Below are 72,089 nucleotides of genomic sequence, written 5' to 3'. Positions count from 1 at the left end.
TCCAACTTGAGGGGGAGTATTAAGATATAATATTTGGAGAATACATTATTTATGAAATATATCTTAGATATTATATCTTAATATTCCTTTTTTTTTTTTATGATTTGATTTGTAGTATATTTTATTTTATTTTCACTATTTAATTAGTTTATTTTTTCCTTATTTGTAGGTATTAGTCGCTCGCTTGTATCATATTTAAAACTTATGAATATTAATGAGAATACACACCTTCGATTCTAATTCTATTTTTATTTCTCTTTCTTAACAAGAACACAATCCAGTTCTATTTTTGATGCACCACACCTATCGGCATGGTAAGTACTAGAGTTGACATCAACCTATCTTTACATTTCCTACTCTAGGTGAACAGTTTCATCTTCTTGGTCAATTGAATGAGGGGAGTAGTAATCATGGACAAGTCCTCCACAAACGTCCCATAATTGACCTAGAAAGTTTATTACCTCTCTCACGATGGTCAGATGAGGTCACTTTGTCACTGTTTCATGTTTACAAGATCTTATGGGACTCTTTTTATGACACCACATTTCTCAGGAATATTACTTGCTCATGTCAAAACTCATATTCGGAGAACTTAACATATAGCTCTAGGGATGGTCAACATCCTTTTAAAATGTTCTCTATCCTCTCCCTCGAACTTGTAATACATCAATATGTCGTGAGGAACACAAAAGTGTCCACAAACTCAATTAAAATCTTGTTCATCAAGCTTATGAATATCGGTTGAGCAATGGTTACCAAAACATTACTTTGTACTCGTAATATCCATACCTATTACAAAAGGTTGTCTTAGGGATATCATTTTTTTTTTATCAACAATTGGTAGCCTAATCACAAATAAAAATTTGAAAACACCACACCCCCTTGGAATTGATCAAACAAGTCATCATTCGGGACAAAGACTTTTTATTATTGACTTTCGTCCCTATTAAGTTCTTGGCTGTCTATACACTGGTGCATAAACTCGTCCATCTTCTTTACAAATAATACTAGTACCAGCCATTTGTATCATACTTGCGCATATAAAACCCTTATCTAACCACTCTTATAACTACAATTTTAGATGTTTAGTTTAGTAGTATCCATCTTGTTTGAACCCCTAGAAATGGGAGATAATTTTGGCTTAAGTTCAATGATGAACTCCATATCTTCCTTTGGGAGCAATCTAGAGAGTTCTTCAAGTAATATGCATCCACAAAGAGAAGACAAAGTCTAGGGCGTGGATCTTTTCATTGACAAAAATAATTAATGTTAAGCATGAATGAAAAAGATTAAGTGTCGAACAAAAGTTCGAGACAATCGAATTTTGGAACCAATGTTTCTCAATCCATTCTTAATATTTGAAGATGGAAACTTTCTTATTCCTTAGATTATCTGTTTCTTCGTTGTTCTCCTCCTCCTTAGCTCCTAAAATTGGTCAAGGATATTTAGTAATAAATTATAGTTTATCATATATATTATATTTAATATTTTATTAGAAGGCAAATATCTTTACCATAAGTATCTTTCTATTTATTGTTATTTCCATTTATTACTCTTTCCCTATCTTTGTAATTTATTTGATTATAAATAAGATAATTTTCACACCATTTAAGTGGGGTGGATTAAGCAAACATTCCCTTGGTATCAAGCCGTTTCAGTTTAACAATCCCGATCCCTTATTTTCAATGGCGTCTGAATCCCCTACCCATATTCTTTTCCACCACCCCTACTGGCTTTGACGCCGCAGGGGCAGTCTCCATGACTGCCACATGCGGAGCCGATTGATTACTCTTCGGCTCCACCCTTTGACCTCCAAATCACCCTTCGCAATACTTTGTACATAGAACCTCACTTTTTCCAACACAATCGATTTTCCCTCAACCAACATAGTCTCTTTCATTTTCTTCTTAATCTTCCTTCATCCTTCACAGAAACCCTAACCTAAACCTATCAACCTTATGCAGAGATTTACTTTTAGAATCTGGGCGCCGCACTGGCCTCTTCACCAACCAAGTCGTCGTCGCCCTTCTAGCCAAAATTGGCCCCTTCGCCCACTGTGGCGACTCTTTCGGCTTCAACATTGTCTTTGTCCCTTGCTCTAGGTTTCCCCTTCTGCTTCTTGGGTCGATATATTCTCACCAGAGCCAAGGCAGCATCGTCGATAAGCGACGATCCCTCTTCATGGGTTAGACATATTCTCGCCGAAGCCAAGACAGCATCGCCGCTGAGTGACGATCCCTCTGCAGTTTTCGATGGCCAAGAAAGTGTTTCTCTACGCCTCCTCCAAACCAAGTTGTTGACATCTTCACGAAAAGTGTTTCTCAACCTCTCTTTGAATTTTCATATCCAAGCTTCACGTTCGTTCAAATCCGATGCTCAACTTGCGGTGGGGTGTTAAGGATATTTAGTAATAAATTATAGTTTACCATATAAATCATGTTTGATATTTTATTATAAGGCAAATATCGATATTTGCGTTATTACCATATGTATCTTTCCATTTATTGTTATTTCCGTTCATTAATCTTTCCATATCCATGAAATTTATTTGATTCTAAATACGATAATTTTCACATCATTTAGGTGGGGTGGATTAAACAAACATTCTCACAATCTTTACTACAGCGATCAGATCTGTCTCTCCTCATTCATTTCTTTCACACTTCGACTCCNCCACATGCGGAGCCGATTGATTACTCTTCGGCTCCACCCTTTGACCTCCAAATCACCCTTCGCAATACTTTGTACATAGAACCTCACTTTTTCCAACACAATCGATTTTCCCTCAACCAACATAGTCTCTTTCATTTTCTTCTTAATCTTCCTTCATCCTTCACAGAAACCCTAACCTAAACCTATCAACCTTATGCAGAGATTTACTTTTAGAATCTGGGCGCCGCACTGGCCTCTTCACCAACCAAGTCGTCGTCGCCCTTCTAGCCAAAATTGGCCCCTTCGCCCACTGTGGCGACTCTTTCGGCTTCAACATTGTCTTTGTCCCTTGCTCTAGGTTTCCCCTTCTGCTTCTTGGGTCGATATATTCTCACCAGAGCCAAGGCAGCATCGTCGATAAGCGACGATCCCTCTTCATGGGTTAGACATATTCTCGCCGAAGCCAAGACAGCATCGCCGCTGAGTGACGATCCCTCTGCAGTTTTCGATGGCCAAGAAAGTGTTTCTCTACGCCTCCTCCAAACCAAGTTGTTGACATCTTCACGAAAAGTGTTTCTCAACCTCTCTTTGAATTTTCATATCCAAGCTTCACGTTCGTTCAAATCCGATGCTCAACTTGCGGTGGGGTGTTAAGGATATTTAGTAATAAATTATAGTTTACCATATAAATCATGTTTGATATTTTATTATAAGGCAAATATCGATATTTGCGTTATTACCATATGTATCTTTCCATTTATTGTTATTTCCGTTCATTAATCTTTCCATATCCATGAAATTTATTTGATTCTAAATACGATAATTTTCACATCATTTAGGTGGGGTGGATTAAACAAACATTCTCACAATCTTTACTACAGCGATCAGATCTGTCTCTCCTCATTCATTTCTTTCACACTTCGACTCCATTAATGTTTCTCACTCCCCTTCAAGCTCCTTAATTTTAACCCATAAATCCTCCTCCAAACGTCGTTCCAACTTCATTTCCCTTTACTGAAAATCGGAGCCCATTGTTGGAGTTCTAGATAGTTTGCCTTCCTCGTCAGAGTTAGTTCGATGTGCTCAGAGTTCAAGATAGTTTGCCTTCCTCGTCAGAGTTAGTTCGATGTGCTCGGAGATCTGCTGTTTGGAAGGCAGCGAGGGAATACGTTGATAGTGGATTTATCTTCGATGGTCGTTACAAATTTTGAGGGACAAGTCAAGTCAATCTTGGAAATAGGATGGAACGTTGACTAAGGCGATAGTAAGGCCAACCAAGTAAGTGACCTTACTATCGGCATGGTTATATTTGATGTTGACACGTGCCCCATAGTTCTGCACGTATCATATATTTGATATGTGTAAATCGTTTATGAATCGATATGATTATGATATGGTATGTGAATTGTATGATAACACTTACCGTACGATGTGTTCAATGATATGTTTGAGATAAGATACAAGAAGGATATGATAAACGTAATGTAACAATAAGACTAAGATATGTTCATAAAACGTTATGGTTAGGTTATGTAATGAAATGATATGGTTATGGTGGATTGACAAAATGATAAGATAAGGCTTTGTATAAAATACGATATGGTTATGATAGATTGATAAAACAATATGGTTAGATTATGTATAAAAAAAGGATATGATTATGATAGACTAGTGAAACGATATGGTAAGGATATGTTTAGGAAACTATATGACCAGGATAAGTATATGGAACGATATGACTATAAAATGTTTACGAAATGGTAAGATATGGGAACGATGTATGTATTTATAAATATTGTAATATAATATGAGAATGATATGATATATGTTATGGTACGATGGGTTTGATGAATTGAAATAATTATGATAAGATATGTTGAAGGCACGCCCAAGATATGCTATGTAACTGTTATGATTTACGATATGATATGATATGTGCATGATGTGGATTGTTATGTCTGACAACATAGAAATATTATGATATGATATATGTGTCACATGAGTGATATGATTGACATGCAAAATGATGAACTAGCATAAAATACAACCTTGACATACACATGCAAGATATAATAAAGGATATACTAAACGATATGAGAAATGATATGGTATGAAGGAAAACGCTAGCGAAGTTGTATTAAATGATAATGAAAATGGAAAAATGTTGAAACCTCATGCATTATTGTGTGCTCATGCATTGGGGGATACCCATTATCCTTCATGATGGTATGAATGCGTACACTACGAGGTAGGAGAACGATTATTATGTTATCATAATGAGGCTGTGACGGTCGTTATTCCTAATGGTGTTAGCATCAACAGCTACCAGAGAATGCTCACCCGACCAGAAAAGGGGCCCAGGAGGTGTGCAAATGGACTAGTGGGTCCCCATACTTGCACGTGTATACCATGTGTAGAAAAATTAAGTACACATCCCAATTGCATGTTATGATGGCCGTCTTAGGAAAATAGACTGTTATGATAGGTCTCATTCATGAAATTGTATGTGTTTGCATTTAACCGCAATAGTGGAGTCACTTACTGTGTATTTCTTAAAATACTCAAGTCACGTGCTACTTCAGGTAAAGACAAGACATCCCTCTATGACTGACGACGGTATCGCAATACGAGACCATGGCACATGCATAGGGTAGTCGCATTTATTTTCTTAGACTTAGGCTAGAATAGGATCTTAAGCCGAAAAGAAGTTAAGTCAAATTTGGAATATCCTCAAAGACGGGAAACAAGCTCAGGAAATCTACACTACAGTAAGTAACCATATAGAGCAACTTTCTAAAAAACACCTGTAGGAGTCGATTAAGATCAAAGGCTAGTGATTGAGTATCATGTTTAAAAGCCTAGTGACCTAGTTTGATGTGAATGGTTTACAACTTAATTCAAATTATAGTTATATAACTTTTGCACGCATGAATGGTGAACTCCCATAGTTTATTATACTTTTATGCTCTCCAGTACGCTGAGTTTGGTTTATTATCACTCGATAAACGTAACAAGTATGCTGTATGTCTTTATACGTTTATTATGTATGATTTAGGATTTGGATAACCCGTTATTGCCCAATTATAAGTTGGATTATTGTTATGGGCCATAGAGTGTTATTTATGTTTTAGATAGGTTAGGAGTTACTATTTCGCGTATTTTAGTCCTAGAACCTAGTCATGAGTTCTATAGCATCTTTGGGTTGACAAGATACCTTGTAGTGATGAATAGGGCACAACCTATATTCTTGAACTAACCAATAGGGGTTAGGGTCTACTTGTTACACATGATTTACTTGTTACCGATAGGGAATTTCAGGAATCATATAGGGTTTACTATTTGAGTACTATCGGTGGTGCCTAGTGGGGAGCCATGAACTTTTTACTATTCCGGCCTATACCATTCCGGCCTGAGTGGTATAGTGACAAGTAGTTTACTATTCTAGCCTGAAATGACGAAGTAACATGTAGTTACTGATCCCAAGACAGATAGTTTACTCTTCTACTCTGAGGAAGGTACACGAGTAGATAACTACTGTTCTAGCTTGGAAAGGCATAGTGAAAGGTATTTTACTGATCTTAAGGAAAGGTAAATGTTGTCCGACACCATTAGGGAGATCCCTTCGCTTAGAGTTCTATAGGTAAACAGGTATAGAGTACGGTTACCATTTAGAGCAAAAAGGGCCCGGGCTCCTCCAAAGTATTACCCTAGGGCCCTTCCATTGGCCACAATGACTCAATGCACTTTCTAGAAGATTGAAGAAGTACATAGACATGTGAAACCCATATCTGCAAGTGTTAGTACAAACTTTAAGCCACAGTTTGACAACCTCGGACAGTTCCAAGCATAGATCCCTAAGTTTTTTTATTTTTTTTTGTATATGGGAATAAATCCAACTGGAGCAAACAAGTATGTTGCTTATTGAGTATTTTATATTCATCCCATGTTATTCCATTTTTTTTCGGATGGAGTGTAGACCACTGTCAATGGTAGGAGAGTGCAGCTGCCGGAAGGGCCCTTAGATTGAGTTGTCTTCCTTCCCTGTCATTTTAATATATTGAATGTTATTTGTACGTTTAATTAATCTTATATAAGTTTTAATGTATATTTAAATTTTACATTTCCTTGGATCTCCCGCTATTCAATTTGAAACATTTTATCATTGTTTTACCCCTTGAGTCCATGTGGCAATCTGTGATTCGAGACATTGAAAAGCAGGTCGTTACAACTTGGTATCAAATCCCTTAGCTGTTAGGTCCTATGGAGCATTTCTTTTCTATAGAGTGTTAGTTGGGCCCTCTACAACCTGACTCGTAGTCATGTTACTCCTCAATCAGGTAAGCAAGTGGGTAAGTAGGCAATGTCAGTTAGGCCCTCTGCAGCTTGGCTTGCAATCACATTCCTTGTCCATAAGGTAAGCCAGTGGGGTAAGTAGCAAGTAGCAAGTGCAAGTAACGACCTTACCTCGTCCTATGATTTAAAGTTTCCATGCATTGTTAGTTGCACATGTACCTATTAAGGCTGATGATTTGGGTTGAATACTTAGTAATTTGATTTATTATACGAGTATATCATGGCACCTAGAATCACAAGTAATGGACAAGGAAGTGGTAGGGGTACTGTAAGAGGGCTCCAATCGAGTCTAACCCTACCCAGGATTCAACCCCAGAACAGGCACCACATGTTCAAGGGTTCGAGCAAGGACATGCACCCCCCAATTCAAGGCTAGGAGCAAATAACATCTCCACCTTCAGATATAGTGATGTTCTCACACGAAACTCTTCAAATGTTAATACTAGTCATTAGGGCCAACCAAGGGGGACGATATCGGCATGACGTGAGAGCAAAAAATTATTAGGAATTTTCAGAAGCATGATCCTCCAACCTTTGACAAGAATGTAATCAATTCAAGTTGGCATAAGAATGGGTGGGGAGGCAACCGAGATAATATTTGGGTACATGAATTACTCAGGGACGAGACACACTTTTTGGTGAAAATCTACACAGGAAGGGTGTAGAAGCCTAAACTTTAGACAGATTCACATTAAAAATCAAACTACTCACAAAAGCTTAAATAATAAAAACATTTCAAAACTTAAATACTAAGAAATGGATTCACAAAAGCTAGAGGATGTCAATATTTTAGGGGGATGGAGAGAGTTGAAAAGAACAAAACAAATTTTAAAAACGAAGCATAGGAGCACACTCCTTTGCACAGAAACAAAAAACAATAGCCACACTTAAACGTGCGTGCGCAACATGCATGGGTTTCAAAAGTTCCACCATGTTTATTACAGATAAGAAGAGAAGGAACTACAATACACAAATAAATGAAAATGATAAAAGAGTACCCAATGCACTAACACTAACACAACAACCCAAATAACATCCAACACAACTGCACATTCATCTCGTTATTTTTAACCCAACTCCTACCCAAAACCTTCAATTTCCAAATCAACAGATTGAAAATCTGGCTTTGCAAGGGCTGAGGTTTCTTGGCTGAAGATGCTGCGTCGCAATCTTTCTCCCACGCGTCACGATCAATCAGTCTCGGGGCGAGGAGTCCTTTTTGAACAAAGCATACGCATCGCTGTATATGGCAATGATGTTTGAGAAAACTGCAAGCACAATCATGAAGATACCCAACACCTTGTCCCTTTTCGTCGCTATACAGTGCGAATCCCTGAAAACAAAAACGCCATCAGTATCGTAAATTCGAACCGAACACCATGTCCAATGTCCAAGCCAGAGAAGTAACTAGCTAACCTCAAAGCAACAGAAGCAGGGAATATGAATCCAATGCACACAGCCGCAGTTGCACCAGTAAATTGGAAGACATCCCAGATACTGGGAATGAAATTTGCTGCCAAGAATATGAGAGTAACAAGCGAGACTGTGATCAGCGAAAATCTCAAGTTGTCTCGAACCAATGGTCGAGCGGATGGAAAGAGGAGGCCATCCAAGTTAACTCTCAACGGGTAAAACACGATTGGGAATACAAGCATCAGGTGTGCTGCATAGCTAACACGGACAGCATCATTAAACACAGAGCCAAAGGGAATGTTAAGATCGGCATCAAAATTCGCAAGTACGTCCGACAGAGTTCCTTCACCGAAAAGGAGATAGCCGAAGATGCTGGTCATAACATAAACAGAACAGCACAGACCAATGGAAGTTCGTACAACTGGCTTTATCTGTGAAGGATCCTCCAGTTCGTTGCTTATGTTGTGAACTGCAGACAAGAAGCCATTAATATAAGATTACCCTCAAACATCCACACTGCTACATGTACCAGAAACTTAGTTTAACACGATTCAGATCCTATCATATACGAGAATTTCTCAGAAATAATTGCAATAATTGAGCATGAGAGCCAAATGAATCGAAATATTCATGTTTGAAATGAATGGAAAGACAATCTACTCTCATTGAGTGATTTAATTAGATAATCGAAAATCGAAGATCTTGAAAACAATTCAAAATTCAAAAGAACTCCGTGGGGGCCATTGAACAGCTGGAAAAAGCCCGGGCCCTGAAAAGTAATGGAACTGAAAAGTAATGGAACGAAACTATACATTGATAGATGTCATCAAATAATGTAAAAGCTAGCCGCCAACAATCTTTTGTACAACTCAATGAACATCACTTTTTAGAAACCAATAAGAATGTCAGCTCATGGCCTCTATAGCATAAGACTCTCTCCAGCCCTACCAACAGAACAAGGATGCAAGAAGCTAAGCTTGGAATTGAAAGCCTAAAAGGAAAAGAGAACAGCGTGCGTTACCGTTGTAATGGCATACATAGGCAGTAACGACAACCGGGACAGCCGTAAATAGCTTCAAGAATGATGACACATCAATAATCTCAGGGAACAATCTGGGCATCTGAATGCTTCCATCTATCAACTTGTAAACTGAAATTCCGATGGTAATGATAAGAAATATCACAGCCAGTGCAACTGATAAGGCAGATGTGAAGCTCAATGAATCTGCAACCAACAAGGGTCAATTAGAACTCCATAATACCTATATAAATATCCAAGCTTATCTTTTCAGTGGAACATAAATTGGTATTTTTTTTTTCATGGAAAGAATGCTTAGGATGCGTGCAACTTTTCTAAAAAGCACTTCAAAATAGTTGCCAAACATAAACATTTGTGTTTGGAAGTTCTTTTGACCATTTAAAAGCATTTGTCCTGTTGTTGGAATCCCTCAGAAAATTGCCTTTTTAGGTGCAAAATTAAACAAAACAAGACTATCATCTATCTTAAGCTGTTTGAAACGAAAATAATATTCATAAAACATAATCAGAACATGATGAAGAAGTTTGCAGTAACTGTTCCAAATGAAAATTAAAGCACTAACCTATCCTCTTAAAGCATGCCAATGGTGAAAAGATTCCAAGTGTTGTAACTAGAAGTATGAAAAATCGTTCATTCCACCAATGTCGACCCCACCATCCTTCAAGAACACCAGCGTGGTGAACACCGTCCGCAGTAGTTCCAGAGAGCACATCACCTAGGAGAAAATCATACCAAGCTTGTTTATCTCATCAAACTGCATATACAACTATTTCTAGCCAAGAAAGTTACTCATTGCCAATATAACAGACATTGAATATCCTGAAACAACTAGCACACAATTGACAATAGCTAAAACAAAATCATAGAAATAGATTTGATGACAAGTTCATAAAGTGATTGAAACCCACCTATAATGATCATGTAGACAGTAAGAACACCAATGTTGTTGACAAGAACACATATCTGCAAGATTATTTTACCATATCTCCCAAAAGCATCTCCCATTAAACCTCCATAAGAAGCCGACTTCCTCGGCCGACTAAACCTGAGCAAAAGCTCTATTGAAGTCTCTGTAAGGAATGCCATGAAGATGATCATAGTAATCCCTACAAATAGGCCCAACTCTTTGACCATTGCAGGCAAAGCCATGATCCCAGCACCAATGATTGTGGTCGATAAATTGAACACTGCCCCACTGAAGGAAGCTCCACTGAATTCATTAATCCCAGTTCCTTCATCTTGTCTACATGGTAACAAAGGAGATTTCTCATCCACCACAGATTTCTTCCTGCCCGACCTCTTCTCCTCCCTTGGTGCAAGATTGTCAATGGTCATCTCTCCAATTATCTCAAAACGTTCAAGCAAAATACCAAACGATTCCCAAAGCTAATTTTCAAGCAATCTGCAAGAAAAACAACATAAGAATTTGGCATAAATCTGACATGGACTGTCGAGATTCCAAAAGTAACACAACTCCACCTGATAGATGAACTTTCAAGACTTCGCGGTAAAGGATCGTATGCAGTCAATGGCTACTTTTAACAGAAACCACCAGAATCTAAATACTCAGCTCCTTGTAAAAGTTTTAAAACAATCCGATTAACCGGAAAATCAAACACTTCTGAAATGAAATAGAATCGAATCAGAAACAGGAAGCGAAGAAAATGAATCGAGGGCTAGTATAAGTAAGATCAAAACCTGGGTTCTTAAGATCGGAAAGAGGAGATTAACGCAGACCCCTTTAATCAGACAAGCCAATCAAAGAAACTCAACTCCCAAACAAGAAGATCCGGAATGGGATTCACTTTCAGCCAAGAACAGAATGGTCAATAATGCAATTAGGAGAAAAAAGCGGAATAATCACGTCTCTGGGGCAATGGCGAAGAAAAGAGAGATAAGAACACACGCAAATATCAAAAGAGTATCGGTACCATATGTACGCATACAAAATACGAATTGACTAAAAAGGATAGAGACGAGAATATGGGTAGTTGATAGTTTATCTTCTAATCTCTCCGCCTCCGGAGAATTACTCCGTTTTGTGTTGAAAACAGGATTGTGATTGCGAATTCTATCGGTTTCCCCTTCAAAAATCGAGAAAGGGGAAATCGGCGACCACAAGCGTCCTGTCGATAAGAAAAAACGAGGCCCCACTTGCCAATTGCCAATTGCCGATTGCCGAATGCCAATTGCCATTGCAAATGATCCACGCTTGATTGTTAATGAAAAAAAAATAATAATAAAACTGTTCCCGATTTTCTAGGACATTCCAAAATAATTGGATAAATTTTTATTGTTTATTTAATATTCTAAAGGAATTTTACCCCTATGTATCAATAACATTATTCACAACACAATTCAAACAATCTATTATGATTAATCAACTCTTACATTAATTTATGATATCATATATGATTTGCGATTGTTATAAACAAATTTGTGTTCATCATTTTAATACCAAAAAATAAAAAAACAGAGAGAGAACAAGTTCTTCGGTCTCCCCCAGCCTAAATATCTCTAACTCTCTTCCAAATCTCTCAACTCAGTCTCCGTAGCATAGGATTAGCCCTCCATTACGGAGATTCAATTCTACTGGAAGGGAAGTCATTGCTTTAAATAAATTTCTATTTATGTGTACAAGGAATTTTTTACACAAATCCACCCCTAAAATAAGGTCCAAAGTGGATCAGAAATGTCCACAATTTGGCTAAAAACAACATTTAAAAAAAAAAAAAAGAATAAAAGGGAAGTAATCTGTAAAGGAAATAGTTTTGGAAGTAGTTCGAATACGACTCCTAACAATAGTGTTCGACATGCATCCTACCCAACCACGCAGCCAACCCCATCAAACGCGTCTTCAACCCAATCCATCTCCCACCCTACAAACCTTATCCGTTGTCTAGCCCACGTGCGTTCTCGACCCAGACTCACCACTTCTAGCTACCTGCGCCCAAACTATCAGCAACCCATACCTCATTTAGGTCTCCTATCACTGTTTTAGACACTCTTTTGGAGCGCTTTTTTTAACTCATGGGAAGCATTTGAGGTTAGTATGGCTACTATTTGACCAACTTATTTTGAGCGAAGATAAATGAATTGATTGATGCCTCCAGGTGGATTAAACCCTTTTGATATGTTCTAGCCCAATGTTGTGGACTCATGTAGGTTGAATTGGACTTTGAGGAGCATATTCAATCTGTACCAAAAATTATTCCCACCGTGGTTTAGCCCAACCAAGTAAGTGATTTTACTATTAAATATCTCGAGTTGGTTGCATGACTTGTGTGCTGTATGAATGACATGTATCTGTGACCCCTATTGTGTCATAGTTTTGTGATGTGCTATGTTATGATTGTGCTATATTAAGAAATTACGTTATGATATGAATGTTATATGATTCATGATATGAACCACGACCAAGGAATTTCCATACCTCAAGGTCCAATTACAAGGACGAGAGCCAAGAAGCTACAAAGGTCCAATTACAAGGACGAGAGCCAAGAAGCTACAAAGGTCCAATTACAAGGACGAGAGCCAAGAAGCTACAAAGGTCCAATTACAAGGACGAGAGCCAAGAAGCTACAAAGTTGAGCTTCAAGAAAAATATGCATTAAATGCACTTTAAGACGTTGGAGACCCATGATATGTTCAAAGTTGAGCTTCAAGAAAAATATGCATTAAATGCACTTTAAGACGTTGGAGACCTCCATGATATGTTCAAAGTTGAGCTTCAAGAAAAATATGCATTAATTGCACTTTAAGACGTTGGAGACCTCTATTATAGGTTCAAAGTTGAGCTTCAAGAAAAATATGCATTAATTGCACTTTAAGACGTTGGAGACCTCTATTATAGGTTCAAAGTTGAGCTTCAAGAAAAATATGCATTAATTGCACTTTAAGACGTTGGAGACCTCTATTATAGGTTCAAAGTTGAGCTTCAAGAAAAATATGCATTAATTGCACTTTAAGACGTTGGAGACCTCTATTATAGGTTCAAAGTTGAGCTTCAAGAAAAATATGCATTAATTGCACTTTAAGACGTTGGAGACCTCTATTATAGGTTCAAAGTTGAGCTTCAAGAAAAATATGCATTAATTGCACTTTAAGACGTTGGAGACCTCTATTATATGTTCAAAGTTGAGCTTCAAGAAAAATATGTATTAATTGCACTTTAAGACGTTGGAGGCCTCGTTCAAAGTGCTCCAAGAAAAATATGCATTAAATGCACTCTAAGTTGCATTTAATGAACTCAAGCTAAATTTATGGAGGACAAATAAGCACCATAAGCACCTTCCATTCATGACACTGTTTAATTATAATTCAAATATTTGTTACCATTTGTTACCATATTTCAGACACTATCTATTTAATCTATTTAATTATAATTCAAATATTTGTTACCGGGTCATGGGTATTTCTCATTTACTAGCCAATTTAATTGGGAGTTATGTGTTATATAGGTTAATAAACGCTAGATAAAGCTTCATTTTCTTTGGAATTAAAAAGGAATAGGTCATGGGTATTTCTCATTTACTTGCCAATTTAATTGGGGGTTATGTGTTTTATAGGTTAATAAACGCTACATAAAGCTTCATTTCATTTTATTTGGAATTAAAAAGGAATAGAATTTCTTTGCAAATTCTTGTGTTTAGAACTTGTAGTCATCAAACCTCCATTTCTTTGCAAATTCTTGTGTTTAGAACTTGCATGCTAGAGTCATTCAAGTGGTAGTCATCAAACCTCTTGTAGAGTGATTCAAGTGGTAGTCATCAAACCTCTTGTGGAGTGATTCGAATCAAGTGGTAGTCATCAAACCTCTTGTGGAGTGATTTGAATCAAGTGGTAGTCATCAAACCTCTTGTGGAGTGATTCGAATCATGTGGTAGTCATCAAACCTCTTGTGGAGTGATTCGAATCACGAGTTTTCTTTACTATTTATCATCAAGGTAATCTGTTCCATACTTTCCCTTGGGTTGATTTCATATCAATGCAGGTACTTCCATATGTTGTGCCACATATTATGTTAGCATGTTCACACTATCGGACTATCAGATATTGATAAACCATATATCTTAGCCATGAAAGATATGTCAAGTATAGGTATGCATGTCTCGTAGACATGTATGACATGAAAAGAATTGAGGTAGGATTTACTTGAGACATGTATCATGATTTGAAAATATAGAACCTCATGCATTCTGTATCTCATGACATGCATCAGGATACTTTCTTTTCCTCTGTGGCTTCTTGTAGTGCGAGCAACCGCTAGTCTATAGTTAGGCCCAAGAGTTATGTATACGAGTTGGCTTGGTGTGTTCATGTATGGGTCATGTATAAAGAAATGTTATACACCCAACCTTATCGGGACTGGAAAGTAGAGACCAAAGAAAAGTTTTATGAAAAGATACGTTCCATCATGATTGCATTTATTGACCCCAACAGTTTGACTATTTGCCGAATATTTTTAAATATTCAAGCTACGTGCTACCTTTTTTATATAAAAGTAAGACGCCTAAATATAGACGACATTATCCATGTAGAGGCCATGGAAATCCTTGGAAACCATTTTTATATGAGTAAATATTATTCTATTGTGACATTTTTTTAATAATAAAGGATGAAAAGTTGTCAAAACCTTAATGCTTATCTCTTTCTGAAATAATTGACAGGAAAGAAAAATGTCATATCTTAATATTTTAAATAAATAATTTTTCTTTATTTTAGGTAATTATATATATGGCAATGATTTAAATGTCACAATTATAGCAAGCATAAAAAGCCAAAGTTAGTATAATTATGCAATAACCAACCTGTATTCTTTCTCATATAAAAACAAGCAATTATTTGTCAAGTTAATGTTCATGGTTATTGATTGTTTCTTATTGTCTTTATTTATAAAATTTGGTTGGTTTTTATTAAATTCTAGAAAACTGTGTTTCTTTTTTATAATACTTTTCTTTGGGCTCTATTTTTCGGTTCGGGTAGGGTTGGTGTATGATAATTCTCTATCTAACTACAAGCTAGCACATATTCATGCTGCTAAAAGTCACGAAGGAAAATACCGTGTATAATATCATGGTGTACACATTAATACTAATCATAACGAAAAAGTATCTCAATATTCATGACATACAAATTGCATGAGGTACCATGGTCTCAAATTATGGTACATAATCATGATGCAAATTGTACCTCCATTTTTTTTCATGACATAACGTTCCTATGAAACATGCATATATATATATACTTGATATATCTTTTATGGTTCAAGATGACTTATAAATGTCTCCTAGGCATAGTTGGAATATGTTAACATAATATATGTGACATGACATATAGAAGTGCACGGGCTACAGGGTACGCATATGTCATACCATAATTTCATACTATAGCATAATTATAACATAGCATAACATAATAAAAAATATGACACGTATAGGGACTACAAGGTACGTGTCATTCATACAACACATAAGTCATTCAACCAAGCTCGTGGGCATCCAATAGTAAAGGCACTTTACTTGGTTGGCCTATGTCGGAGTCACTAATTAATCCTTGTTGCTAGCTTTGATCTACCCTTCAAAGTCAACCTAACTGAAAGCTAAATAATTGCAACAATGCACAGAGGATCTAAGATATAATGGTTTCCTAAAGATTAAATTAGAAAAAAAAACGGAAAAATCTAATATATACGTTATGACGACATTTCTCTTCACTTGAATCTGCATAAAAGAAAAGTGAGAATGTTTGCTTAATCCACCACACCTAAATCGTGTGTGAAAGTTCTCTATTTATAATCAAATAAATTACAAGATATGAAAATAGTAATAAATGAAAAGATACCTATGGTAAGATGTCAAAATATTTGCCTATAATAAAATATCAAATATGATATATATGGTAAACTATAATTTAATACTAAATATCCTTAACACCCCCCGCAAGCTGAGTGTCGGATTTGAACGAACATGAAGCTTGGATCTAAAAAAATTCAAAGAGAGGTCGAGAAACACTTTTCGTGAAGATGTCAACAACTTGGTTTGGAGGAGGCGTAGAGAAACACTTTCTTGCCATCGAAAACTGCAGAGGGATCGCCGCTTAGCGGCGATACTGCCTTGGCTTTGGCGAGAATATGTCTAACCCATGAAGAGGGATCATTGCTCAGCGATGATGATGTCTTGGCTCCGGTGATAATATTTCTAACCCAAGAAGTAGGGGGAAACCTAGAGCAAGGGACAAAGACAATGTTGAAGCCGAAAGAGTCGCCACAGTGGGCGAAGAAGCCAATTTTGGCGAGAAGGGAGGCGGCGACTTGGTTGGCGAAGAGGCCAGTGCAGCACTAAGATTTCGAAGGTAAATCTCTGTAGAAGGTCGATAGGTTTAGGTTAGGATTTCTGTGAAGGATGAAGGGAAGATGGGGAACAAAATGAAAGAGATTATGTTGGTTGAGGGAAAATCGATTGTGTTGGAAAAGGTGAAGTTGTATGTGTTAAAATGTCATCACTAGCCTAATAGGATTAAGCCCAACCATTATTGTATGAGTAATTATATTTATGATTTAGGATTTTAGGAATAAATATAGGAAAATGATTTAGGGATTTTAGGAATAAAGTTGGAAAATGATTTAGGTATTTTAGGAAAAACATGGAGAAATTTTAGGAATAGAAGCTCTGTTTGATCTTCCACATCAGAAACGATTTCTTAAGATTAGTAGTGAGTGAGTTTCTTTTGTGTCATGAGTAGTCTGTGACTCTGCAAGTCTTGTGTCGAAAGAGCTTGTTTGGTATTACTGAGGTATAGCCAACACGATGGGTGATTTCCAAATCGTTGGAGGAATCAAGAAACTCAACAACAACAACTACAACACGTAGGCAACATGCATGGTGTCCTATTTACAAGGACATGATCTTTGGGAGATTGTTGGCGGGTGCAAAACTACACCGCCAGAGGATGATTCTAACGGCGCCTTGCGCAAATGGAGAATCAAAGCAGGCAAAGCAATGTTTGCCTTGAAGACCACAATCGGAGAAGAGATGTTAGAGCATATTTGAGATGACAAGACACCGAAAGAAGCATGGGACACGTTCATGATATTGTCCTCAAAGAAGAATGATACGAGGCTACAACTTTTGGAGAATGAGTTGTTGTCAATTTCACAACGTGACATGACGATTGCTCAGTACTTCCACAAGGTCAAGTCGATCTGTCGGGAGATTACTGAACTAGACTCGAAGTCCGCCATTATAGAATCTCAAATGAAGAGGATTATAATCCACGGATTGCGACTAGAATATAGAAGCTTTATTATTGCTGTACAAGGATGGCCCACTCAACCATCACTTGTAGAGTTCGAAAATTTGTTAGCCAGTCAAGAAGCCATGGCTAAACAAATAGGAGGCATCACATTGAAGGGTGAAGAAGAAGCACTCTACATAAGTGAAAGCCGGAGCAATAATAGGCCGTCTACAAAACGCGGATACAATGATGACAAAAGAAGTCACCAAGGAACTGTACAACCAGGGAGAGCTTAGAAGAACGATAACAATAACTCTCAAGGGAAAAGATTTGAGGGCATTTGCTATAATTGCGGCAAGAAGGGCCACATGTCCAGAGATTGTTGGTCCAATAAAAAATCTGTCGAAAGCAATGTGGCATCCTCCAACATGGAGATGGAGGAGGAATGGGATGCAGAGGTACTGTATGCTATAGAAGAAGATGAGCTAGCACTCATGGCGATGATGGGAGACCATATCGATTATGAGAATGATTGGATCATTGATTCATGATACTCAAACCACATGATTGACGATCAAAGTGGTGCAATGGAAGAGGGGTGGCCCTCAAAGAAGGAAGTATTACCAAGCCTTGAGCAAATTGAAGAAAATTTTCTACAGAACATGGGGGAGCAAACTGAAAAAATTCTTCTACAAAACACAGAGGAGCAAACTGACGAGATTCTTCCACAGAAGACGGGGGAGCAAACTATACACATTTGCTTAAGTGCTGATGTACCTGAAGATTCAAGTGACACTAGTGTTGGTGAGCAAGAAGTGACTCAACCAAGCGAACCTAGTGAAAATGAAATGACACCTCAACAACTCAAACGGTCAGAAAGAATCCAGAAGCCAAATCCAAAGTATGTTGATATAGCTATTATAGAGGACGAAGTTAAAGAGCTAGAGACGTATGTAGAAACCTCACAAAATACGGCTTGGCAGCAGGCATGGAGGAAGAAAGTATAGTGCTGGAGCAAGATCAAACTTGGGAACTAATACCAAGATCAGAAGATATCAAATCCATCTCTTGCAAATGAGCTTACGAAATAATGTGTCCCTCGGATGGAACAATCGAAAGATACAAGACTCAACCTGTAGCTCGAGGGTTCTCTCAAGAATACAGACTAGACTATGATAAAACATTTAGTCCAGTGGCAAAGATCACTATCGTACAAGTTTCTCCAGTACTTGCGATAAATAAAGATTGGAAACTATGGCAGGATATGAATAATGCCTTCTTGCATGGAGAGTTGGACTGGGAGATCTACATGAACCAACCAAGTGGATTTGAGAATGAAGTTGGAGTCATTAGTCAGTACATGCGAAGTCTGAAGAAGCTTCCTTTGGATGCGGCTCGATGGACCTTGAGATATGTCAAACAATATCACGATACTCGAAGGTCAAGTATTGGGTATGTGCTCAAGCTCAGTTCGAAAACAATCTTTTAGTGTAGGAAAAGACAACCAACAGTATCATTGTCTATTAGAGAAACAGAGTACAAAGCAGCTACTAGAGCAGCTCAGGAAAGTACATTGCTGAAACTCTTGATGGAAGATTGGCACGAGAAAATTGACGATCCAATACCACTTCATTGCAACAATCAATCTGCGATTCGCCTAGCAGAAAATTCGATGTTTCATGCTAGAACAAAGCATGTGGAGGTACACTACCATTTCATTAGAGAGAAAGTCTTGAAGGAAGAAATCGAGATGCAGCAGATCAAGACAGATGATCAAATGACAGACTTATTTACAATAGGGTTGAATATCGGCAAACATGAGAGTTTTCGCTGTCAGCTCAACATGGTGCAATGAATGAGGACTAGTGCTGAGGGGGAGTGTTAAAATGTCATCACTAGCCCAATAGGATTAAGCCCAACCATTGTATGAGTAATTGCCCAACCATTGTATGAGTATTTATATTTATGATTTAGGATTCTAGGAATAAATGTAGGAAAATGATTTAGAGATTTTATGAATAAAGTTAGGAAAATGATTTATGTATTTTAGGAAAAACATGGAGAAATTTTAGGAATAGATTGACTAGCATCTAGTATAAATGGTGTGTGAATGTTTGCTTGAGAATGTTTGCTTAATCTACCCCACCTCAATGGTGCGTGAAAGTTCTCTATTTATAATCAAATAAATTACAAAGATATGGAAATAGTAATAAATGGGAAGAACAATATATGGAAAGATACCTATGATAAAAAGGTAAAATATTTTCATATATTTTCCTATAATAAAATATCAAATATGATATATATAGTAAACTATAATTTAGTATTAAATATTTTTAACAAAAAGGAACATCTCTTTCACTTGAATCTCAGGACCACGTCTCTCTTCACTTGAATCTTCTTATACAAGTAAATCTGAGTAACTGACCTAAAGGCCATTTACATTTTTTTATACGACATCTTTTGTTTTTATATTTATTTTTATAGGAACGGTGATACATTGTCTACCTAAAAGATTCGTTAAGGAGAGATATTTGGAGAAGGGATCAAAAATCAGTGGAGAGAAGTTTGGGGAAGGCTGGTCTTTAACAGCTCTCCCTTTGACCTATTAAAAAAATTTCAAAAAGGATGAAAGAATTTTTAGAAAGTTATGGATTTATAAAGAAGAATAATAATAATAATAAAATATTCCAAATGTGACAAATTACCAAAATACTTCTAAAGTTTCGCTTAATTACAAAACTGCTATTAAAGAAAATCTGCCACCAGATTTGTTTCCAAAACTGACTGACCGAAGGAAATTGATCGTACCTTCACATCCAACCGTTGGATCGAGCCGAAATTTGGATATATTTAACCAAACTTGACATTCTTTAGATCCAACGGTTGATATTCAAACTCAATGTCGGTTGCACAATCATTGGAGTAGATATACCGATGTAAATTCAGAAATGCTTAAAATAAAAAGGAGAAAATTCACCAACATTCCCTAACAATCAAAGACGTGCTAATTTGATCTACAAATAGGAAGTTCTTGACAATGTTTTAAAGTGATGAAGATTCCTAAAATTTGAGTTTGAAGCTTTTTCATTATGAGTTTTTCTTCCTCAAATTTTGAAATCCGAGGGCTATGGTTAATCATTTTCCTTCGTACCAACTCCTATCCATTTCATATGAGATTTCCAACAAGTTTCATGAATGAATCGGGTTTTGAAAAGTTTTAGAATCGTCTGCCCAACAAAAGGTTTTTAGATTTACTCCAGCAAAAAACATGTTTTCTGGCGAACTTTGGAAGGTTATAACTTGTGCTACAAACCACGAAAATGTATGAACTTGGTCTCTACTTCTTCCTTGAAACTTTATCTAAAGGTTTCTTGAAGAAAGTGAGTCCATTAGAGGTCTATATAGAGCTTTACAAGCAAAATCAGAGGGGTATGATAAGGAAAAATAGTGATTTTTCCAGCGACCAAGGAAGAAGATGAAGTCCAAAGTCAAAGGTCAAACTTTGACCAATAAAAGTTAAAGATAGCCATATGTTGACCTTCTCTCGATTTTTCTCAATTTTAACCCTCTTCCACACCGGTTCTCATGAAAAAATATATGATTCTAGAAACTAGGTACAATAAGGAATTTGTGGAAGAAAATTGGAAGTAATTCGGGTATCAAAAGCTCAAGAACGGAAGTCCCGAAAGTCGACAACGAGGTAAGTAGCCACCTTGAACTTTTCTTAAGAAATACTTGTATTAATCGCTTGGATTTACATATGAACCTTAAACCAAGTATTCATTAAGGATATATGAAAGAAAAACCCAAAAAACCATGAGTTAAGGCCTTGAACCGATCAAATTGCTCAAGATTTAAGTTACGTTAAAATAACCCACTAGATGAACTTTGTTGCCTATGAAATTTTAATGTTGAGCATATTATAGCAAGTTGAGGTTATATATGAAATTTGGTGGTCATTGGATAAGGATGAGTAGGTAAACCAAGAAACGGTGCAAAATAACTATAATGCCCCTAAGAATATCTTTCATGACCTAGATCATCTCCAAATACTATGAAACTATGAAGTTGACCTTAGTCTATGATGTCTGATGATGTGGTGAAGTTTGAAAGCTATTGGGACATGTTAAGCAGCAAAAGCAAGAATTAGGAGTAAAATGACCAAAATGCCCATAGGACTACTCATGATAATTCAAGGTCTATACGTGCTCCAAATGATTTGCTACTTCTTATAAGGTCTATTCTGAAGGACATGAAGATATTTTTGAGGTTTCAAGTTTATTGGAGTAAGTTTGTAACGTAAACGAAGTTAGGATCCAAGAGACACCTAAGGGAAACACCTCAAGAATCAAGACTCTTCTAGAACCCTTTAAACAACTCACTAGGAATCTATGACCTTCTAGAACAACTCACACTAAGATGGGTTCATATGGTCATGAATGTATGTTACAACTTATGCCTCAAGGAATTAAGAACTTACAAGATTGAGAACCAAGAACAATACCACACAAGCTCTACAACTACCAAAGTAAGAAAAGTGCTATGTACCACTTAAGGACAAGGGACCAAGGTCCTTAATTCAAAAATTCAAGAATACTAGGTAATACTCTAATCATGTCCAAAGTGACCCATGACCTCCCACCAAGCGGTGCTTTATGAGACCCAAGTTTTCCTCTTCTAGGTGGGATGCCCTGCACCATGTTTCCTTTGGAGGATATCATGTTTGACCTCATTTCTCTCACCTAGATGAGATGCCCTGCACCATAACTATGTTATGGGTACCCAAATAATTGTAGGATGTCATGTTCATGTATGCACCGACCATGTGACCTATATGGTCTATCGTGGGGAGTAGTCGAGGGCCATGATGAAACAAGAAGAGAGAAAGTTACCTTAGCTAAGAATCAAAACCTCCTAAGACCTCCCACGATACAACATGCTCATGACTTAGATTACGCTGCTTGGAACGCATGAAGCCTTGAGCGTAGGTATTTAGATTGTATCACAAGAAAAGTCCTAAGATGTAGAATTAGACTAAATCGCTTGGAACGCATGAAGACCTGGGCATACGTTTTCATACCGTATTGAAGGGCAAGCCCTAAGATGTGGGTTAAACTATGTCGCTTGAAACGCATGAAGCTTTGAGCATAGGTTTTCAGGTTGATGTCTAGTACCTTAAATCCTAGGGGGAGTGTCTGGGAGAACGAAACAAGAACAGAACAAGAACCTAGAAAGTACCCAGAACAAGAGAAATATCAAGGATAAGAACATGGATCAAGATCCAAGCTCTAAGGACAAGAACCAAGAACCAAGAACCATAGTACTAAAGCCCTTAAAGGAAAGCGAAGGTTTTAGAATCCATAGACCAAGGTCCTCAGGATAGATCACGATAAGAATCCCAAGTCAAAATCAAGAACTAGAGGGCCTAAATACTTACAACAAAATAAAAAACAAGAACAAGACAAGAAAGAGTGTGGTACCTTAGTATATCAAGGACACGATTAGGAGCCTACAAGTAGGCTACTTATTGAGTCTTTTTATTCATTCCTTATTCTCCATTTTTTTAGGTAATAAGGAGCTGGTCGAGATCGGGTGCGGACTCTGGAGCAGGTGTCATAGACAACCCTCACCCATCGTCCTCAACCCTTTTGTTTTAAAATGTTTTGTGTCCATTTCTTTTTTCTTTTTTTAAATATTATCGAACTTTAAATTACTAATGTGCGCACTCTATTTGGTTATAATATAAATTATGTTTTAAATTTTAATTGTTTTATTTTGTGAAAAATTTACCCGTCATTTTGGAATCATCAAGTCAACTCGGCCCTTACAATTCTAGTTAGTAATTTTTTCATATTAACCTTCATACATTATCTAGCACATCTTCACTCGCGATTTGTTTAACTTTTGAAAACTCTTATCCCAACACTATATGCAAAAGTTATATTTGTGTGAGTCGACTATGTGAACTAGAAACATTCAAACAACCCTTTTATACCCTCTCGTTAAATCAAGGTAAATTACAACTTTATGCCTCCATGAAAGTCTAGACTAGATGCAGACTCTTCCTCCCTCAAGATGGTCCATTGTGCCATCTTCCTTAATATTCATTTCTCGAGGGAAGTTACTTTGTCTAACCGACTCATACTTATAGTGTTCGATACAAAGCATGTTATATAGTACTAACAAGTTTAAGGGCTCGCCACATTGCCCTTTTTTTTCATCTTGGACTAGCCTTTTAAGATCATCGTAAGCACCACGGTAAGAAAAGCCTAGAAACTCCCTTGAATATCTAATCCATGAGAATTACATAAGTTATGGGGCATTGGTAAGCCCAAAATTATCCTAGTAACTCCTAACGACCATGTCGAAACTTGAAAACGACCTTTAAATTATTGCCCTCCTTGGCTTGTATACTTGAGGGAATCTTTATTTCTTTAAGAATACATGTTTTTCATCACTCCTTTAATTAGTTCTTGACATTCGATATATCGTCACATGGGCTAATTCTTTCCTCTTAATGATTAGAGATAATAAATTCATTGAAAAATGCTAAAACGGGTGAAGGCCTGGCTTAGTAGCTCATGTGCTCATGGCTTAGTGTACCTCAACTCTACCAAATCATTTAATCGATAATCGTAAGAAATGGAAGTTGGTTCACGACTCAGACTCTTTATTAAAATCAACATCTTAGATTGATATTAATGTTGAAAAATCTTAAATACTTCAATCTTAATTCAAACTTTCCTACTTTATTTAAGATGATTTGTTTTCTCTTATAGTCTAGATCAAACGATTTAATCAATTTCATGTATTACCTTGCCCTCCAAATTAAACCCTATGTGCCTTCAAGTCCAACCATTGACACCTTTGTTCATACATCTTTAAGGTTCCATCTTAACATCTTTCCTATAATCACAATGGAAAGACAGAGCTATTTCCTCCCATGCTTTTGTAACCCTAGGAGGGGACTTAGCAAAACTCCTTTAAAACTACTCATTTATAAACATGATGATATATATTCTCATTCTTAATGGGAAAAAACTCAAAATATTCTTATTTTTAATGTGAAAGACCTCAAAATATCTAAACAATTTCAAACGTTAACTATGGTGAGATCTTTAGAACATTATGCAATGCTAAAAAGTGTTTCACTAACTAGCTCAAAATCATTCAGATTGCACCCAATAGAGAAAATTAGTTATGTAATATCCCTAATTTTCTTGCCTAAATTAGAGAATTCACACATGCATATATGCAAAATTTTAAAATAAAATATTTTTCAAAGGAAGCCATAGACTTACGGGTTTGATTTAAAACAAGAAAATAAAAATAACATAGTATTTGAATATGAAAATGAAAAGTCACCTATCAACTACTAAATGAAAATAAATGCATACTCCTGCCATATCTTGACTTCCATGGTCATTCTAGTATTCATCATCATCCTTGTAGGAGTGCTTTGCCTTTACTTGAAAAAACTAGAGGAGCAAGTGGCTGAAGTATTTTGAGAAATACTTAGTAAGTCACCCCACGGTGGGGTTAGTAATAGAATTACACACATATAATGATGGAATCTATCCTTTAAAGTCATAACATGACCTTAGACTCTTTTTAGTTTCGGGCAAGGTTAGATGTGTGGTACTTCCCCACACATGGCCCACACACGTGCACATGGACCCACCAGGTGAGTTTGTATACATACCCTCTGAGCATGATTTGGGCGTGCACAATAGTTAACGTGTCAACGAATGCCGCAAAAAAGAAAAGGTCTGCATGATATCATGACGAACATAAATATTGAAGGTACGCATTCGTACTAACATAATATAATAGGGAAGTATACTGATGCACATGACATATATACATGCATGAGGTCGCTATGTTTTTCATTCATAGCATAGCATTACACATTATTCTCTTTTTTTCTCTCATCCATGGCATAGTACATATATGCATCATGTATACACGGTAGTCATCATATAATTCATCACATAACTTTACATTGCAAGACATGACATGACATACATAATATTTTCTTTCATCCACAATATGATGTAATAGATATCACATGCATACATAGCTAGCATCATATGTCATGACATGGAATACAAAGCATAGCATAAAATTATATAGTGCATGTAGGGGTCACGGGGCATGCACCATCATACATCATACATCATACATCATTCAATTTCCCAACACCAACAATAAGGTCACTTTCTTAGTTGACATAGGCCAGAGTTTCTAAATATTCTTTGTATCAGTCTTAATTTGCTCCTCAAGTTCTACTTCAACCTCGGATCCATCATCTTAATGATATCAATTAAATCAAAATGACCGCAAAGAAATATCTCGACATACATATTCTATCTTTTTTTTCTTTTTTTTTTCTTTTTTTATTTCTCAAATCAATTTATTGTTTTGTATTTAAAATTTATGAAATTAAAAATCATGTGCGGTTGGTTTAGTATAATTATTGATAATTCTAGAAAACTAAGTTCATATTTATAATTAGCCTAATAATTTATTTAGGCTTTATACCGTCGAATACTAATGTTTATTAAGTACTTAATAAATTGTTAATCTTCCGATTTAGATTTAATATTTTTTTAGAATATAAATATATCAGACATACAAATACTATAATTTTATAATATATTTGAGAATTACTTATATAAATGAAAATATATGTTTGTTACCGGGGAATCTTAAGGACCTACAAACTATAAGGTCCAATGATACAAAATTAATTAATAAAACTCTTTAATTAATCAATTTTAATTTTCATGCACTAACAATAGGTCATCCCACTATAGACCTAAAGTTGCACTCTTATTCTTTGTAGGACAAATTATGTCATTGATATAATCATTACAAGCAAGTTGATCCTTCACGAGTCGTTCATAATTACAACTGGGTCAAAAGACTATTTTACCTTCGTAATTACATCTTTTACCTTAAGTACGACTTATTATCTAATGAACAATTTGTTTATGACCCAATCATAAATCATGTCCTCTCAGGTTAATGAGAGGGTGGAGCCCCATTGTTCAAGTCATGAAATCACTACTTAAGAGAAAAACTCATCTACTTTCCTTACATCGAAGGGAGTGAATTCTTTCTCATGATATTATGTTCCAAACTCCCTGTTTGGTCAAGTCCCCATAATGGTAGACATATTGAATCGGGTAAAGAGCCATTATCACCCATGCAAATTAAAAGACAAGTCCTCACAGATAGGAGTTCATAACTCACCCAAGATTAAGATCGAGTCGCATATGATCATCATGTGAAATATTAATCTTCTTAATTAACTGATTTATAAAGAGAGATTAATATTTCTTGGTCTAGTCTTATACAAACACATTGTATAAGATACCTCCACTTACATGTCTCCACATAAATGATTTGGATCAAATTTTGTAACGATTACAAGGTGGGCCGTATCAATAGTGTTACCAAGCCAAGGCACCCAACCCTTCCATGGTTCTTCAGTAGACATACTATCGCCGTCAGGTATGCTTTACAAAAGATAATAAATGATGTTATTTTATTATGATAAGATTTACCTTTATGAAATATGAAGGTTGATTGATGAATTGATGATGTATAGATTTAGCAAGGTTTGTACCGTGAATGGGGAGTAATAGTTTAGTAAGTTGCTGAACACTAGTATATGCATGAAAATAATTTTTGTAGGAAAGATTAAATGTTTCAGACAGACGTCGTGAAGATAGTTAAAATATGCAGTGTTATTACCATAAAGATGGAAAGAAATGTACCAACATATACTCACGAGTAAGTAGTTTCAAATGATAATGACTAAGAAAACTTGATAGACCAAAATATGTCATATAGTCTGCTATAGATAATAAAAGTGCTAGTGTCGAAAGAAAATATCGTCACTACGAAGTATGTAAATATGAAGTTAAAGTATCGATATGAACAAAAAAAAAATTAATTACGAGCTACCACCATAAAAGTTGAAACATTATATTGTGAATGACACAAGTGCCTTTAAGGGAGTTGAGCTTTGGAAGTAGTGAAATGTAGAAAACCCCTTACCTTAAAGGCGATTTAGTAGCATCGAGCTATAGTTTGGATGAGGCATTACGATCATGGTTAAAATTTTATTGGTATGTATGGAAATGGACTGGAGTTTGAGATTTTCAACATATCTTAAATTTAGGAAATCATGATTTAAGATTGATTTGGAGTATGAAATTTGATGAGGAGCCTTATTTCATGGTTTAAAAGGATTATAGGAAGTAACGAGACCTTTGGAATAGGTTGACGATTTAAACCAAGATTTGAGGTGGTAAATGACTAAAATACCCCTATAAGAACTAAGTAAATTTACATGAGACTCATTTATGATATAAAGAGTAAGTAGGTAAGATCCTCAAGAGGATTAAGACAACTTTGGAATATGAACCAAGAGGAAAAGTACGTAACTACCCCTCAAGACACTCTCTAAGAAATCAAGGTTTTTATCAATATCAAGTGACAAGATGCTTATTAAAGATTTATGCATGCAAAGAAATTTTTATGAATCATATGGACTAGGGCGTAATTGTTAAGAATTTTTACTTAGTTATGCTTCAAGACTTAAGAAAGAACTCTTAGAACTAGAACCCGAGATATCCTAAGGACCTCCCAGTGTGCAGTGCAACATGGTCATATGACATAGATTACGTCGCAGGGAACGCATGAAGCTAATCGCTTGTGGATGTATATATTAAAATAATGTAAAACTCACAAGAATTAGTGCAAGTATACAATATCACAAATAGCAAGTAATAAGTAAATTATCGATTTCACAGAGAACCTATCCTTTTGATAAATTTAATTGCTGGAAATTAAGTGAGTTTTTGGGTAACATTCAAATGGGTGTCGGTGATTTTGACTACTTAAACAAAACTAAAGCAGAGTGCCACTACTGTCGATAAACAGAAAATAATGAGAAAATCGACTATAATAATGAAGGTTTGGCTAAGAGAGATTAAATAGATAAGTTGTTGAGTTTTAAGGTAGATTTTAGTTCCCTGTAATAGATTCCCAAGCCCACTTCCGAGGGTCATGAATGGTGATTATTTCCATAATCGTTGTAATTTCTATTAACAAGGCTCTAGGAGAAGAATTATTCCCAACCCTTCTATTGCCCTTCAAGTCTTCTTGCTATGGAACTAGAGTATTAAAGAGAATTTCATTGTTCTCTCTCTTCTCCCGAATAAGAGAACAACTATGTATGTAAAGTAGCTAATTAAACACACATGTAAATCATTATCAACAACTCTTTAATAAACTAAAAATCATACCATCAACATACTTAAACTATATAAAACTTTCTCGCCTCCCCAATAAAGTTTAGCTCTCCATACAAACTGAATTAAACAGAGAAATTCGCATCTCAATCATGTAAAATTGATGGAATGAGAAAAGAGAATAAGGAAATAGAAAGTTATCCCGGTTTGTTGTCGTTCGTCAATAGAAGTTCTCTTCCCTTGAGCTCTCACGTCCACCTCTTTGCCCTAATCAATCCTTGTTGGTCTCCTTTTTCTTCTGTTGTCAACCGTTGCTGGATTATGATTTTCTTCTTCTTCTCTGGTTTCACAACAGTTCACAGCAGCGAAGGCTGCTGCTGTCTAATCCGATTTCTCTCCCAAAGTGTGGCTCTCCCTATTTTAAGTATCCTTTTCCTTTTATAATGCTTGTTTCTTCTCATTTAGAGTTGAGAAAGTATTAAATCGTCCACCTCTAGGATGTTTCTAATTTGGTAGCCAATGATCCACGTGGACTGCTGATGTGGATTAAAATTTCCAGGTCATCCTCGAAAAGTTTGCTTTCCGGATTGTTTTAGCATCGAGGTCAGCAATTTATTTCCAGATTTGCTACAGCATCATGGTTCAGCATAAATATTCTGGAATTTTACCAAATAGCTCAATGAAGTGTACAATTAAGCTCTAGATATGCAAATTGATCTTCTTTTCATATTAAACCACAATTGGCTATTTCATGTATACTAATTAGAATAAATGGAGCAATTAATGAGAAAATGGTGAGTATAAGTGCAAAATTAACTGTAAAATGACTTGATATAACTCTACTTTTGGAGAGTTATCAAAATCTCTGGGCGTAGGAACTTACACTATGTTGCAAGGAAGGCATGAAGTCTTGGACATAGGTATGTAAATTGTTCACACAAAATGTATGAAGGTTTGAATGCAAATATTAGACAATGTCGCGAGAAACGCATGAAGTCTTGGGTATAGATCAGAATTGAGTTGTTCACTAACCATAGGACCCCATAAGTCCCTCAGGGGAAGTGTCCAAGGGATAAACTGACCAAAAACTTCACTATAAAACTAGTTACCAAAGGGTGTAACCCTATAATAAAATGTTAAAAGAAGAAAGCAAGTCACCTCGAGGGAAGTGGAAAAAGTTGGGAGTTAAGGTTCAATTAAGTATTCGAGGTTTTCTCGCGTTAGTATTGACACCTTAGCGTTTTATTTTGGGTGCATTAGCTTTAATAAGAGGATAATTAATCCGGCCATGTGGCTTGAATATAAAAAATTAATCAAGGTATGCTTGAAGGTGACCTTAATGAATGACATACTAAAGTTCGGATGAAACTATAAGTCAAGTTCATGCTTCATCAAACCTTTCGACATGCTAGATCGAATCGGACGAGCGATATACAAATCAACCCTACCACAGTCTCTGCCTCCATGCTTCGTAAATACTTGATTACTTAACACACGTTTTAGACCACGAACCTCTCTAAATATGTTCAGGGATGAAAGTTTTTTTTAGAGTATGGGATGTAATAACAGTTAAAAAAATAAAACCCCTTTTTTTTTCTTTAAAAAAACTTGTTAACAGACTAAAAATAATGGGAGAAAAGATCTGGAAAACATTAAATTACTTGTACAAAGATAATATTATAACAAACATCTATTTTCATTTATATTTGTAATTTTCAAATATATTATAAAATAATAATATCTAATAAATGATACGTCGTAATGTTTAGACATATTTATAATCTAAAATAAACATTAAATCTAAATTGAAAGATTAAAATTTATTTATGAACTTAGTTTTCTAAAATAACCAATAATTATACCAAACATATTACATATGATTTTTAATTTCAAGAATTTACTACTTTTCTCTACCATCCTCAATGTATAATCCTCAATGTATAATAATAAATAGTGTTTTAGAGGATTTATAACATAGGTTTGCTTGTTAGGAAGATTGTGTTAGTGCAACAATAGTTTAAATTGAGCCATCGTATAGTTTAGATTGTATTTCATGCATTACTTTATTTACTTCACCGAATTTATTTCCTACTTACTAGTTTTATTTTAATTCATGAAGTTTATTTCTTGCTTTATTTATTTTATTTACTTTGCTGCACACTTTAATTCTTTTTTCATTTATTATTAGTCCTTTTTATTTATGTTGCGTTTAATTACTCTTAGCAAAAATGAGTTGTATATATATAAAAAAAATGGTCCACGAGATCACGAAAAATGGAAGCTTTTGACGAGGCCACGTACCCATGAACATCGGACGAACGTGACTAATGAAGACAACCCACGTTGACTATAATAAAACGTGATGAAAGCTATCACGAACAAAAGTGCAACTGCCAGCAATCGATGAAAACCACCAAATCAAGTTGCACATATCCTAAAACTTTTGAGGAACACCACGTTGAAGATTGTGGGATACAAGAGATTGTTGGGTTTGATCCACAATCAAATTATATCATATCAAATAGAAAGAACAACGTGAGAGAAGCTTCTTGGAATAGAAGTACCTTAATCACTCTCCTTATTGTCAATAAATTTTATATGAAAGACTATTTATAGGGGATAAATCATTAATATGTTTCCTACATTTTCTAGATGGAACTACTAACAATTTTCATAAACAAAAGCTTGTAACTCAACCTCGTGTTGGTACTATTCTTCAACCAACTCTTCACTAGCCACCTTCATGTTGCAACACTGTCTTGACATTTCAGTGGTCTTCATGCAGCTTCTTTTCTCTACCCATGTCCAGCTAATGCTCANAAAAAAAAAAAAAAAAAAAAAAAAAATTGGCTAAGTCAACAACGGGGCAAAAATGTCATTTTGCCTTCCAAAAACAAAAAAAAAAAAGTTAGAGAGAGAATTGAGAGGAAACAGAAAAGAGTCACCGCGAAGTTTCGTCGGACTACTGTCGAAATCCACCTTCAGACGAGACCTGTACAAGGACTGATAAGCTAGCGAGGCCGACGCTCCGTCAAGATCCAAGAACGTTTCGCGAGGAACAACTCTACACACAATTTGTGAAGAAATTGAGCCGAAATCTTGATCCGAAGGCGGAGATCCAAGAATCGTCCTAGAACGGTAAGCAAAATTCGGACGCTCTTAAATCGTCGGGTGGTTAAGCAAAAATCACGAAAAAAATACCAGGACATAGCCCGTAACATGATCTAGAACCTTGCCGAAGAAACCATATCGACCGAACTCTGAATCAAAAGATAAAAAAATTGAAAAAAATGGCTATGTGTTATGGATTGCAAGAGAGAGAAGAAGGAGAAAAAAATTCGGTAGTCATGTGTCGGCCGGTGAGCGATGGAGTGCGGCTCGGCAGGTGCCAGACATGCGTCAATCGTCGGCAGGAGCAACGCAGCTCCAGTGAAATGACGATAGGTGTCGCCTGCAAACCTCGAGCCGAACCGCAAACCTAAGCCAAGTCGGACCGCCCGACCCGCGACTGCACAGAAGTAGCCGTGTGTGGTAGTCGCGCATGTGGCCTGCCACTGGCGCACTTCCTCGCACGTGGTCGGCGCTTAGCCAGCGCGTGAGATGCCTGTTTTGGCCCGTTCGCTCTCTGTTTTCCTATTTTTGTCTCTATCCCTGTTTTTGTTGGGAATAAACTTAAATGAAAAAAAGAGTACTTTTAATTTTTTTCAAAGGCCAAAAAAAAAAATAAAAGACCAATAATTATTTTAGGAAAGGGTGAGTTTATGGGATAACCATTTTTAGCCCCTAGAAAACCTATAAATTAATTTGTTTTCCATTCTAAAACGCACCACATCTATGGTAAAACGCACAGCAAAGAACAAAAGGGATATATATGGTTCAGCTTATTATATATAGCTTTACCCGATATAACTATCTACTATATAAAACTATCTACCATATATAGCGGATATAGCTTTTTACTATACATAGTTATTTACTATTTATGACAATTTATGTCATTTACCATACATAGCTTTGCTATGTATAACCGTTGACTAAGCTATAAATAAGCAGAGGCTCCATAACCTAACATTAGGGCCCTCTATAACTCCACACGTGTCTACTACTAGGTATTAACCAGAAGCTCCCTTAACGACACCCAACAATCTCCCTATTCCTACATCCTTTTGGGCTCGAATAGTGCAAGACAGACTTCCCACTAGGCACAATCAAATATCATGGCAGAAGTGGGTGATGTTAAGGTCATATGTATTAAGTAGACTCTAACTAGTCCCGGAAAGTTCATGATTAAGGGATGACTCCAATCGTCCCTACATGGTACCCCTCATCCCGAAAATTTCAACATTGACCTTAGTTAAGGCTCAAGGACTAGGAATAAGCAAAACTATAGATAAGATTCACTCATAAGTCATACAATACTGAAGTTCAAGCATTGTGCCTATAAACATGACATGTACACGCGCGGCCACGGCGAGTAGCAGCTAATCGTGGGAGTGTACGTCGACGATCTCATAATCATTAGAGGTGACATGGAAGTTCTTGGAAGATTCAAGAGGGAGATGTCAACAACCTTCAAGATGAGCGATCTCAGCATGCTCAGCTACTACCTCGGCATCGAAGTGCAGTAGAGTATTGCTGGCATCACCATCTGCTAAAGTGCGTATGCGAAGAAGCTGCTGGACGCAGCAAGGCTGGCGGACAACAACCCTAAAAGGATGCCAATGGAGACTTAGCTCCAGCTAACGAAGGCCGACACTACACCAACAGTCGACGCCACCAATTACCGCAGCCTTATTGGGAGTCTGCGCTATCTGGTAAACACACACCCTGACCTCATCTATTCCATTGGATATGTGAGTAGGTTTATGGAAGCACCTAGGGAGAAGTATCTTGTGGCTGTCAAGCAAATCCTGCACTATGTGGCCGGAACCAGAGGCTGGGGTGTGAGATATTGTGCAGGGAGAGGAAAGAAGAAGCTTGAGCTCGTCAACTACAGTGATAGTGACATGGTCGGTGACGTTGATGATCGTAATAGCACCAGCGAGATGATTTACTTCCTCTCAGGTGGCGCAACTAAATAGAAGGTAGTTAGTTGCTTTGTCTTCTTGCGAAGTAGAGTACATCACCATTTTGACGACGACCACACAGGGGTCTGGATTGCACGGCTGATGGAGGAGTTGATCGGAAGAGAAGGTGATCCACCAATGTTGTATGTGGATAACAAGTCTACGATCTCCTTGATCAAAAACCCATTTTTGCACGACCGGAGCAAGCACATAGAGATCAAGTTGCATTACATCCGGGAATGAGTAGATCGGGGACTTATCAAGATTGACTTCATCTGAACAGAGGAATAGCTTGGAGACATCTTCACCAAGTCTCTAGCGCGGATAAAATTTGAGGAACTACGCTTAAAGATCGGAGTTCAAATAATAAGGTAGATATACAACAGGTTTTAGGAGGAGGTTGTTAGATAAAACCCTATTATTTTTCTTTATTTAGCTTATTCACGTCTTTACTTGAATTAGTTAGTTGAATTTTTTGTTAGACAAATTGTCACATCCACATCGAGTGGAGCAGCATAATTTTGCCTAGTCATTTGGGCCTTGTTTAGAGGAGAGTAGTGCAAGTTTAGTTGGACAATTTTTAGAATATAGGTTTGTTTTAAATACGGCAATCAAATGAGGAACATCAACACAGTGTTTTAACAACAACAAAACCCAAGGCTTTCGTTCTCTTGCTTTTCCTATTATTTTCTTCCAAGTTCGTAGTTCTCTTGCTTTTTCTTTGTTTTTTTTTTTCTTCCAAGGATTTCTTCCTGCTCTCACCAACAGCGAGTTCGCTCAGTCAAAAGACAGCAGAGAACTCCTAAACAACTTTGTGATCATGTTCATCGATGATGTCCTTGTGTACTCCTAAGACTAGGGAGCAACACAAGGAACATCTCAGAAAGGTTTTGACACTCTTAGGACGAACAAGTTGTATGCAAAGTTCTCCAAGTGCGAGTTCTGGCTAGAACAGGTAGGATTCCATGGGCATGTAGTATCACAAATGGGGATCACCGTAGACCCAACGAAGATTAAGTTGTGACGCATTAGCCTCGCCCAACCACTGTGACTGAGGTATGAAGTTTTCTTCGTCTAGCAAAGTATTATCGACGGTTCGTGCAGACTTTCTCCAATATCGCCACCCCCTTCATCGAGTAGCCAAGAAGGAAAATTCGTTCACCTGGAATGATTAGTGCGAAGATAACTTCCAAGAACTTGTAAGGGTTACATGCTATGTGTTTGGGGTAACATGTCATTGATAGTCAATTTTAAGGAGTAAGGGTGGAGGTTGATTTTTATGTGGTAAAAATTATACACAGTGTGTTTCGGGTAATTAACCAGTGAGATCTCTCGATTTTGTTTGATCGTCATATGATTGTTTATGTATTTGACTGGGGAGCTTCTTACTATGTATTTTAATAATCACCCTATTTATTAAATGACGAGTAGGGTGGAGTAGTTAGTCGTGGGGTAACTCGATAATTTTATGTTTTCATTGATAGACGTTTTCGCATTCAATTATTCCTTGATTTAAATTATCTTAGAGCACACATAGTTTGTGGGAACTAAGGAATCAAACTGAGTTATCTTTTTTGTTTAAGTATTTTTGCTGATGAATAATTTATTTAGATTGCATATCTTTTAAACTTTCTTTTTAAATAGGTACCCATGCATGATTTAATAAATTACTCTTTTGTATATTTTTCATTTATTTTAAAACTGTATAATTACTTTTTTTTTTCTAACGACTTTGACTCGTATGTGCACGAAAAGTTGGATCGTTACCCTTGTAATTCAGGATGAAGAAACTATCCAAACTTTTCATGGATGGAACAAATCTCATACCTTCAATAAATGTCATCTAATGCAAATTATCCTCTGAGTCTTAGACAATAAAATCAAATGACATATGGTCACAACAAGCCAATATGCAAGGAAAATGAACTAGTCAATCTTAGCACATACCATGGACATCTCTTGAGAGTTTAGTGAAGGAATATCTGGCAAAAAAAACGATGTTGTATTATAGAGTTAGCAAGCATCCATATAAAGTCTAGAAGCTCAAATAGGTTAATTAGCTACCAAGTTTAGAAATAAACCTCTTGGAATCTGTCAACAAACACTGAAATGTCAAAAAGAAAGGACAAGGAACAATATCAAGCAATAAAATTGAGAAGCGGAAAAGAAATATAAAAAAAGAAGAGAAATTAAAGAAAACAACAATAGTGACTCCAAATAGACATTTGATAACAACAAAGAAAGGATAAAAATGCTCAACAAAAGGAGCATAGAAGAAAATAGGCATAAGCACAACAAGCTTTGAGAACACAAGTAGCAGACAACCTTCGAGGAGTGAGTGGAACGTATACCATAACACCTCCTTTCCTGCCGAAAATTCATATAAACATACTATTAATGGGAGCCTTAAAACCTATACCCAACTATGTCAAGCTCTTGAAAAATGTTCTCACCAATGGAAGATGGTTTGAAGAATTTAAGGTGATTGCGTTGAATGAGAAGTGTAGTGCAATAAAAACAAGATCTCATTAAAGGAGAAATACCCTAGCTCATTCACAATTCCAGTATCAAACGGAGGGAAGGAGCTAGATCGAGCATGATTTGAGATCAACCATTAATCTATTATCATATCTATTTAAAAAAAAAAAAATGGTGAAGCTAGACCAACTACAGTTATCCTTCAACTAGCAGATCGATCTTTCACTCATCTAGAAGGCAAGATCGAAGATAGCTTAATTAAGTGGACAAGTTCATATATCTAGCATCTTTTATTATTTTAGATTATGCAGCAGACCATGATTTACCAATTATCTTGGGGAGACCATTTTTAAAAATTACAGGACCGTGGTAGATGTCCACAAGAGAACTATAATGTTGAGAATGAATAATCAACAAATAGAGTTCAATGCGAATGAAAGCCTGATGTATCAAGCAGATACAGATGAACTGATAGAGAATCCCGCCGACGGTTGGAAACAACACAAAGAAAAAACAACAACAGGAGCAATTTCACTTAACAACTAGTAGGATTGAAAGAACTCAAAAGAGTTTTTAAATTACTAGAATCAAAAGTCACCAACCTCAAAAGAGTTTTTAAATTACTAGAATCAAAAGTCACCAACTTCAAAAGAGTTTTTAAATTACTAGAATCAAAAGTCACCAACTTCAAAAGAGTTTTTAAATTACTAGAATCAAAAGTCACCAACAACAAAGTCATCTATTGAGAAAGCACCCCATTCAGACTTAAAACTATTGTCTTCCCACCTCAAATTTCACCGAGGTGATGAAGAGACATGATCAATTACCATCACAGCAACCATATCACTAATCCAAGAGAATATGCTTCTAGAAACGTTGAAGAAGCACAACAGAGCAATCGGTTGGACACTTGTAGATACCAAGAAAATCAGTCCCTCACTATTTATCCACAAGACTCAACTCGGGATGAAATCATGGTCATTTTGTTCACGCATGTGTACTGGCAATGCCATTGTCTGAACTAATGAAGCTTATAGATTGCTCACTTAACCCATTATATGTAACACTTGTTATTTTAAGCCAGAGTTAGTAGTCCTGGGCTACCCTATGGTAAATAAATCAACAAGACCAGGGATACTGTTTTAAAGTTATGACTAGAAAAATTTTAAAAGCTTCATTCAAACAAAGTCAAGATACAAATTCAATCGGGTATAATTTAACTTCAATAAATAGAATTCTCATTACTCAATCAATTCTTAGGCCATTTTCCCAACAAAATCAATAACGAAAGGCTACCACCCCTCAAACAACTTCCAAGAATGATTCTACTCGAATGCTCGTGGAACACCATGCCTATTTTAAGTTTGGAGGTATTTAAAAAATTCTACACCCCACGTAGGGTTGTGTGTTGTTGAAATCTCAATGCTATTTAAGTTTGGAACAAAAATCAAACCTTACAGCATTCCTCTTTAAGATGCTATAAAAAAAGAAAGAAAGAAAAAAGTTTCTTGAGTTGTTCGTTGTCAGGTAATCTGCATTACCAATTGAGGTGTTTGAATCGAAGATAGTGGAGACAAAAAAAAGTTATTCTTGCTGTTTCGATGAGTTGCATCATAAATGTGGTCAGACTGAAAAACTTCAAGATGCTAGCAAGACAGTCGAGCTAAGCGAGAATGGGTGTAAAGCCTATATAGTCATCACTTATAAACTTAGATGATCTGCACCACAAGTGGAGGCACTTAGAAAATAGGGGAATGACTTGAAGGAAAATGAGAGAGTCGAGAGAACAATTACTCAAGGATGAGCAAGCTCCTTTAGTTTGGGAATATGATAACTCTCCAAAAGTAGATTTATATCAAACATTTTTATCAATAATTATGCATACATACTCACCATTTTCTCGTTAATCACTCCATTTATTCTAATTAGTAAACATGAAATAGTTTATTATGTTCAACATGAAATACGATCAAATTGCATTAATATAACATAATTGTACATTTTAATTATGTCCTTTTTCAAAGAGACATAACCGTTTTGCTGAACCATGATACAACAGCATATCTGAGAGCAATAAACAGCATATGTGAGAGCAATCCTATTAAAATGATATTTGCTGAACCAATTGCTACAACAATTATTGGAACAAATTTATGGGGATGACATGTGAAAATTTCAATTTGAATAAGCAGGCCACACATATTATTAACAAAACAAATAGAAGGTTGTCAAACAAATCTTGATACACCTTCATAAGACTCAATATCTAGTCTTCATCTTATCGAGTAGCATACTTATGCTAAGTTGCCCCTATTCTCATCTTAATATCCCATTGGGGAGTTTGTAAACGAAATATATAACTCTGTCACAATTTCTATTTTTGGTCCAAATGTCAACCTCACACTTCACAATTTGCAACTTGCAACTTTATCTATGTTATGTGGTGTACCTTCTTTTCAACCTTATTCTCACGATTTGGATAAATAACATTTTCAGTCATTTTGGACTTCATGTCGCAATCGTTTAATGGTCTGTTAATCCCATATATGTCGGACCTTAGAATATTTGTTTGGATCATGACTACCTCTTAGTTGTCCTAGGTCTCAAGACGTTGAAATACTTCCATAATTCCTCTTATAGTTCATCACAACGTACACAGGCGTATCAAGATTTCAAGACTCTTTCTTGGAAGTCAATCACACTAACGAGCTACATCACTCTATAACCTCCAATGAACCTTATCTCCTTACCTCTTTTACTAGCTCGTACTAGTGCATCACATGTCTTTCATCTAGGCCCAATCTGGCTAGCTATAAAAGGGTCATCCATTACTTTTCATTCTTATCGCATACATGATCCTTACAAACTCATCTCAAGCTAGGCGTACTCTTGTATCACTATCCTTATTGTATTGTACCACCGATAGTAGGTCCTTAATTCTGACCAAACCTCAGTGCTATGCTTGAACTATCATGGTTTGACAGCTCCTAAGCTATATTTCTCCGATCACACTTGACTAAGGTAGTATTAGTACGGCTACCTATTGCATCTTTAGAGAGTCAGACTTTACATCTTGTGATTGCTTAAGAGAATCACTGTCTGAATTCATTTGAGGGTTTTTCATACTTACCAACACTACCCTAAGTACTCGGCATATTTGTTGAGCATCATTTCACTCTAAACTTGTACCTCACGTCACCCCTGAAAAGCATTTAGGGTAGCCCCTTGGAACATCCCTGCGATATCTTTTATGTTCGAAAGTCACATTCCTGGACTTGTGGGGTTTTATGCAGGTGAACTATCCGTTTTAGTGCATACGAGCTCTTGTACTCAAGTAATTTGGCTTAACTAGAAGTCATTTTAGTTGATTGTCGGCTGACATCTTGTCCTTCACAAGTCTCACATTCTAAGTGCACTTAGCCAATTGATCTTTAATCTCTTTTGGTCCATCTAAATCTATTCGCATTCGACCTAAGAATCAGGGTGTCCTCATAAAATTTCGGGTTCTAGAGTGGATCCAATAGGTATGGATCATATCTCCCTATTAATAGCCTCTCTATGGTCTTCTTAATAGGTTCCATGTGTATCTACTACTAAGAGCTAACTCAAAGCTCCTATAATGGTACCAACCGACGACTCTGTATTTCTATGCCATTCTAAGCTGTAAATAGTGTAAAATAGATCCTTCAAGAGATTTTTCCTCTCTTTTGGGCAACTCGATACAAACGTCTTTTACCCTTAAATCCCGAAACTGAAGAACTCAAATTCTCCTCGTTCCAAAAATTGTTATGCATTGTAGTTTTCTTGAAAATTTCTCCTTGAACTCCTAGGTATTGATTGATTGGTTTCTTAATGGTCTTAAATTTTAAGGGATCGTTTATAACTTATGTCTCAAAATAATACCTAAGTAGAACTAAATCTAAAACATATAACTAAGAAGTTAAGAATAAGTGGAGTACATGTAATTACTGAGTCAGGCTACCGCATTCTAACTATGGTACTCGATTGCATTCGACCTCCTCGGCCAAGTTCTTACCACCAAAAAGTAATTTGGTTGTTCAAGAAATTACTATAAATAATTCACCAATGGGTCAAAATTCAAAATTAACCAACTATCATTTGTGGAGTTAGATTCTATATATTCTTACCCATTAGAATTATCATCAAGATTAGAAATATACCCTAAACCCTTAAAATCATTCCCCAACCTAAACAAGTTTTACCGATACAAATTATACACTCTAAGAAGTTATTCTTTTTTCAGAAATAAAACTAAAAAATACTTATATTCTACACGTTATACCCTAACCATGAAATAAATAAAATAATATATATTTATACGTTTCCAATCTTTACATATAGAATATACGGCGACACAGGTTAATTTAGTTTGATTTACATCAAATTACTTGGATTGCAAATAGCTTCCTCCATTAAATTACATATATATTAATAAAAAAAAATTCACCTAAATTCTCAATTTTCTTAGCAAACGAAATGGCACTAAAAAATTCAAAAAATGAGACATACATATAAGTAACTAATTTCCTGAAGTTAGATAATAATAAAGGAAATGATCCAATTTGAAAACAATAATGATTTTTGAAAGGTGATTGACAGTCACTAATCATGATGTAATTGACTTTGATGATATCATTCATAACAATCATTTAAGCATTCCAGGGTTGATTAAGATTTTTTCTTTTTTTTCTTTTTTTTTTTTCTCCTTTTTTTACTATGAAGCAATGTTCCATCACCACCAAAAACAACACTTTTATTTTCTTTTATTTTAAAAAAATACAAACAAACAAAGTTGTCATTTTCAAGTAGCAAAATTAAATGGATTTAAAAATATTATTTATATGGCCCTTACACACTCCACAAGAGCCAATCAAAAAAACCATCCATGGAGCTCTCTAGAAACCCCACAAATTTATTTATTTGCCTCTTCAACCCAACTTTGGCTATGGGGTTCATGTTATGTATAAAATTCTTTTAATGTAACGACTCAAGCCTATCGCCAGTCGATATTGTCCTTTTTTAACTTTTCGATTCGACCTTTCCCTCCCAATTTTAAAATACTTCTATTAGAGAAAGGTTTTCGCACTCGTATAAATGGTGTTTCATTCTCCTCCTCAGCCAAATTTTAATATTTTAAAAATATATTAAAGGGGTTTAATTAAAATAAAATTATAATATATTTAATAGAGTGGGGGGCTTAGAATTATTGCACCAATGATTTAATGTTTGAAAATGATGATGATGGAAGAAGGCCAAAAGGGGTGGTGCCCCCCACAACTTTACACCTTCAATTTTATATTTTATATTTTATTTTATTTTTTCTTTAATAATATTTATTCCAACCAAACCAAACGCCACTTGGGCCACCTTTTCAACATTTACAGTTCTCCACAGTTGTCCATACCATATATTTGCCCAATCATTTTTACAACAATATTCTACTTCAAAACTATTAGTGTTTTTATATAATTTACTTTAATTTCTCCATCCTTATCTATAATATAGTATTCTAAAAGGAATCGCGTATGTTCTTAACATGTTTTATGGTACTTTTAAACCCGAAAAACTGATCTTATTGCTCTCTACTTTAGCTACCTTTTATGATTGTATTCTAGCCTGAGCACAACATTCTTATGCACCCATTCCACATGTTAAGTGTAGTTGGTGTATTTGGCGGCCCCCTATTCAGTGCTATGCATGGTTCCTTGATAACTTCTAGTTTGATTAGACAAACCACAGAAAATGAATCTGCTAATGAAGGTTACAGATTCGGTTAATAGAAAAACTTATAATATCGTAACTGCTCATGGTTATTTAGGTCGATTAAACTTCCAATATGCTAGTTTCAACAATTCTCATTCTTTACCCTTATTCCTAGTGGCTTGGCCTGTAATAGGCATCTAGTTCACCACTTTAGATATATTAAATGGTTTCAATTTCAACCCATCTGTAGTTGATAGTCAAAGTCGTGTAATGTTTTATTTGAAAATGACCAGTTAAAAGAAGAACATGGGTTGAGAGATATTGATTGGGAAATTAGGGCAAAATATATCACAGTATCAAAAGAAGATATATATATAGATATATATGTGTATGTACATATATATATATACATATATATGTAAATATACACATACATATATACATTATATATATATATGTAAATATACACATACATATATATTGGGACAAGGAACAAGTAGCAAAGGAGTGTCTGTGTAAAAGGGGCATATAAATCACACCCATTATCGTACAACATCATTATTATTATCCAAAGAATTATTTGTTTCCAATTTGCTGCCTAGTTTTTTTTTTTTTGGACAAATAAATGAGAAATATTTAAACTTTAACATTTTAAAAAAGTTTTGGAAGTAGGGAAATGATAAGGAAACATACTTCACATTTTTAATGATTCAAAATAATAATAATAATAATAATAATTAAATTTTTAGGCCCTATACTTCCAACTATTTATGCAAATGGGTCCTAATGCTTTTGAAAGTTTTATATAATTTCTATCATGTAATTAAAGAATATTAGTTGATATAACAAAAAGGAAATATATATATATATATATATATCATTAATAATATTTGGTTGATTTAAAATATTATAAATTTGGTTGGTATGGTTTAGAAAAAGTTTTAATCCTAGCCGTCCACCTAAATTTCTTAAATTACTCAAGAGAGGTCGGCTTCCCTCACATCTGCACGTAGCCTTATCAGTTCGGTTTAGCTCTTGACGGTTCGATTGAACCAATAGGGTTTCTAATCAGCTACCTTNTTTTTTTTTTTTTTTTTTTTTGGTATGTAACGTGCATTGGGATACTTTCCTGCTATGGAGACCTCCAGATGATACGTGCTCTGTGTAAGGAAGTTACACATTCATCCCTGCTCAGACTGAAAAGTAGAGACTAAGACTATGATGATCTATAAAAGATATGTCTCACAATGAATGCATGTATTTACATTTCTCGACCTCAATAATGTGGCTACTTGAGTATTTATTTAAATACTTAAGGCACCCTTGTAAGAATGATAACATCATTTGGTAACGAAACCAGGACAGTTATATTTTCTATTTAAGTTGTAGCCCTTAAGTTAGGTCATGGTGTTTTCATTACTTTGAAATTATTTTTATTTCATTTTCACTATTTCGTTGACGTTTACTTTTTATTTGAAATGAATTTTGCATACGTTTAATTCCATAGCATTGTTCACATGTGAATGTTTCTAAACAAACTTCCGCAAATATTAGACATGTCATGCATGTGTAGCAACTTTATTTTAGTAGTAAAATAATGTTGTTATAGTTCGGTAGGTGTTATTAGGGACGAGAACTTGGAATGAGTTCAAGGCTATATAATTTATAGAAATTCTTTGAGGTAAGAGACTTTTCTATACGACTTAACCATTTGTTTCCCAAATCGTTGGATATGCATGCACGTAAAACGTTTTTGTATTAAAAGTTGTGTTGGGATCAATTTTATGCATTTGGTAATTGTTGTTAGACGAACACGACTCTCCACAATGGTATGATATTGTCCACTTTGAGCATAAGCTCTCATGACTTTGCTTTTGGCTTCCCCAAAAGGCCTCGTACCAATGGAGAGAGTATTCCTTGATTATAAATCTATAATCATTCTCTAAATTAGCTGATGTAGGACTTTCATCCAACAATTGTGATGAAGAGAGATTTTGTAATTGTTGTTAGACGAACACGACTCTCCACAATGGCATGATATTGTTCACTTTGAGCATAAGCCCTCATGATTTTGCTTTCGGCTTCCCCAAAAGACCTCATACCAACGAAGAGAGTATTCATTGATTATAAACCCATTATCATTCTCTAAATTAGCTGACGTGGGACTTTCATCCAACAGTTGTGGTGAAGAAAGATTTTGTGTTAGTTACGTGATCGAGTAGTTAGCCAAAAGAGGTGGTCATGGTCATATACAAAACTAAGGTGTTATAAACAAAAGTCGAGACGTGTACGAACATATCCAACAAATCTATTCAAACAAACAAAAGAGTGTTAAAAGAAAATCAAAAGCATATGGATAAGCTTTAGACCATTTGGCACCTTATTGCAACCAAAGAAAAAAATAATAATGAGAGGAATTAAATAAGAGATGAAAAGGAGGAGGAGGAGAAGAAGAAGCCAAGTTGAGTAATACAAAAATGAAAACAAAAGCAGCTTTAATATGTTATCCATAAATAGGGTTAGTGGAAAGATAAAGCCACTTGGGCTACAACTTTATCCTTCTAAGATATATGAAGAATCTAAGAAGGGAAACTAAAAATGGGAGAACAAAGATTAAGGTGTGAAGGTGACCCTTATGTACTCCAAATAAACCCTATTACTTACTCGCTTTCATCATCTTTTTAGGGAAATTCCTTCCAAATTCATCAACAATGGACGTGTTGAGTTTTAATCCACTAATTAGTTCTAATAATAATTGGAAACCAACTAGAGAGCGCGTGCCAATGAGTTGAAGTTTTTAGGAAGTTAACACAAAAGGAACTAATTGTGTCGTTTACTCAGACTTTATGGACTTAGAAGATCGATTAAACACAAAATTGAAAAATTCCATTATCCTAACTCACCGCAGTAGCAAACTCTATCAATGTCTAGGATGTCCTTGTATTTACTTGAATTTATTTTTCAAAGAATATTGAATATTAAAAATATTCTCAAAATGACTTTGTTGTTGACTAGGGTTATGAGATGCAATCACATATAATTAAGACTTAGACTACCATGACTTTAGTGAGACCTCATTTTTTTTTTCTTAAGATGTGCATCAATTTCATCCACATTGCTTCATGTATATCAAACCCTCTATATAGGCATTACTTTTATGACTCTATCTTTCTAGATATGCATCAATTTCATATACAACGATCGTATGTATCAATTTCAATATTGGTTATGCGATTATCACAGTTCCATTTCCAATTCTTAACATTTCTCCCTTCATGTAAATTGCAGCCTATGAGTATCAACAAAGCATTTCATTAAACAATAAAGTGATCTGAAACCTACAAAAATATTTGCAACACTCATCTTACCATAAATAGACAAGGCAATTTTGTAATTTCTAGTTGAGAGATTTGGGAGGAGAAATTTTTGGCATGCAAGATAGAAAGAGTAAAGTAGGGTTGGTGGGTTGAGATACTTTTCTGATTTTTTTTATTTATTATATATACGGGTTATTAGATCATATACATCTAAAAGTAACTTTTGCGAGTCAAAATATTTTTCTTCTTCTCATCCCCTACTCCCATGTGGTTTCTTCTACCTTGTAGTTTTGCCACACTATCTTAACAAAAGCTATATCTCGAGTACATAGGACTTTCACTTCGCGGCAACAACAGTATCCCACGGCTCGGGTAAAGATGATATCAAAATGAATGCTTTAATTTCATCCTCGAAATTAATTTTCACCGAACTCAGTTGAATTACAATCATATTGAATTCATTTATATGATCAGCAACATATCCACCTTCAAACATTTGTAGATTGAACAACCTCTACATCAAATACACTTTATTCATAGCCGACGGTTTCTTTGTACATATTCGACAGCCTTCAAAAAATCTGACTTTGTCTTCTCCTTGATGATATTGATATTGCATAAACATTAAATGTTGTTTTCTTTAGTGGTTTTAAATTCAGAGAAAAGTGAAAGGCCAATAGTCTTGTACATGAAAGGCATAGTGTTGTTATGGGAAATAATGACATTTTTATGGCTAAAATTAGTTTTTATTATTTCAATTTGACATTTTTATGGCTAAAATTAGTTTTTATTATTTCAATTTTAGAAGAGCATGTGAATGCTTATAAATAGATTATTCTTTCTATTGGGACGAAGTAGATAAAAAGACATAAAACAAAGAAATAAAAGAAAAGTGTTTTTTCAAATAGAGTGTTTTGTCTCTCCACTCACAGAAAAAAATAGTGTGCCTAAGTTTTTTTTTTTTTTTTTTTTTTTTTTTTTTTTTTTTTTTTTTTTTTTNTTTTTTTTTTTTTTTTTTTTTTTTTTTTTTTTTTTTTTTTTTTTTTTTTTTTTTTTGGTATCAGAGCCAATGGCGAATGTGATGGGTCAAATGCGAGAATTGGAGCATTCAAATGAAAGCTCTTCTCGGTTCTCAAGATTCATGGGAGGTGGTCAAAGAAGGTTTCGAAGAACCAAAAGATACCACGGGTTATACGGCGGCACAAAACAAGGCGTTGAAAGAGGTGCGATCAAAGGATAAGGCGGCACTATACATGTTGTTCCGAGCCGTTGACGAGTCGGCCTTTGAGAAGATTGCTAGTGCAACTACTTCAAAAGAAGCGTGGGACATTTTAGAAAAGTGTTCAAACGAGCTGACCGAGTCAAGCAAGTGCATCTCCAAACTCTTCGTGGCGAGTTTGAGAGTATGAAGATGAAGGAGTCGGAAAGTGTATCTGACTACATCACGCGTGTACAGACTGTGGTAAACCAACTAATCGAAATGGAGAAATGTTAAACAAGACGCGAGTTGTGGAGAAGATTTTGAGATCATTAACCAATAATTTTGAGACTGTTTTATGCGCGATAAAAGAGTCAAAGGACCTAGTGACGTTCATGGTCAACGAGCTCGCCGGTTCTCTTGAGGCACACGAGCAATATACGAAGAAGGAGGAAACACTGGATCAAGCACTTCAAACCAAGATGTCAATCAAATATGAAAAGGTACTCTATTCTCAAAATTTTCGAGGTAGAGGTTGTGGCCATGGAAGTCGTGGAAATGGTCGCGGTGGTCAAGGTAGTAGTCATAAAGGATACTACAAGGAGAAGGGACAATCGAGCCAAGTAATATTGGCGTGGAAGAGGACGTGGTCGAGGAAGAGGACGTGGTCGAGGAAGAGGCGACCGATCAATATCCAACATTGAGTGCTACAAATGTCACAAATTTGGTCACTATGCGAATGATTGTAACTCGACAAATGTCATAATTGTGGTAAAGTGGGGCATTTTGCAAAAGATTGTCGAGCCGATAAAAAGGTGGAAGGAACAACCAACCTAGCTTTGGAAGACGTAACAAATGAAGGTCTTCTCTTGATGGCTCAAAATGAAGACAACATCAACAACTACACTCTGTGGTACCTCGACTCAAGGGCAAGCAACCATATGTGTGGTCACGAGTATCTATTCAAAGAGATGCAAAAGATTGAAGATGGTCATGTGTCATTTGGAGTTGCTTCAAAGGTGGAGGTCAAAGGTCGAGGTACGGTTCATTACTTGCAAAAGGATGGCTTAATAGGGTCAATCCAAGATGTTTATTACATACCAGACCTCAAGACCAACATATTGAGTATGAGGCAATCACAAAGAAAGATTACTCAATATTCTTAAAAGACCGACTGTTGCACTTCAAGGACAAGCAAGGGCGTTTGGTTGCTCGAGTCGAGATAGGAAGAAATTGGATGTACAAGTTGAATTTAAGAAGCATACGAGAAAAATGTTTGCGAGTCGACATAGAAGACAAGGCATCGCTATGACATCTCCGTTTTGGTCACCTACATCATGACGGCCTAAAAAATTTAGTGAAGAAGAATATGGAGCACAGGTTACTCAACATGGACTACAAAGGAAAATTTTGTGAAGAATGCGTGCTCAGCAAGCATGCGAGAAACTCGTTTCAAAAGAAGGCTAAATTTTGGGCTAAACAATCTCTCGAGTTGATTCATACAAACATATGTGGACCAATTACCCTCGAGTCTTTCAGCGGTAAAAGGTATTTCATTTCCTTTATCGATGATTACTAAAAAAAAACTTGGGTTTATCTGAAAGAAAACTTTGAGGCATTCGAGGTGTTCAAAAAGTTCAAAGTGATGGTGGAGAAGGCAACTGGTAGACACATCAAAGCTATACGATCCGGTATTTCATTTCATGGAGTATTGCGAAGAGCAAGGCATAAGGCAATTTCTAACTGCACTGTACACTCCTCAACAAAATGGTGTGGCCGAGAGAAAAAATTGGACCATTCTCGACATGGTTTGATCAATGCTCAAGAGCAAAAGGATGCCAAATGAATTTTGGGCAGAAGTCGTGCAATGCGTCAACTATGTGCAAAATCAATGTCCACATGCGAAGTTAGATGATCAAACACCACAAGAGGCATGAAGCAGACAAAAGCCTACAATTTCTCTTCTCAAAGTGTTCGGTAGTGTGACTTATGTTCACGTACTGGATCAACGAAGAACAAAGCTCGAAGACAAAAGAAAAATGTATATTTTTATTGTGTATGATGAGAAGACAAAAGGATACAAGCTACTTGACCCGATAAGCAAGAAGATGATGGTGAGTTGTGATGTGCAAGTAAATGAAGCAAGCGAATGAGATTAGAACAATTCGACGAAAGTTGATATCAAAGTTGGAGAATCATCAAGTCATTGCACCAACAAGTATACCAACAAACTCAGGAATTTCGATGATGAAGATGAACAACGACAACCCAAAATGCGAAATTTGTAAAATTTGTATAATTCAACAAATGAGGTATACCTTGTACCATCTTCTAATAGATGCTGAAAATATCAGCTTTGAAGAGGCGGTGTGAAACAAGAAGTGACAAACTGGCATAGATGAGGAGATTAAAGTGATTGATCGTAACAATACATGGGAGCTAACAGAATTATCGAAAGGAAGTCAGCCCATTGGTGTGAAGTTAGTGTTCAAGAAAAAGATGAATGCTCAAGGCAAGATAGAGCAGTACAAGGTGCGACTTGTTGCGAAGGAATACAAGCAAAAGACGGGAATCGACTATGACGAAGTGTTTGCTCCCGTTGCAAGAATGGAGACAATCCGATTGCTCAATTCAAATGGCCGATTTTTCAAATGGATGTCAAGTCGGCATTCTTGAATGGTGTGCTTGAAGAAAAAGTCTACATCGAACAACCACCCGGGTACATGAAAATTGGAGAAGAGAAGAAGGTACTAAAATTGAATAAGACACTTTATGGGTTGAAGCAAGCACCACGAGCATGGAATACTTGTATCGATACATATTTCAAGGAGAACGAGTACAAGCAATGTCCCTACAAGCAGGCACTTTACATAATGAAGAGTGGAGGTAATGTGATATTTGTTGCTTTTTATGTCGATGACCTCATTTTTTTGGGTAACAATGATGAGATGATAGAAGAGTTTAAGGGCACAATGACATGAGAATTTGAGAGGACAGATTTGAGCTTGTTGAAGTTTTTCCTTGGTTTGGAGGTTAAACAAGGAGAGACAGGTATTTTTATATCATAGGAGACATGCAAAAGAGATTTTGAAGAAGTACAAGATGGCAAATTGCAACCCGGTATCAATACCAATGGAACCAGGGGCAAAACTCTCAAAGTATGTACGATGAAGGAGAACGAGTAGATGCAAATAGGTACCGGAGTTTGGTAGGAAGCCTTCGCTATCTTACATGCACAAGCCCAAATCTTTCATTAAGTGTTGGCATTATAAGTCAGTTCATGGAGGAGCCGATTTATTCACATTAGAAGGCGTTGAAGCGAGTCCTACGGTACATCCAAGGAACAGTGTCGCTTAGGTTGTTCTACTCGAAAGCAAAAGATTACAAGTTGGTTGGTTACTCTAACAGCGATTGGTGTGGAGATATAGACGATCGGAAAAGTATATCGGGTTATGTATTCTTTATGGGTAACACAACATTTACTTGGCTTTCAAAGAAACAACCAATCGTGACACTCTCGACGTGTGAAGTTGAATATGTGATAGTATTTTGGTGTGTATGTCACGCGATATGGCTTAGAAATTTGTTGAGCAAGATGGAGCTAAAGCAACTAGGTGTAACCGTGATTCAAGTTGACAACAAATCAACAATTGATTTGGCAAAGAATCCAGTGAATAATGAAAGAAGCAAACACATTGACATTCGTTTTCACTTTATCCGAGATCATGTGAAGGAAGGAAGTGTGGAATTGCTGCATGTGGCAAGTCATGATTAAGTTGCGGATATTTATACAAAACTGCTACCGAAAGTACTTTTCGACAAATACAAGAAGATATTGACATGTCGGATGGTAGGAGCATTTAAGTTTATGGGGGAGTTTCGTTGAATAAAAATTAAATGTTATTTTCTTTTGAGGGTTTTAAATTCAGATGCAAGTGGAAGAGTGAAAGGTTAAGAGTCTTGTAAATGAAAGACCAAGAGTTGTTACAGAACACAATGACGTTTTTATGGCTATAATTAGTTTTTATTATTTCAGTTTTAATGTAAATGCATATAAATAGATTGTTCTTCCGATTGGGAAGAAGTAAAGAAAAAGACATAAAACAAAGAATTAATACAAAAGTGTTTTCTCATAAAAAATAGAGTGTTTTGTCTCTCCACTCACCCAAGGAAATATAGTGTGACTNTTTTTTTTTTTTTTTTTTTTTTTTTTTTTTTTTTTTTTTTTTTTTTTGCTTTTTACAATTGAATGCCTCGTTTCTGGACAACGTCAACCGGATCAATCTTAAGGTCTGACGATCCTTGAGCTTCCACTGCTCCGTTGTCATGGTATCTGGCTTCACCTCCAACAAGGGTTCGTGAAGATTTTTCTAGTACAGACAATCTTCAATCTACATCTTCCAGAAACTAAAATCGGATCCATCAAACTTTTCAATTCAATCTTTGAACTTTCCATCTTCATAGATGGTGGTGAATCTCACCTCGCTCTGATACCAGTTGTTAGGATCGCTCAACAACGCACACACTCGATCAAGATGAACCCAAAGAACAGAAGAGAGAAAATTTAAGGAGGAATATTGGCTAAAGGTTTTATTGATGACTTCAGGTATGTACAACAATAGAGAATACAGAAAATGAAGAAAGACCAATTTTGAGAGCACCGCCTAATGGGTATATATGGTTTTAATTTACTAAATATAGTCTTAACAGATTTAACCTATGAGATATATTCCAAATATATATCTACCAAATCTTTACCAAATATCTACCATATATATCTATACTAGATCTTTACGAAATATCTACTATATATTTCTACCAAATCTTTTACTATAGGGAGGCATCAGGCTCCATATCCCAACATGGTTAGGGTTGAAGTGGCGAATCTAAGCGCCAGATTAAACCTCACTATGAGAGCGATGGTGAAGCAACCCCAACTGTGGGTGTAACAAAGTCTAACAGGATAACAATCTCGAAGCCCAAGCCCTTTGATGGGGTTCAAGATGCCAAGGCTCTAGAAAACTTTATCTTCAACCTCGAACAGTACTTTTGAGTCACAAATATCGTGGTAGAAGAAGTAAAGGTCACGTTGATAACAATGCATCTAGCCAATGATGAAAGTTGTGGTGGAGGTCCAAGTACATGGACATTCAAGATGGTCGATGTACTGTGGGCATTTAGAATAACTTGAAACAAGAACTCCGCTAACAGTTCTTCCTAGAAAATGTTGAGATAATCGCATAAAAGAAGTTAAGAGAGCTGAGGCATACTGATAGCATTCGAGACTACGTTAAGCAGTTTTCTAGACTTATGTTAGATATTCGTGGTATGTCTGAGACAGACAAGGTCTTCAGTTTTGTTGAGGGGCTGAAGTATTGGGGCGAAAATAAAGCTCTATGAACAAAGAGTTCAAGACCTTTCCACAGCCTATGTTATCATCAAGCGATTGTTTGATCTCAGTATCAAAAAACCCTAAGAGATAAGACGGAGCCAAGCACCTGCAAGTGATGGAAATGAGAATTACCTACCAAACTCCCCCAAAGGTGAGGGAAGTGACAGACTCAAAGGCAGAGAAGAGGAATGAGAGTCCTCCCAACCGAGAGGTAGGACTTCGTGGCGAAAACCTCACAACCAAAACATTTATAGTCAAAGTCAAGTCCCCTCGTCTTGCTTCATATGCAAAGGGGTCCATCAAAGATCAGAGTGCCCATTGAAGACAACATTCTACGCCTTCCAAACAAAATAGGAATGAATTCAAAAACTGAGTATGAGATGGTAGAAACAGAAATACAAATAACTGAGAATGTTGAACACCCCCACGTGAGGGACACTAAAGTACTTTTTTGCTCTCCATAAGAGAGTGGAAGAGATAGAAAAGCAAGTGGAATGTGTTCTTATGTATCTTGAGACCTAGGTTAATCACAAAGCGCCCAGAGACTCTAGAGTCACCCACAACTTCCTAACGGAGACCGAAAAAAAAAACATTTGAATATCCTTTGGCATTGAGACGCATGAAAGATGAAGGTTGTTAATACGATAGGTTTACCTGTCTTAGGAGTTGCGAAGAGAACTCCAATCAAGCTAGGGACTTGGACTAGACGAACTGATTTTGTGGTATTCAAGATGGACGACGTCAACATCGTCTTAAGTATGGATTTCCTACTAGAACACCTGTCATTCTCATGTCTCTAGCAAAATGCTTAATAGTAACAGGGTCCAACCTGACGATTATTTAGACAAACACCCGTTAGTCAAGAGGGGTGAAAAGGATGTCGGCACTACAGTTGAAAAAGGGTCACAGCCATGATGAACCTATGCTCGCTATCTGTACCGTTTTTAAAGAGGGAAGCTGCCTTTCGGTCAATACAGAAACACCGCGACGTGAGACAAGGAAGTCAGACAAAATATTTATCTCCACCTGGGCAGATAAATCATGATGTTATATCGAGGGCGAGATCGCCTGCCACAAATGAATGTCGTAGAACTACGCTTGAGCTAGTTGACTTCCACAAGCAGCTAAATGACTTGCGAACAGTCGGGTCCATTAGACCCACAGAGACCGCTGTTAGTGATCACTCAAGGGTTGTGGAGAAACACCAAACCAAAACCTCCACCAAAAGAGAGAGATATAGGCAAACCTTAGAAGTAACACATGTCACACGAACCGTCCAGACAAATGAAGAGATGGGTCAGTCATAAGCATCACCAACAAAAATTTCAAGACGAAGAGAGAGTTTTGATCAAATTGAGGACAGATTAACTCCAAGGTCAAAACAACAAGAATTCGTATTCATACATTAATGAGACCGACAGAGGCAAACCTTGTAGCTAACTTGTAACGGTTGTATGACTGACCCAGGTTTGTTTCAAAGAATTGGATGCTTTTTGTATGAATTTTTATATATATGAGTTTATGCACCCTCGACGGTTTCAATTCAAGCCTTTTGAAAACTATTTTTCTTTTTCTTCATTTTATTCTTGAAAAGTTTTCTTCCCTTTGACATCCAGGAGAGTGTGGGATAGGAGAAGGGTCCATGGTTAAATCAAGTACCTTTTTTTGTGGGGGAACTCCGACCATTATTCTAGGATGGTGTCTCAAGTATATCTTTTCTCAATCGCTCTTTCATATTTTAAGTGATTTTTATTTTTTTGCTATAGGACGGTCAAAACTTGATATAATGTTTTAAAGTGAAAAGTGTTCCGGGCTAAATATTCTTTAAATTTTCCAAAATCTAATAATGAAAAATTTAAAACATTTCAAGGATATCTAAAACAATGCATTGTATCAATCTTCTAAATTTGTCAAATGATTAAATTCATTCAATCCTTTACAATCAAATAAATGAATTAGTTACTTTCGTTCACAAGGTAAAGCGGTTGGATGAGAATTGGATGAGAATCTCCTTCTCCTAAATCTCTATTTCTTGACCCTGACCTTATTGAAGGAGGTTGACCCTCACCCCGCACCTATTAGTTCAATCAACATAGGTTTCAAAAATAAGAGAATTTTCATACTCAAGCCGGCCGATTCTTTATTTGAGACACCGCCCTAGGTTTGAGAACATGTCAAAAGTAATATTATATTATTGACATCTTTTACTCAAAATTATCACGTTTCAAAGTGATTTGCAAGTGTTTTTAGAAAAGTCAAAAACACTGAAACTTAATAACTACTGTATGAGAAGCATGACTCACTATTCAGAAATTAATTCAAAAATATTTTTAATATATACAACCAAACATTAAAAAGGATGGTCATCAAATACCTCTTAAATGCTAATAATCTAAGTACTATTGTTCTACTTTCATTCAAACACTCCTCAGTAATCCCCCAACTCACTCTAGTTATTGAAAAATTGCAAGCCAAATTTGATACTTGACCAGGAAGATAAACACCAACGGTTATCTACAATGTACAAGACTACAATTCAACCAAAGTGATAATACTGGGTCATCTCTTCAGCTACAAATATACCTTTTCTTCATGCCAAAGGGTACATTCATATCCCAAACAACAAAAAGAAGGAAGAGAGAGAGAGTAACCAAACAGAAGACAAGAAAGAAAGAAAGGTCTAAGTATGTCTTATGAAATTGTTGACTATAAAGCCCACCCAACCTGATCAAACCCTGAAATGTGAAAGGAATTATTTAGAGAGAAAAACATTCATCATTGAGAGAGCAACTATAAAAGTATCTCCAAATTTATCGAGAATTTATTAGAAGTAGGTAGATTTTAAAATCTACATCCAATGGTCATTATAAGGCAGTCACAGTGCGGCTGTCTCATTGAATAATTTTTCCGAAGTGTTGGAGCCATTTTCACAAAGTAATGTTTAGGTTTCAAGCTCTCAATTTAATGGGTCAGACTACAATAATGAAAAGCGAAAAATCTATACAACTAACTCCTAATAATCCATTCTCACCACTAAAACATGATATCCCCACTCAGTTGAGTGGTTTAGAGCTCCAACTTATTTTTCTTCTTTCTCCTGATGAATTTAGCGCCACAATGTGACTATGATGCACCCACCAAGCTTAAATTTTGACCAAAATGCCCTATTTTGCTTGTTTGAAAACATCCCAATGTTGGCCATTGTCTACAACATTGAAAAGTTTTGAAATCCCTCTATATGCAAAGTGACACCATTAAAGAGAGAAAATGCTAATGGCAACTGAAGCTACTGTGCAAAGTGACACCATTGAACATAGCTTGCAATGGAAGTGACCAAGCCAAGCTCTTTTTTATCAGTCCCAAATGGAACTCAATGTGCAAGGAATCAAAAGTATACTGTGTACACAATCCTGACATGCAAGTACGTGTCTCTGTTGTGCTAAACGAATGTAAAATTTGAATGTGAAAATAAAGAGAGGCAGAAACACAGAGCAAACATATAATAGGCTTTTGTTTCTTTTCTTTTTTCTTTTTTTCCTTCAGTAGCAAGTAGCTTTCACATTTATATTCTAGTTCAAGCAATGAAATTGATAAAACAAATAAATAAATAAAGAAAGTTGTGTCCATTTGAGTGGGGAAAAAGAAGGCAATGAATGGCCCCTTTTATAAGAATATAAAGTATTTTAAAAGATAGTGTTTTGTTGATTACTGTACTTTCCTGTAATGGCTTTTCCATTTGCACTTTCTCTTGTTTTGTCTAACCCAACCCCATGAGAGAGCAAGAGGGGTTTTTATTTCCTTTTGAATTTCCAATACCATAACACACCAGGCTGTATAATCTTCCTAAATATACTAAAATAAGAAGTCATGGTTGTAAACAAGTCTAAGTTTTGTAATTTAATATTCTAATCTGGCTCTTATTAGAGTGCTATTTGAGTCATCTATTATAATAAGACAATAAAAATATATTTTCTTGTGGATATAGAAATGCTTACCTTCCTCAACCTGATTCCTCCTTTCATATCTTCCCACACAATCTCCAATTGGCTGCAAATAAAATAATATTATTCCAGAGCCAACTTACACAAATTTCTTCCTTTAAAATTGACTTCTTGAGCTCCATTCTTCCTCTGTGCTATCCTTCCTCCAAACATTCTTCCATCACAATTATTATATTTCCCACAATGTGCAGTTTGTTTGCCTGATGTAAGCAAAAACCTGATCAGAAAAGGATTATCCATAAAGAGACTGAATTTCAATGTATTTATGTGCAATTTGAATATACTCACATGCATAGAACCATGGCATAACCATGTAAACCAACACCATCCGAATTTGTTTATGCATACATGAAGATTGCAGAACATAGACATAATCTGCATGGTCCAAGTTTTTAAGAAACTTGCTGATGGTGGTGGGGACACTTCAAGCTTTTTCAATCCTATAAATGTAAACTCTCTACCAAAAACCAACCCAAGTTCCACTTGAAACATCCCTCCCTTCAAAGAGCCTGCCTGCAAGTGTTCAGAAACATTTTGGGCATGCAGCCTGGTGAAATTGAGAGTCTCCATTATCTTCTTTCATCCGCCCCATCTCTACATTCTTCTCAATTTAACATGTCCCAGGACAGAACAAACAGGGTGCATCTCAATCAGTTTTCTAATCCCTTTACAAAATTTCAATATCCTTATCAAGTGCAAGATATGAATCCACCACCCTTAAGCAGTAACTCAACTTCTGATGAAGCAGAAGACCAACAACTAAGCCTCATCAATGAGAGGAAACAGAGGAGGATGATATCTAATAGAGAGTCCGCACGCCGGTCACGAATGCGCAAGCAGAAACATTTGGATGAGCTGTGTTCTCAGGTCCTTTGGCTTCGGAATGAAAACCACCAGCTAATAGACAAGTTGAACCAAGCCTCCGAGTGTCACGATCGGGCTCTACAGGAGAATGCTCAGCTTAAGGAGGAAGCATCTGAACTTCGTCAAATGCTCAGGGACTTCCAACTCCATAATCCATACCTACCATGAAGAGATCTCCTCCAAGTGGTTACCTGCAGAAAAGCTATTAGTTTCAATCTTGCAAGGCTGAGCTAGAGGCAAAGTTTTTGATCGTTCTTTGCCAATAATGGTCCTCTTTAATCTTTATGTAGATGCTACCTACCTCTGAAGTTTTACGAAACTTTAGAAAAATAAAAGGTACTTATTTAGCCTTCCCAATGAATTCCTTCATCTGTGATCATAAAATCTCTCCCAAAACAATCTTTAGGTTTTCATTTCATCGATAGTTCAACTAATATGCATATCTATTCTTGTTTCTTTTGCCATCTCCTTGAGCACAGTAACGATTTATGGAGTAGGTTCAGCCACATCTTAACATTCATAACAAACGCCATAATTATCTGAACCAGATAAAATTATCAATTGTAGCATAGAAATTATTACCATAACAGGATATAACAAAATACACACAAGCTGTGAAGTTGAGAATAGCTGAGGAAAATAGAAGGCAGTGCTATAAAACTCAGTGTAAAATGTCCTGTGTGGCGCTGGTGGCGTTGGTGGCTGATAGTTGGAAATGCATTGAAACGGGCTGGGGTGAATTTTTGTTCACGAAATGCATTGAAACTGGCGTGAAAAGAAGAATATTTTGAAAAGAAATTCAAAGATACTTTTCACAGATTTTGAAACTTGTCATGGCCCAAATTCAATTAAAATTGGTCAAGTGAAGCAAACTAACTTGCATAAAGCCCAGAAGTTTCAGCGATATAACAGATATCAACATTTTATTATCATTTCGTTGTTCTTTGGTACATCTTTTACTAAATCTTGCAGCGATTCCCATTAGTTGCCCGATCAAATAAGTCTGTACTCATCAAATCTCTCATCCATGTGTTGATAACATTAGAAGAAGTAACAAAAGAACAGGACAGATCAGATTGAGTCACATTTTTATCAAAGAGATTCACGGTACAAGAAGATAGAGAAAATATGGTAGATGCAAACGAACCCAAAAGGTAATTGGTAGTTTAAAACTGTAAATAACTTTACATTCATCATTTAGGTTCAATCTCTTTGATTCAATAAGCTAAATGGTCGTCCATATCAATCATGCAAATCTATCTTGAAACTTTTAGGAACTGAATGCAGAAACCGATAAATATATGGCAGTTATAAAAAGCAATATTAGTTCAACGTACTGACCCTCACTAACTGTTTAGAATGAGATAGCTTTATCTCAAATTCCGTTGAAGCACAAGAAACTGCCTGAAAATGTGCAGAAAAGTGTACATAGAACCTGGTTGTCTCATCTCATCCATTTCCCTTGGACGTATGTTCAGGAAGAATGCCTCTCCGACTAACCTGCAAGTCATCATTTCAATCTTAAATAAGCAAAGCATGAGTTATGCAAACCACATAAAGCTGTCATGCTGATACAAGAACCTATAGTTGTATCTTTTTACTTTCTTGTCTTTATGGATTCGTCATCACCATCATGAAAATTGTCCATGCCAATCGAGGTCCAAACTTGAAAGGAATCCCTTCCCTTCTCTTCCTTCTGAAAGGATAAGATAAATCTTCCCTCTTCCTGTTCCATTACTCAAACACGATATATTCACATTGAATCTTTTTCAAATGCTATAAGTTACAAATTGACAGTGTCATCCCCATGGTGAATCACTCGCTGAATTCCAAATAAGAGATATTCAATGGCTGTTTTGTTGTTAACAGTCTACTAATGGTACCCCTGGTCCTCAACTAAACTTCTTGGCTACCAACAGATCTTTTCTAGAACAACTGTGCTAAAATATATGTTGAGGCAGGCTTGAGAACATAGAAGTCTTGTGTTAGAAGGAAAGGAGTCCGCACATCCTTAATTTCAGAATTGGAAACATCCATGTACTTTCTAACTAATTTCCTGTTTCTTTTAAGATGAAAAAGGGACCATCCAGACCCTTCTGTCTTCCATTTAAGAACCAAAATTTGACCAAATTAAATTTGATTATCACAAGCTAACTGGTGCTTATATTCATTGAGAATTACATAATAAGTGATACATGAACTTACGCTAACGGCAGTGCTGTAATTCAACTCAAATCAATAATTTTAAATTGGCTTCAATGGTACTGCATATATCAGGTTAATTTATAGAGATCGATTCGGCTTTTATTGTATATACTGCAATGCGATAATGAAGGAAATTGTGTAAACCTATTAGGCACTGGATGTAGTGCATTGTACATTATACGTATCCAAGCTTGCTGTAAAAACCTGAAGATAACAATGAGCTAAAATTACAATTAAACATAATACAGTGAGTGGTCAGGAAACGTTAACAAGAAGCTTAAGAGTGACAGTACATGATACTACATGCCTATTGCTGACACAGAAAATTAATGGCCGAGCACAGGAGCACGCAAAACAAAAATAAATAAATACACTCAAATGGGAGCATTGAATTGTGTCACGAACCATACCTCCTTCCATGAAATCTGATGACTATTATGGAAAGGAAGAACAATAGTACTGGTGACAGATTCATGAGCGAAAGTAACACCAAACATTTCAAGAAACGTAATCCAAAATTTCATAGCAAAAGTGACACCACCACAACCCATTGTTCAAGTCTTACATAACATGCATCATTAACATTGAGGCCCAAGACTATAGATGATGAAGATGTTTGAACAAAATCGATTGAGGTTTGACGTCATGGGCCCAAACTGTGATAGCAACATATTTAATTGACGGCTTGTTTACTACCATGTTGGTTAGCCTTAGTTCAATCAGTTCTTACGAATTTCATAGTAATAGCATGAATATCGAAAACGAAATCACAGGAAAAACAGAACGAGGGCATTTTGAGTTAACATACTCGTCTCTCCTCCCTCCAGTTTCACAGCAAGCAAACACAGAAACACATTGAAGCGGAAAATGACAAACAATGCAACATAGTAAGGGGAGGAATGAAGAAAAGAGGAAGAAGAATGTCAGACCTGGAAATGGGTCAAGAAACGAGATGGAAGAAGAATCAAACGGGAAAATTGATTCCGAGAATCTGTTAATAATGATCCTGCAAGAATGGAGATTTTCACGTTGGATAAAGCGTTGAAATTCTCGAATTCAACTGATTCCGCATAAATTTCAAACTCCGAATCGGCTTCATCTTTCATTATGGAGAAGTTTTGATTCAACCAAGGAAACGTCCCGGATTTAATGCCGAAAATTGACATAATTTGAATTAGCGAAAAACAAATCCCTCAACTTATTAAATTATTATTATTATTATTTTTTTAATCTATCTACTTTATTTATCAATAAAACTTCATATTAGAATTCAATTTCATTGTTTAATGCATGATAAGCATGAATGAAATATGAGGCGTATGTATTAAGAAATTGATGTGATGATAAATACGAAAGTATTGTGTGCGTAAAAAAAATAAAAAATAAAAAATAAAAAAAATTATACTTAGTTTATTATTTGATTGTTTAGGGGCATGTGTTGGGTTGGACTTGGTCCTTGTGTGTGTATCCTGGGCGTAAGGCAAAAACACGAATACCTTTATTTTGGCTACTTCCATTGTCTCACCGACGAAAAAAAAGGGGAATAATTAATAGTAATAATAATCCGCACAACCAAATCTTTCCATCTTTTCATCTTTTCATCTTTTCCCACTTGCTTCAACAATTTCAGATTTCAGATTTCAGATTTCAGATCTTCTTCTTCATTCTTCGTTTCAGCTTTCTCCTCTTTTTACAGATTCAACCTGAATCTGCTTCACTCGACGTGCTTCACCAATGGCGGTTGCCGTCCGGGGAAACCGAGGAGCCTCTAATTTCGGCGCCTTCAACCTACGGAGTTTCTTCTCTTACCGGATCTTCATTTCGGCTCTCTTTTCGCTTCTCTTCATTGCCACTCTTTCAGTCATCTTCACCACCAATCCCACTACGCCGCACCACGATTCTGTAACTCCCTCAACTATTTTCTCCCCTCCTTTGCTTCATTTTTCTTTCAATCTACTTGAAATTATGTTTGCGATGTTCGGAGCTGGATTTAGTAGAACATCACTTCATAACCTTCATTGCCAATGAGACCTCTGTCTTGATCGAACCAATTTATGTAGCGTTTTTCTCATTGAGTGGGAAACGAAATCAGTGACTTTTTTTTTTTTTCTTCTTCTTCTTCTTCTTCTTCTTCTTCTGTTGGAATGGTTTTAGTGATTTCTTTTTTTTCTTTTCTCTTTGGATGCTTGAATGCAGGCCCTTCCTACTACAGGAAATGCGTATGTGCGACGAACGTTTTTGACTCTGAATTCTGATCCATTGAAAACGCGTTTAGATTTGATATATAAGCAAGCGAGTGATCACATCACACTTGTTAATGCTTATGCTGCGTATGCTAGGAAGCTCAAGCTTGAGATGTCTAAGCAGTTGAAGATGTTTGATGATTTAGCTCAAAATTTCTCGGATATTCAGATGAAACCAAATTACCGTGAGACGTTGTTTGGTTCGACGGGTCCTCTGGATGAGGATGTGTTGAGGCAATTTGAGAAGGAGGTGAAGGATAGAGTGAAGACTGCAAGGATGATGATTGTGGAGTCGAAGGAGAATTATGATAATCAGTTGAAAATTCAGAAGTTAAAGGACACCATTTTTGCAGTTAATGAGTTGCTTGTTAAGGCAAAGAAGAATGGGGCATTTGCAAGCTCTATTGCTGCAAGATCAATACCAAAAAGCTTGCATTGTTTGTCTATGAGGCTTGTGGAGGAGAAGATTTCACATCCGGAGAAGTATACTGATGATGAGCCCAAGGCTGAGTTTGAGGATCCAAGTTTGTACCATTATGCAATTTTCTCTGATAATATCATTGCAGTATCTGTTGTGGTGAGATCTGTGGTGAAGAATGCTGAAGAACCATGGAAACATGTTTTTCATATTGTAACAGATAGGATGAATCTTGCAGCCATGAAGGTATGGTTTAAAATGAGGCCAGTGGAAAGAGGAGCTCATATTGAAATAAAGGCTGTGGGAGATTTTACCTTCTTGAACTCATCATATGTGCCATTGTTAAGGCAGCATGAGTCAGTGAACTCACAGAAGCCTTCCTCTGACAACACAATCAAATTTAAGAACCCTAAGGATACGTCCCTGCTGAATCACCTTCGGTTTTATTTGCCTGAAATGTTTCCTAAGTTGTGGAAAATCGTGTTCTTGGAAGATGATGTGGTTGTTCAGAAAGACTTAACTGGGTTGTGGAGGATAGATTTGGACGGGAAGGTAAACGGTGCGGTTGAGACTTGTTTCGGGTCCTTTCATCGATTCACCCATTATTTGAATTTCTCAAACCCTCTAATTAAGGAGAAGTTCAATCCCAAGGCATGTGCCTGGTCTTATGGGATCAATATATTTGATCTTGATGCTTGGAGAAGTGAGAAATGTACGGAAGAATACAATTATTGGCAGAACTTGGTTAGTATCTTGTTTTGAATCAATAATTTTAGTTGTCTTTTATACTATTACATGCTACCACATTGAGATTTCATTGCTTGTTTATCTTATCATTTCCCATTGCCTTGTCTTTATCATGTTTCTGAAAGTGATATGCATTTTCGATTTGGTTGGAGAACTCACTAGATTTTCCCCTGATTTTTGTTTAATTAGAACGAGGACGGGTCTTTATGGAGTGGGGGAACTCTTCCACCTGGTCTTGTCATCTTCTACTCAAAAACAAAGTCACTGGACAGATCTTGGCATGTGCTTGGTCTTGGTTACAATCCCAGTATAAGCATGGATGCGATCAACAATGCTGCAGTCATTCATTACAATGGAAACATGAAACCTTGGCTCGATATTGCCATGAACCAGTATAAAGGTCTGTGGACTAAATATGTGGACAGTGATATGGAATTTGTGCAGGTGTGCAATTTTGGACTTTAGATGAGCTTGTAGCTGCTATGTCACCAATCAGGTACAACAAAAAATTTAGTTTCTTGTAGTTTCTTCACGATTATTGCTTAAAGTTTTGAATTTCTCATCAGCTGTTTGTCCAGAGCAAATCTTTGTAATGTAGTCCATATTTTATTTCTTAAATCATATGAATGTTACTGGCGGCATATGCTCCAATGTTTCAATCTAGAATTCTATAACCAGTGAAATTGGATGATTTCTTTTCTTATAAAGAAACATGATTTCTTTTTCCCTTTAACTTCCGCATCTTTTCTGCATGTGACAATAATTTGCAACTGAGACGAAAGACGTTTTTACATAGGTATAATACTCTGTTTTTTCTACTCGTAACTACAACTTTCAACTGAGACAAAGACGGTATGTGACGTTGACATTCTTACCAAGTATTTATAGTGCAATTTTGTTTTGAGAGATTGGTTCTTAAGTTTTCAACACTGAAAATGAAAACATGGGTATGATTATGAAGCATCTAGCTGAAGAGATGCGCTCAGGAACATCCCTCAGCCACATGCTGAAATATGTTTTATTTGTATGATCTGGGGTTCGTTTCCATATTTCGCATGATCTACAATGTGCATGTTTCTTTGGCTGAAATGAGGGGTGTGTTTGGTTTAACACTTGACTTATCCTCAGTTGATCTTAATGTTCAGGGCTTTTTTGGAAGTTGTGTCCCTTGAACATTAGTCTCCCATAGCATAGAAAGCATCTTTTCATCACAAATTTGTCATTTCTAGACTGCAGAACCATAATTTTACCCTCTGTTCTGGTCAGCTGTCAGATTATGTTTATGTCCCATCCGACTTGGGGTGAGGCTTTCTAACATCAATCAAGCCTACTAAACTTGTTATTCTGAAGGAAGTCTTGAATGGTCACTTTTACAAGCCACACACATGAGCACTCTCTTTAGCTATTGTTGACCAAGAAACTGTATCGACACACCCAACCGAAACAGTTGAGAGGTCGAGGTATAGTATAGGAAACCCCATAAAAGAACTACAAAAGAAGAGTCTTCAGTCGAGTCGTTATCATTCATGGGAGACTGTAGTTACAAATACTTTTGTATGGTTTGTATGTGAGGTATATAGCCAGTGGAATGCTTACTAGAACATATGTCTTTGGTCATGCTAACAATTCCTGAGGAAGTCAGGCTGTTCCATAATTGTTATCAGAGGTCCATCAGGCCCCATCCTCGTTCTCCTTCAAAATTTAAGTTTGGTACACCCTTCAAACTACTCTTCTGGTCCCTCTGCCATCTTCCCAACAACAATGAATTGTTGTTGTTTTTGTTTCTGATCGCAGTATAAGAAGATGATGCTGTTTTCTCCTTTTTTGCTCATTTATTATTGTCCTTGTAAATAAACCAAGCAAGCAAGGTGAAGGGCGATGACGAATAGTGATGAAGAGGGAGGTAATCGCGATGGTGGTGGTTAGATTCACCAAAGAACGAGGAGGGGGAGAGCTTAATAAATCTTGAAAATTATTCTTCATAATTGTTTTCTAACCTCATATCTTTTTTTACAAGGTGGAGTGGTTCATTTTAGATTTAAAAAATTCGAGTTCAATTTTATGAAAAAATTTTACACATCGAATAAAGGCTGCAAAACGATTCTTATATGGAGATAATTGTGGCAACATTAAAGCATTGTGGATGTACTTAATTTTTCACTATGTTTTTGTTTGAATGCCTAATTTTACATGAACCATCCTTGAAATTTCTTAAACCCCTTATATACACAAAACAATTAACCTATTAAATTATTCAAGGGAAACCAGTAAAATTATCTTGATTAAATGGGGATTCTCAACTCTATTAGGCGTGAGTCTCCACGTCGAGAATGGACATCCCTTTTAGAGCGTTGAGACCAACATTGACATTGATATGTGTCGTTGAGTTGACACTAGTCTTCATACTGTTGAGACTCACAAATAGTGTTTCACAAATAGTGTTTCAAATAGTGTTTACTACACCTTTATGTGTATTTTTCTTTAACATGAGTAACTAATTTGTAAATATTCTGAAATGATGTCATGATTTGTTATGACTTATGACATTAACTTAATATTTGTATTTACACAAAATGGAATATGTTGTTTTGGTATACTCTGTTTCGTAAATTTATCTCCTAAAACCGTATTAGAGTGGTCGTTGCTGGAGCATTCATTTTCACAAAAGATAATATCACGCGAAAGAATGTCTAGAAGCAACTAAGGGACCACAAGTGTTTATTTGGAGGATAAAAAGGGAAGGTCAATAAAAGGGACTAATAACAGTAGAAATGGATAGAGGACAGGTGATTAGTTGCTTAGGGTGAAAAAACATCCTACTACATTAGGAGACAAGTCTTTTATTATTAATTAGCTTTTGTAGTTCTTTCTTATGCAACAAGTTTCAGTTAGTGCTTTTATTAATTTTGTTGAACTTGATGATGTATAGAGGCTAAACCCGTGACTCCAGCATCTCATGTTCGAATCTCGGTTGCAAAGGGGATTTCTGCGATTTACGACGTCTCAACACATGGCGCACGTAGACTGAGCTTTTGAGAAGGGTTGGGTCAGGCATTTGGCTTGGGTCTCGAGCCTTGAATTAAGTCGCAGTTTAATTCGAATAGAGTAAGAGCGAGTCATGGTTCAAGTCTCCCACTGTTTGCAAGATGCGTGCCTTCGCCTCCTGCCGAAAGTGTGTCCACACTGGCCTCGGCCATGCTCCACCATCCATCATTTGACACATGTTCACACCCTCACCTAACGCGCTCACTATCCAACTGTATGACGTGTGTTCACTTGCAATTTGAGTTCTTCTCAGTTTTTAGATCCTTTGAGATTTTGATTCTTTTTTTATTTTCTTTAAATTTTCATAACTTTCTCTAAATTCGAATCAACTTGGTTCCTTGATCAAAGTTGCAGAGTTTTAATCCATTTTTAGAAAGTATTTTTCTCTAAGTAACTACATAACTACATGGATATAATCAAGTCCATACTACATCCAAAATATATAACATATCATTTCTTGATCAAGTCCACAATAAATCCTCCTTCAAGTCCAATTCTACTTGACTTTCTTCATAAAAAATAAATAAAAACAAAAAAAATACCTCCTAGAACAACATATTTAAGAGATCCTCCTGTATATAAAGATAAAATCTGAAACCCTTATCTATCGATCTTCCTCGTTTCTTAATATATTTGGATGGTCCAAATATCGAGATTGGGTCTTCTCTTAGTTATGAGTAACTTTCANAAAAAAAAAAAAAAAAAAAACCCGCCTCATGGCAAAACAAGAGCACCTGAAACAATTCCCACTCTAAAACAATTTTCTCTCTCCCTCCGTTTTCTTTCCCACTCTAAAACTGTCACGATTCAATATTTTACTATGAGTCGTAACTCAAAACGACAACATGAATGCAACGAAAACATTTGAAAATGCATTAGAGTAAAATAATTTATTTCGAATGAAGTAAAAAAGCAAAGGCTCAAACAATTAAAAGTTTTGAGAACAAAAATATGAGAATTCAAATAAAAAAAAAAAAAGACTGGATTAATGCCCCCGAACATGCATTCTTTTGTGACAATCCACATCTCTAATCATGCCCTCTCTTGACCCGACGCCTCACGCACCTGAAAAAAGAAAGATATAGCAAGGATGAGTATAAAAATTATACTCAGTAAGCCACCTACTTGTAGACTCTCATCGCATCTTAAGCTTAACAGATTTTCACGGGCTTCTAATTGGTTCTAGGACATCTAGTTCTGGTCTTAGTCCCTTGGAGCTTCTCTGGTCCTCCGTCCTTTCATTTAGTCCCTAAGAGTTCCTTATGCTGAGCTGTAATGATTGGTGTCTCTCTATGACGTGCTACCCTTACATGGCTATTTGAGACCACAGCGTCTTGTTTAGGGGTGTGATGAGTACCTCCTAGGCCCATGATAGTTCCTTGGGGGGCGCCACCCAACCCGTTCCCATGCAGCTAATGGGTTGTACGACATGGGGACACATTTCCCATGCAAAATGTCTAGGGAGTAGGGAGAACTGATCAGGAACCCCTAGTCCTCCCATGAAGCTATAGATATCGTTCACACAACTAGTAGCCTAAGAACACTCCTAAGGTACTTTGTTGTCATGGTAATCTGTTAGGTTCCTAGAGAAGTGATAGGTCTAACTAGTCACTCTTACTCTAATTATGAATTTTTAAGCTTATCGTAACAACGATTCATAAACATTATAGTGAACATATATCAAGCATCGAGGTACAACATACACAGTTCATGCACAGTTCATGCACAAGCAGACACATACTAAGCGGAAGCATAAACCATGATTCACTTTTCATTATTCATACTTGCCACCTAAACTCATATCAGGGAAAATTCTAGTTAACTAAGGAAATTAAACTAGCATGCATGCATACCGAAGCGATTCCTACAAGTATTTCTTCCTAAGTTCCGTGTGGTGACTTACTTGGTTGACGCATGTCTTTTCGCTAGCGTTTCTATGCAAGTAAGGTGTCCAAAAATACTGATTTTCCTCGACTAGGTCCCTATTCACATAAAAACATTGTTAGACTTGGAATCGAGATGAAAATCAGGCAAATAGAAGTCAAACGGATGAAAACGGGTCTTACACGCGCTAAGAAGAAAGCTAGTCGTAGACGGCACGCATGGGTTGCTTCTGTGCAGTCGCAGGTCAGCTCTCCAGTTTGGGTCGACAGCTCGATTCAATCGGGTGGATCGCAGGTTCGTTTGGGCCTACGGGTTGCAGGTCGGGTCGGTTGGTCCACAGGTCTGGACGGATCTCAGGAGACACATGTTGTCGTTTCGTTGAAACTGCGTTGGTCCAGCCAATGCTTGACACATGGCTCCGGCTGATGCTCGACACGTGTCCTCTGTCGGTTGTGCTGCGCTTCACCACCTGCCGGTCGACACATAGCTACCAGAAAGTTTTTTCTCTCTCACCTACAATACGTAACATAGAACGATTTTCGATCAGATTTATTCGTTTTCTCATTTTCATATCTTTCAATTATGAACTCAAATCACGTTGATCCATTCATCAAAGTTTTAGATCGTGTTACAAGCTACGTCCTGGTATTTTTTTTTTCTTGATTTTAGCCTCAACGTAGAATGATATTTGAGCGTCGGAAAAGGTTTGTTTTTTATTTTACCATTCTTGGGTGACTTCTCGGGATTTTGACTCCGGTCAAGTTTTTGGACCGAATTTCTTCACAGATCTTGAAGAACAACCTCCCTATTTGAACATACGATATATCTAGAATCGTTCAGGAGGATCTTAGATCTAAAGAAGATTAATCATGAACCTACATCGCGAACTCTCGGATCTTGACGGAGCGTCGGCCTCACGAGCCTATCAATCTTTCCAAGCAGGGAGTTCTTGTGTATAGGTCTCGTCTGAAAGTGGATTTCAACGGTGGTTCGACAAGATTTCGCGGTGGCTTCTTCTATCTCCTCTAAAATTTTCTCTCCGTAACTTTCTTTTCTTTTGCAGGTATTTTGATTAGGGTCCTTAGACCCCTATAATGCCTGGAAGGGTAAAATGGCACATTTGCCCCTTTATTGACTTGGCTAGATTTTTTTTTTTTTTTGTTTTTTCCTTTCTTTTTCAAGGGTTATAAACTCTCCCCTTCTTAAGATCTTTTGTCCCTGAAAGTGGGCATCTCTTGGAAGAGTTTGGGATAGACTTTCTTCACGTCCTCTTCTCGTTCCCAGGTTGCCTCTTCTCGTTCCCAGGTTGCCTCTTCCTCACGGTATTTATCCCATGAGACCTTCACTAAGGGAATAACTTTGTTGCGCAATCGCCTGGTGGCTCGAGCCAAAATCCTGCTAGGTTCTCCTCGTAAGACAGGTCTTCCTGAAGAGGATGTTGTCTTTTGACAATTGGTGAGAGGAAATCGTTGACAGAAAGAGACAAGAAATTTGTTGGAAGAAAATGAAAACAGACAGGGTAAAAATAACAAAGAGAAAGAAAACATGGGATTTGACTTTGCTTAAAAAAGCCATCATTTTGTTTCTCATCACATTCACCTATTTAAATAATTATCTTATTTAAAATTTGTGCGAGTTCCTCCAAATGGCCATCTAAAAAATTGGTAATCCATTCGACGGTAAAACGAAAATATTCAATTAACTGAGTAAAACGTGTAAAAGCTAAATAAGGAAACCTCAGGCTTTTATCTAACAATCTCCCCTCCTAAAAACTGTGGTATATCTACCTTATTATTTGAACGAAGTTCCTCAAATTTTACCTGCGCCAGAGACTTGGTGAAGATGTCTCCAAGCTGTTCATTTGTTTTGATGAAGTCAATCTTGATAAGCCCCCGATCTGCACACTCCCGAATGTAATGGAACCTGATCTTTATGTGCTTGCTCCGATCGTGCAAAATCGAATTTTTTATCAGGAGATCGTAGCCTTGTTGTGCACATAAAGTATTGGTGGATCGCATTCTTTTTCGATGAGTTCTTCCATCAGTCGCGCAAGCCAGACCCCCTGTGTTGCTGCCGTCGAAGCGGTGATGTATTCTGCTTCACAGAAAGACAAAGCCACTACATTTTGTTTTGTTGATTGCCAGCAGATCGCACCGCCTGAGAGGAAGTAAATCATCCCGCTTGTTCTCTTACGATCATCAACGTTACCGGCCATGTCACTATCACTGTAGTCGACCAGCTCAAGCTTCTTCTTTCCTCTCCCTGCGCAGGATGCGCTTGACAACCACAAGATGCTCCTCTCTAGGTGCTTCCATGAATATTCTCACGTATCCAACAAAATAAGCAAGGTCAGGGCATGTGTTTACCAGATAGCGCAAGCTCCCGACAATGCTGCGGTAATTGGTGGCGTTGACTGCCGTCGTAGTGTTGGCCTTCCTTAGCTGGAGCTGGGTCTCCATTGGCATCCTTGTAGGGTTACTGTACGCAAGCCCAGTTGTGTCCAGCAGCTTCTTCGCATACACACTTTGGCAGATAGTGATGCCAGCAGTACTCTAAAATACTTCGATGCCGAGGTAGTAGCTAAGCACACCGAGATCGCTCATCTTGAAGTTCTTTGACATCTCCCTTTTGAATCTTTCGAGGACTTCCATGTCGCCTCCAGTGATTATGAGGTCGTCGACGTACACTCCTACGATCAGTCGCTGCTCGTCGTGGCCGTGCATGTACATGACATGCTCAGAGGCACAGCGCTTGAACTTAGTGACAGTAGGGTACTGTCGAGCTTCACGTTCCAGGCTCGTGGTGCTTGCCAAAACCCATAGAGTGCCTTGTGCAGGTGCAATACCTTCTTAGAGTTGTCGTTGTCCAAGAAGCCCGGTGGTTGTCAGACATAGACGGTCTCCTTTAGCTCTCCATTCAGGAACGCAGATTCACGTCCATGTGGTGGACCTCCAGGAATGATGTGCTGCGATTGCCAGCAATAGGCGGACAGATTCCAGCCATGCCACCGACGCGAATACCTCCTCAAAATCAACTCCTTGCTTTTGGACGTAGCCCTTCGCCACCAGACGGGCCTTGTGTTTCACAACTTCTCCCTCTTCGTTACGCTTTAGTTTGAAAATCCATTTGAGCCCTATGACTCGGTGTCCCGGCGGCATGTCCTCCAAACTCCACGTCTGGTTCTCAGTGATGGATGTCATCTCCTCCTGCATTGCCTTCAGCCAGCACGGGTTCCTTTCTGATTTGGCGAAGGTGTTCGGTTCATCTGCGCTGATGGCATGTAGTTCGGCCACCTCTTGTTTGAGTTCGCGCGCCGCAAGTCCAGGTGGTTCACCTCCTCCCACTAGGTCTTCCATCCTCCGGTACCTGGCCACCAGATCATCATCATGATCGGCATCCAGCGTTGAATCCACAGTCCGTGGTGTTGTAAACTCCACGGTTCCCAATGCTGCACTCCTCCTTCTCTCGGCTTGGTGATGAGGTACTTCATCGTGAATTGATTTGGGTTTTGATCTACCTCGGTCACGTCGTTCCACTACNTCGCGCGATAAGTGAGCTCGCCCCCCCGCAGGATCATAGAGCCTGTACGCCTTGCTCTCTGGTTCGTAGTCGATGAAGGCGACCTTCAGCCCCCTAGGATCAAGCTTGGCGAGGTGGGGACGCGCTACCTTCATGTATGCGATGCAGCCGAACACTGGAGATGATGTACTACTGGCTTCTTGTTGTACCAGGCCTCATGTGGCGTCTTCCCATCAAGGCTTCGCGTTGGCGATCGATTGAAGAGATAGACGTCCGTCATTACCGCCTCTCCCCAAAACCTCCCAAGCATCCCAGCGACCATCATTAGCAATGACCTTGCTGTCCCGACGATGGTCTGATTTTGGCGTTCCACCACCCCGTTCTGCTGGGGGAGAGTAGGACACCGTTAGTTGCCGCTACATGCTAAGCTCGTCGCAGTACTTACCGAAGCTCGCTTAGGTGAATTCTCTGCCTCGGTCCGTACGTAGCATTCGCATCTTCTCGCATCGCCTTGCCGCCTCACTTTTCGCTTGTAGTAGGATCAACCACATGAAGTGGCTTTTGTCATCGACCAGCAAGAGGAAAAGGGTCTTGCCGCTTGGGGTCGCCGGCTTGATGGGCCCGCAGATATCACCGTGCACAAGCTCCAACGGCTCACCGGCGCAGTAGGATGTGATGTCTGAGACGGAAAGGGGGTGCGCCTCTATTTGCCGATGAGGCACCCGTCGCATAGCTTGTTCACGCCTTTGATTACCGGTAAACCGTGCACCATCTTCTCCTTGTGTAGTTTTTCTTGAGCAGGAAATTCAGGTGCCCATACCCCTTGGGTGCCACCTCCAAGCTACTTCTTCGGTCCTGGCCAAGAGGCTGACCGGTTACTTTATCTCCAACTCTAGGATGTAAAGACGGTCGTTGATCATCGCAGATTTTGAGTAGCCCGCTCTCGATTGAAATGAAGCATCCGACCTCATCGAGTTGACCCAGGCTCACAAGATTAGCCTTGAGCCTCGGGATGAAATAGACGCCGGT

At 37.0% G+C, this 72,089-nt stretch overlaps 3 protein-coding genes across 3 annotated transcripts; 2 read left to right on the top strand and 1 right to left on the bottom strand.

Moving 5' to 3' along the window:
* Window positions 1-7,831: 7,831 nt before the first annotated feature.
* LOC111790755 (amino acid transporter AVT6A-like) lies at window positions 7,832-11,567 on the bottom strand. Its single transcript, XM_023671788.1, has 7 exons — window positions 11,156-11,567; window positions 10,937-11,078; window positions 10,366-10,859; window positions 10,020-10,172; window positions 9,440-9,643; window positions 8,422-8,887; window positions 7,832-8,338 (listed from the first exon to the last, which is right to left on the bottom strand). Exons 3-7 carry the CDS (start codon window positions 10,790-10,792, stop codon window positions 8,200-8,202), a joined length of 1,389 nt encoding a protein of 462 aa, XP_023527556.1. The 5' UTR covers window positions 10,793-10,859; window positions 10,937-11,078; window positions 11,156-11,567; the 3' UTR covers window positions 7,832-8,199.
* A 42,941-nt stretch (window positions 11,568-54,508) lies between these two features.
* LOC111789944 (basic leucine zipper 43-like) lies at window positions 54,509-57,423 on the top strand. Its single transcript, XM_023670679.1, has one exon. It carries the CDS (start codon window positions 56,676-56,678, stop codon window positions 57,165-57,167), a length of 492 nt encoding a protein of 163 aa, XP_023526447.1. The 5' UTR covers window positions 54,509-56,675; the 3' UTR covers window positions 57,168-57,423.
* Window positions 57,424-60,751: 3,328 nt separating this feature from the next.
* On the top strand, window positions 60,752-63,336 carry LOC111791009 (probable galacturonosyltransferase 9). The gene is made up of 3 exons (XM_023672180.1): window positions 60,752-61,106; window positions 61,401-62,609; window positions 62,802-63,336. Exons 1-3 carry the CDS (start codon window positions 60,939-60,941, stop codon window positions 63,075-63,077), a joined length of 1,653 nt encoding a protein of 550 aa, XP_023527948.1. The 5' UTR covers window positions 60,752-60,938; the 3' UTR covers window positions 63,078-63,336.
* Window positions 63,337-72,089: the final 8,753 nt, after the last annotated feature.

This window comes from Cucurbita pepo, chromosome LG03 (genome assembly GCF_002806865.2).
Source record: "Cucurbita pepo subsp. pepo cultivar mu-cu-16 chromosome LG03, ASM280686v2, whole genome shotgun sequence".
NCBI lineage: Eukaryota > Viridiplantae > Streptophyta > Magnoliopsida > Cucurbitales > Cucurbitaceae > Cucurbita > Cucurbita pepo.
Note: the sequence above shows the minus strand (reverse complement) of the source record. Positions and strands in the feature narration are given on the sequence as shown.

Excerpts from the sequence above, each read along its gene's own strand:
- LOC111789944 (XM_023670679.1), top strand. The coding sequence starts at position 56,676 with ATGCAGCCTGGTGAAATTGAGAGTCTCCATTATCTTCTTTCATCCGCC.
- LOC111790755 (XM_023671788.1), bottom strand. The coding sequence starts at position 10,792 with ATGACCATTGACAATCTTGCACCAAGGGAGGAGAAGAGGTCGGGCAGG. Across the intron at positions 10,173-10,365 it reads TGTCTACATGATCATTATAG|GTGATGTGCTCTCTGGAACT; the intron begins GTGGGTTTCAAT and ends ATTTTCTCCTAG. Across the intron at positions 8,339-8,421 it reads CCTGCTTCTGTTGCTTTGAG|GGATTCGCACTGTATAGCGA; the intron begins GTTAGCTAGTTA and ends TTTTGTTTTCAG.
- LOC111791009 (XM_023672180.1), top strand. The coding sequence starts at position 60,939 with ATGGCGGTTGCCGTCCGGGGAAACCGAGGAGCCTCTAATTTCGGCGCC. Across the intron at positions 61,107-61,400 it reads CTACGCCGCACCACGATTCT|GCCCTTCCTACTACAGGAAA; the intron begins GTAACTCCCTCA and ends GCTTGAATGCAG. Across the intron at positions 62,610-62,801 it reads ACAATTATTGGCAGAACTTG|AACGAGGACGGGTCTTTATG; the intron begins GTTAGTATCTTG and ends TTGTTTAATTAG.